This window comes from Megascapheus bottae, chromosome 5 (genome assembly GCF_031878675.1).
Source record: "Megascapheus bottae isolate mThoBot1 chromosome 5, mThoBot2.hap1, whole genome shotgun sequence".
In the NCBI taxonomy this organism is placed as follows: Eukaryota; Metazoa; Chordata; class Mammalia; order Rodentia; family Geomyidae; genus Megascapheus; species Megascapheus bottae.
The window spans coordinates 15,055,486-15,127,574 of NC_143513.1; the positions used below are offsets into that span (position 1 = coordinate 15,055,486).

Sequence of the window (72,089 nt, forward strand, 5' to 3'; positions counted from 1 at the left end):
CTGCACTTGGCAAGCCAATGTCTACGACTGCTAGTGGGAAGTACTTTGGTTTTTAACTTCCTTTGGAAACTCTCCCAAGCTTGAAAGGAAAATAAACATACTTCAAGAATTGAGGCTCCTTTTAGAAATTCCATTTTAAAATACTTTTTTTTGTTGTTGAAGGATTCTGGCTTCGGCACTTTAAAATTCGTTTCCTTCTTAATTACCATTGCATCTTTTTTTTTTTCCAGCTTGCCCAAACTAGCCTTTTTCCTGGGCCTGAGGCTTTGAACCATTTTTTAGGCTTGTGAGGAATATGGGTAGGATACACTTAGAAAGATAAGAAATGTTTCCACAATTGAAGCTACTCAGTTAATTATGTTGCAAATACCTCTTGATTTTCTAGCCATTTGCATATCGCACTCTTCCATAGGGTTTCAGAGAGAAAAATGTTTGTATCCTCTTGTTTAAAGGGGAGAAATAACCGATTCATCCCAATGCTTAGGAAACCACTAATGACTCAGATTATTCTTGTCTCAGATCGGTGGCTCATTCCATCCATAATAGAAATGCAAATTGGGACACTTGGCTGTACCAAGTCCATGAGCTTGGCTGTACCAAGCTAGTGGCGATCATTAGCTTCTTTGTCAGAAAGATGTGGTGAAAAGAGCCACCTTAGAGCCTGTCAATTTCAATAAAGTGACCTAGTAATAAAGCTCACCAAGAAGGGAAAGGCCACTGGCAAGTTATAAAACTTTGGAGAGCCAGGTACCTGAGACTCATTTCTGTAATCCTAGATTGAAATCTGAGGAACCTAGATTTCCTGCTCCCTCCCCCAACGATCTGGTCAGGAAAGTCTGTGAGATTCTTATCCCCAGTTAATCAGCAAAAAGCTGGTAGTAGAGCTGTGTCTCAAGTGGCAGAGTGTTAGCCCTGAGCAGGAAAAAAGCTCAGGGACAGGATCCAGGTCCTGTGCCCTAGGACTTTGTGCCCTAGGACCAGCAAAAGAAAAAGAAAATGAAATTACACACCAGAAGGTGAAAACATATCCCTATGTTTCTGGTTTGACAGAATTATTCTTAGGAAAATGAACCATAAGGCAAAGATAATCTACAAGTTTAGTAGAACACACAAGAGAGATACCAATACCATTCTCCTTAGAGATAGAGAAAAGTCTTTAAATTGTAGAAGGTGAGGAGCTGGGAGGAATTCTGCCCATCATTGATCTGTAAGCTGTGTTCTCAGGCCCAAGCCAGAACCAGACTTGAATGTCTGAGGCCACCTTGCTTTTGCTTATGCTGGGATCACATGTCATCTTTCCTATATATTAAAAAAATCTTTCCTTCCCCATAAATCTAGGTAAGCTGCCTGTATTTTCTCTTTCATTCTCTGAGGGCGTATCTTGATGAAACAGGTTCTCCATTTTGGCCAGCTTTCTGAGACCATCTGTTGACATACTCCGAAAGGGGCTGAAGAGGTAGCTTTGTGGTATACTATTTTCCTTTTGTACCAGGAACGGGGCTTGAACTTCGGGTCTTGTGCTTTCTCTTGGTTTTGGTTGCTCAGGACTGGCAGTAATCATTTGAGCCACATCCTCAACATCCTCACATCTCACATCCTCACATCCTCAATAATTACGGATATCACAAATGTTTCTGTTTGGTTTGCCTCAGATCCTAGCTTCCTGAGTAGTGAGATTTACATCTGTGAGTGTAATGTGTTTTCTTGCCAATCACCAGATAGTGGATTTGATCCTACCACTATTTAATTCCTGGAGCTCTAAAGGACTCTCTAGTTCCTTCTGTAAAAAAAAATTGCAAAAATGGTTAATTGAAAGGCTGTGGGTGAGTAAAGTGACTGAGCTGTGAGCATACTGAGGTCTCTGTTCTTGTTACCACAGATTACCATGGTATTACGCACTTTGTAGCAGAGTTAGGACAGTGGTTTTGCTTACCTAGTAGTTTCTTTCTCCTTCTAAAAAGGACATAGCTGGGTGCTGGTAGTTCACATTTGCAATTCTAGAAAGTCCAGAGGCTAAGATTTGAGAATATTGGTTCTAAGGGAGCTAGGGTGTGAGGCTGAAATCAACACCAATAAAGTGGAGCCATGGTACAGCACTAGCCTTGAGAAATAAAGCTCAAGGACTGCATGCAGGCCATGAATCTAAGCGCTAGGACTCCAAAATAAGACAATAGTTCAGGACTGCATTTCTGATCTGAAAGCTCAGATTTTTTTCTTTTTGAGAAACACCGTCAATTTGTTGCTGCTGATGGAGTCACCTTGTCCTTTTCTGATATTCGTGTTTAGAACTCAGGACCTTGCGATTGGCTGTGTTCAATAGGTTAACCATCTACTGCTTGAGCTCCTGCCCACCTCGTGTATGCTGATAACACTGAAGAAAGGACGTCTGTACTGATTCTCTGAGCACCAATCTTCCAAGGACTCAGTCCTCTCAATGGCTAGGGCTACAGGCAAGACTTGTGGCTTCACAAGTTCTTGAACTCCCCATCAAACATTCATACTCAAGATGAAAGTGAAGAAGACAAACTGAGAATGCAGGTGATCATCTGCCAGAAATACCACTTTAATAAGAGGGGTAAGAATCAATAGAAATATTATAAACCATTTCCAATGTGAAAAGAAATAAAAGAAGTCTGTGGACTTCGTACGAGGTAGAAGCAGAGGATCCCGTGTGTCCAGGCATGTGGAGGCTATATGGAAAGTCTTCCAGGCGAGAACCATGGTGACACCTTTTCATCCTCTCCATTTGAGCTGCAGGAAGAAAGGAAACTCAGGACTGAACTGCACAAGACAACCCCTGATAGGTCACAGTCTCTTTTTTCAGAAACTCTATCCCTTTATACCCCCCATCCCTCTCCTCCTCTCCTCTTGTCTATTCTCCTCTCTCCACCCCTCCTCACAGGTAACTGCAGATGAGGGTTGATGAGGTAAAAGGACTTCCTTAAAGCATAGATAAAATGCAGAGCACAACTCAGTGGCCACCTACTTGTGTCCATGCTGTCAATGCTGTTCTCCATTCAGGGAGGAGGAAGCATTTTCTTCAGGCATCTCTTAACGAGAGTGGCTCAAACAGCCCAGCCTCTGAAAGCATTGAATTATATTTTTCTTCAGCCGTTTCCAATGGCCGAGTTGTTCATTTTTTTTTGATTCGGTGGGTTGAGCTGATGGTTCAGAGGTTTCTGTACGGGCTGGGGGAGGTGGTTTAGGCCCCTCCATCTCCTGCTCTGCCTTCATAGTTGCTGGACCTGGGGCAGCTGAGCTGATTTTCTCCCCCGCTGGAGGTCTCATCCATGTATTATGAAGGATATGGGGGAGAGAATCAGCCCTACTGCCCACCTGCCTGTCCTGCTCAGGGGCTGGACAGGTCACTTTACTGAGTTGTCCCTTGGGGAATGATGGTGTTCCTGCTTCTGCTGCTGGTTCTGCTGTTGGAGCTGGACACGGCTTGCGGCCTTTAGTCCCCTCTGTGCCACTTATGCATGGGCTACAGAAGAGGCAGGGGACGCACAGAGACAGGGTTGCCCTCCTGCCACTCTCCTCCTCCTGCTCAGCAGGTAGGCGATCAGGGTGGCCTGGTGGAGCACTGGCTCTCTTCAAGCATACTCGTCTTCCACAGGATGGGTGTGCAGGTGAGGGGCAAGACTGAAGCCCAGGAAGCAGCTGCCTCACCAGGCTGGTCAGATCGCGTCCTTTGTCCTGCTGTTCTTGCAGAATTCGATAGGTCGCCATGGCACTGTCGAAAGTCTTAGCAGACAGGGCTGCCTGCACCTCCCCAGCATCAAATCCCAGGTAACGGGACATGACCAGCAGGATGGAGGGGTCTGGCCGGTCTGGGGTCATCTGGCTGGGCCTGGGTGACTCTCTTCGTGTTTGTTGGAGCCAGGGGTGACTCATAACTTGTTTCACCGTCGGTCTCTTCTCGGGATCAACCGTCATCATATAGGCCAAAATTCCTCGCAGTTCCGGGGAAAAGCATTTTCGTAGTTTAACCTTCCCCTCCAAGACCTGTCTTCTGAGCACGACCCACGACTTCCCGTCATAGGGCACTTCGCCCATCACCATGTAGTAGAGCAGCACGCCCAGGCTCCACACGTCCACCTTGGGACCCTGGTAGCCCTCCTGCTTGAACATCTCAGGGGCCCAGTAGGCCATGGTCCCGCACCCCCTGGTCAGCTGCTCCCCGAGAGAGAAGCGCGCACTCAGCCCGAAGTCACACAGCTTGGCTGCGCCCCTGCCGTCCAGCAGGACGTTCTCGGCCTTGAGGTCCCTGTGCACAATGCCGTGGTCATGGCAGTACTGGACCGCCCTCAAGATCTGCCCAAACAAAAGCCTGGCCGCCTCCTCCCCCAGCCTGTCCACCTTCTGCAGGTAGTCCACCAGGTCGCCTCCGTCCACGTACTCCATCACCAGGTACAAATGCTCCTCCGTGTCCACCACCTCGTACAGCTTGATGATGTTCGGGTGATCCACGCACTTCAGCAGCTCCAGTTCCGTGGCAAAGAAGCGGCAGTCCCTCTTGTTGAGGACCTTCACGGCCACCAAGGTGTCCGTGAGCAAATGTTTGGCCAGCTTGACCAGGGCAAAGCCCCCCTCTCGGATGGTCTTCACTACCTGGTAGTGAGCCCTGAGGAGCTCCTTGTTTAAGGAACTGGCCTCAAGGCCCTGCCGGGACCTCGCCTGTCTACGCTTCTTAATCATCCACACAGCACCCTAGCGATGCTGTCTGGGGGAAACAAACAAACAAACAGACAAAATAAACAAAAAAAACCAAATGTACAAATCAAATACTACAAGGCAGAGCACAATACAACGAAATGGAACAAAACGTAAAAAACTATCACGAAATACAATAAAAACAGGATGAAATGGAAACAAATATAATAAAATACAATGAAATAGAACGAAATAACTAAAATATATGTAAAGATATAAAAATGTAACTATCTAATAACATAGTAAAATCTAATATAATGTAAATATAGAATGAATAGATGAATTATTAAATGAAAAAAATACTAAAATGCTATCTAGAACAACACTCTAAAATGCTATCTAGTAAAGAAAACAAAGTAAAAGAAAAAAATGAAAAAAAAATTTAAAAAGGAAAAGTAAATAAACACCAAAATAAAAAAGTGAAAGAAAAAAGTAAAATAAAAGCAAAAATAAAAAAATGAGGGAAGAAATAAAACAAAAAGGTAAAATAATAAATCAAAGTAAAAAAATTCAAAGCCAAATTACCAAAGCCAAATCACCAAATCCAAATCTCCAAGACTATATCCACAAATCCAAAAATCAAAGCCAAAGCACCACAACCAAATCCACAAACCCAACAAACCACAAAGCACCAACCGATTAAACTCCAACCTCCCAACTACCTACGAGCTTCCAAGAGTCACCACCCTGTATATATATGGCCATGGTATTGTTACCTCACGAAGGTGCCTGTGATGTCAGAGTTGCCAAGGCCCCCAGCTCAGATGGGCATCACCACTATACCTACATTTTCTTAGGTGGTTATATAGATTGATAGTTAATATTTCTATTGATTTAAGTCCTGTAAGAGTGCTAATATCTATAATCCTAGAGGGTGCATGTCTACAATCCTAGTTACTAATGGGGTTGGAATTGGGAAGATTTTAGTTTGAAGCCAGCTTGGGCAAAATAGTCCATAAGAGTCCAGAGAAGGAAGTGGCATGGTGGTACATGTCTCTCATCCCAGCCAAGGTGGTAAATGAAAAATAAGATGAAGGTTCAGGTTCCTGCCTACAACAGAAGCAAGTCCTTTTCTCAAAAATTACCACTGCTCAAAAAGAAATGTACTCATTACCTGACTAATGCAACTGTCACCCTTCTATAAATCACTTTTAAATAACATTTGAATTATTTAAAAAAACAGGAGATTATCAGCACAGATATAGCTGCAAGTATGACCTTGAGGTGAGCTCAAGGTCAACCACTTCATCAGAACTCAAACCTGTCATATTTTTCAATATACTTGTTGTTTCTACTTAATTTCGGCATGATCTTTAGGTAGAATGACCACAAGGGCAACTCTGAGCATATTATATTCTCATTCAATTTGGATGGATGTCAAATGCAGGTTTGATATGACATTTAGAGCATATACTCAGAATCATTATGAACATTTATCTATCTAGCTAACCCGTAGATTTCCTTCAGGATTTCCTGGAAGATTATCATTGATTTTCTCAGTAAAAAGGGAAGCCAGAGAGATATAGGCCAATACATTCAGTCTTCAACAAACTAATTACAAAACCCCAAATCTTGTCAACAGTAGCCAGTCCAGCATCTGGGCCCCTCAGAAAAGAATGAATAATGACAATACTTTCAGACACAAAGACTGAATTTATTTGTACCCATAGCACTGCCCTGACAAAGTGGGTTTTTTTCATGATAACGTTCACCTTCTTGACTGGTACTTCTTAGCAGTATGAAGGAAGAACTCTGTGAAAAATACAGTTATGAATGTTTATGCAAACTTGGCCTCTTTCCCTTTTCTACATAGTAAAAGCAACTCATGCAACACAAATCCCCAAAGAGTAATGTATTAAGACATCCATTGAATGTAGTCATAAGCATGGCAGCCTATGACTTCATTCGTAAGGACCAGTGCCTTCAACACACGAGACAGCCTTGAACCAGCCCTTGTCCAGATCTCACAAAACATGCTTTTTTCTTTGTTTAAGCCAGGATTCCGCATTTCCTGTGAGGAAGGCAGAGCAAGAAGCTGACACTGTGATAGAGATGAGCACATTAAATGCAAAGACATCTGAGTGCAGTCTCTCTTGGTCCTTCTCTGCCTCTCCAAGTCACAACCAAAGAACCAACCATCCAACTAAGGGATCCCAGAATGTCAGTTAAGTGAAAAGAATCCCTCCTGCTAGAAATTCAGCTGAATCTACCTGAAAAACTGCTGTCATGTTGAGATAATCTCCACTGTGATTACGGTGTGGTATCTGAATCGAGAGTGAACACAAGGAGAAGAGTTCTGGTGAGTGGACGTGGCTTAGTGTTTGTGGGTGCTGGTATTCTTTAGTTCTCCTCTGTGGTGAGGATTCCTAGGTAGAGAGAATGGACTCTGGGGAGGGGTCTTGGCCAGGAGGGAATTGCTTCATCCTGTATGTTCTGACTGCCTACAGCTCTTACATGTTCAGTAGGGTCCTTACTAAAAATAAACGCTGGATTCTAGTTTGTGGAATGTGTGGCTTGGTATTTTGGGGCCTTAGGGACTATACTACCCCTATTTCAGGTCGGATCCTCATTTAGAGAGAATAGAACTTAGGGCATGGTGGTGAGATTGGGGGATTAGGCTTGGTCCTGAGATTCCCAAGGTATAAGAAAATGAGCTTTGTTCTTGTGGCTTCCTTCCAGGAGGCTAGACGCCTTTGCTCTGGATGCCTGTGTCCAGCTGCCTGTGCAAAACCCTGTCTTAATGGTCAGGGTGTTAGGAGTGAGGTCTTTGCTATTCTTCAGGCCACCAGGGTGGATACTCAGGATTGGAATGAGAATATTTATGGAGATGCAGAAAACTTCCTGTCTATGAAAGGGCAGTAAGGGGTTGGTGTTTAAGATTCAGACAGTGGGGGCTCATGTCTTGACCTTGGACCTGTTGTTTCTGTTCTGCAAGCCAACAGTATCTGTTGGAGAAAAACTATTAGTTAAGGAGATTTTTTGTGGCATGTGCAAGGATACTTAACACACAAAAGCATGGTTTCTGGCAGGGAAAGGCTTAGAGAATACTCTTTATTAATATAATATGATAGCTTTATGTAACTGCCTCCAGACTCAAATGTGCCTTTGACTGTACTCCCAGTCACATGCCTGTGAGATATTTGTCAACCTAAAATGGGCTTTTCAATAGTGAATAACACAACATAGGGAGGGACAAGGACAAGGAAGCACACAGGATATTATGACAGTGGTGATATTACGGGTAACATCATTATCTTGGAGACAGGAACATGCATTGCTTCTAACTCTCAGGATGTTAAGCCCCTGGGCTGGGTGGTAAGGAGAGGTGTGAACTGAAGTGATTGTGATGGAGGGATGTTGATGAAGACACACTGTAATCATACACTGCCTCAGTGAATAACAACTCGGCTGTAGAACTACTTTAAAAAATGAAAATATCTTTCCATTCCCTTAGAAATGGATGTCGTTCTTTCTGACAGCAGCATAGAATTCCATTGTGTATAAATACCACATCTTGTTGATCCACTCATCAACTGCAGGACATCTGGGTTGGTTCCATATCTTTGCTATGGTAAATAGTGCTGCAATGAACATCATTGTGCTAGTGGATTTAGTATGCCCCTGTTTCTGGACGGTTGGGTAAATGCCAAGTAGTGGGATTGCTGGGTGATAGGGGAGCTCTATGTTTAGTCTTTTGAGGAACTGCCATACTGCTTTCCATAGTGGTTGAATGAGTTTGCACTCCTAACCAACAGTGTAGTAGTGACACCTCCTGGCCACATCCCCTCCAGCATCCTGGCCATTCTAACTGGAGTGAGGTGGAATCTTAGAGTTGTTTTGATTTGCATTTCTTTTATGACCAGAGATGTTGAGCATTTCTTCCTGTGTCTATGGGCCATTTTTATTTCTTCTTCAGAGAAGACTCTCTTTAAGTCTTTAGCCCATCTTTTAATGGGATGGTTGTTTCTTTGGAGATTAGTTTTGGAGTGATTTAATTTTTTGAGCTGTTGATATATTTTAGATATGAGGCTTTTGTCCATTGTATGGTTGGTGAAGATCTTCTCCCATTCTGTAGGCTTCCTAATTAATTTACTAGCTATGTCCTTTGCCATATAGAAGCTCTGCAGTTTACTCCAGTCCCACTTATCCAGCCTTTCTCTGATTTGTTGCATTTCTTGGTTCTTGTTGAGAAAGTTTCCACCTGTGCCAAGGAGGCCTAGTGTATCTCCTATTCCTTCTTGTAAAGTTTTCAGTGTGTCAGCTTTTACCTGAGATCTTTGATCCATTTGGAGTTAATTCTAGTGCAAGGTGACAAAGAAGGATCTAACTTTAGTTTTCTGCAGGTGCTTAACCAGTTCTGCCAGCACCACTTGTTGAAGAGGCTTTCTTCCATTCAATTTTTTTTCGCTCCCTTGTCAAAGATTAGGTGGCCATCGGTCTGTGGTTTAATATCTGGGTCCTCAGTTCTATTCCATTGATCTTTAGGCCGGTTCTTGTGTCAGTACCAAGCTGTTTTGATTATTATAACTGTAATAGAGTCTTGAAGTTTGGTATTGAAATTCCTCCTGCTCTGTTTTTTCTGCTAAGAAGTGTTTTTGCTATATGGGGTCTTTTATTATTCTATATGAAATTTTGGATTGCCTCTTCTATTTCTTTAAAGAATGACATTGGGATATTGATGGGTATTGCATTGAATTTGTAGATAGCCCTTGGCAAGATTGTCATTTTCACAATGTTGATTCTTCCAGTCCAGGAGCCTGGGAGGTTTTTTCATTTCCTCAGTTCTGCTTTAATTTCCTTTTTTAGGGTTTTAAAGTTTTCATCAAAAAGGTCCTTTACATTCTTAGTTAAGTTAATTCCTAGGTACTTTATTTTCTTTGAGGCTATTGCAAAAGGAGTTGCTTTCCTGATTGTTGCCTCATTCCTCTCACTGTTGGCGTAGAGGAAGGCAGCTGATTTTTGAGGCTTAATTTTATACCTTGCTACCTTTCCAAAGTTTTGAACCAGCTCAATGAGCTTGGGAGTAGAGTCTATAGGGTTCTTTAAATACAGAATCATGTCATCTGCAAAGAGGGAAAGTTTCATTTCCTCTTTCCCCATTTGGATCCCCTTTATAGAGAAAATAAAGGCTGGATTGCTCCTTTTTGTAAATACTCATGTTGAAACGTTAATGTTCTGTTGCTTTGGGGCTTGAACTCAGGGACTAGGTGCTATCTCTTAGCTTTGTTGCTCAAGCTGGCACTCTACCATTTGTACCACAGCTCTTGTTCTGTCTTTTTTTTGTGGTTAATTAAAAAAATCTTTTGGACTTTTTTGTCCAGTCTGGCTTCAAACTTCAGTCCTCAGATCTTAGCCTGAGTGTCTAGTAGTACAGATGTGAGCCACTGATGTTTTGTTAAGATATACAAGTTTTGAGTTTTTACTGAGATAAACGCATGTAACACAAAAATTATGATCTAGAATATTATCAGTGACCTAGAAACCTCTGAAATAGTGATCTGCCCACAAGAAATAAATTATTCTAATCTTCACTATCAAAGATGTTGTAGAACTTTGTATAATTAAAACCATACAGTATTTGCTTCTTTATGCTTCGGTTCTTTTGCTGCACATATCTGTGGGATATAACTTTTCTAATTTGGCTCATGGGCCATTCAGAATGTATTACTTAATTTTAACATATCTGGAAGTTTCCTACTTTTCTTTCTGTTACTGATTTTAGCTTAATCCCACTGAAGCCAGAAAGCATTCTTGTTGTTACTTCAGCCCTTTGAAATCTGTTGAGACTTGATTTATGGCTTGGCATCTACTCTATTTTGGTAAATGCTCCATTCTACTGGAAAAGATATTGTATTCTGAAATGCTGAGGATGGAATCCTGTAAATGTCAGTGAAATCAAGTTCATTCCTCAGTGTTCAGATAAGGCTCCTATTGCTTCTTCTCCACTCTTCACTCTTCCTTCTTGTACTGATACTAGTGCATGAATTCAGGGCTTGGACACTATTCTTTAACTTTTTTGCTTAAGGCTGACACTACCATTTGAACCACAACTCTACTTCTGAATTTTTCCTGGCTTAATGGAGAAAAGAGTCTCATGAACTCTCCTGGACAGGTTGACTTTGAACCATGATTCTCAGATCTCAGTCTTGCAAGTAGGTAGAATTATAGTCGTAAGCTATAAGACATCTTTAATGCTCTCTAATTTACTGAGAAAAATCATTGTACGTTTCCCACTGTCACCATGGATTTGTTTTTTCCTTTTCTCACTTTTTTTAGTTTTATTGTAATTAATAGAAGGGTTACATTATATTTGCTAGATAGAAGGTACATTACTTCACAAACATTGATACCCCTTCTCATTTTTTTCCCATTTCCCTCCTCCACCCCTCCCCTCATCTTGTTTTTCCTCCTTCCCCATCCCATTTCAAATAAATAAACATATATATGATATACCAGATAACAAGGTAAGATACTGTAACAATATCGGAATAATCAATGGACAGCAAAAAAGATGAGAAACAACAGTACATTAAGAACAACAATCACAGATTATATGGCTCTTGTTTCCATGTCCTGGAAGTCCTTTCATTTGGCCTCACATCATGGATTTTATTTAGCACCCCTGCTAGTTCTCTCTTTATTACTTTATAGAGTTAAAATTTTCTTATTAAATGGTGCAAATGCACTTAGGCTTGTTACAGTCTCCTATTAACAAGGTTTTTCTTCACTATGATTTGTATCTATTTGTCATTATTACCATTTCTTATATTAAATGTGAATCTATCTAATATTATTATGGCCACAAAGTTTTATTTTGTGGTTGGATATCAAAACGTGCCATTATTTCTGTTGAGGAAGCCTAATATAGAGGAAAGGAACAAGCAAGGGCAGGAATGCTGAAGTGATAAAAGAATCTGGTGAGGAAGAACTAGTAACACAGTGAAGGAAGATTTGCATGTAGGATTCAAATGTCAGTCTTATCGGTTTCTATTTTAGCAGGGATACCTGTCAGGAGCTGTGTATGAATGACAGCAAAGGAAGACCAGAAAAAGAACTTAAGGTTTGGTAGTTAAGCACTAATTGAATGTTTTCCAAGTTACAGTGAAAAAGACAAGGCAAACATAAAGAATAATAGTAAGTGGGTGCTGGTGTCACATACCTGCAATCCTAGCTACTCAGGAGCCTGAGATCTGAGGACTGATCTGAGGCAAGCTTGGTCAGGGAAGTCCACATGACTCTTATCTCTAGTTAACGGTCAGAAAAGCAGAAGTGGCGCTGTGGCTAAATGTGGCAAAGTACGAGCCTTGAGCAGAAGAGCTCAGGGACAGTGCCCAGACCCTGAGTTCAATCTCCATGACCAACCAAAAAGAAAGAAAGAAAGGAAGAAAGAAAGAAAGGAAGAAAGAAAGAAAGGAAGAAAGAAAGAAAGGAAGAAAGAAAGAAAGAAAGAAAATAGTAACAAGAAAGTGAAAGCAGAAGATAGAAGATATATGCATATTATCAATTTTAGCTTATTCACTTTTAAAAAGAAATGTGTCTTTCCAATAAGTTGTTCAAGGGTCCATGGTACATTTGTGTTCCCTTTCAAGCCATCACTTTCTTCTTCAATTATGCAGGGTCCTTGCAGGCTTTCACAATTCACAGTAATGTGTTCATCTACTTGTGCCCCTGTTCAGGATGAACAGCCAGTTGCCACTGTTCCTTCTGACCCCTAGGATCAGTGATGGGAGCTGAGACCAGCTGAGGAAATCCTCAGTGACTTTCAAGCAGTCTTGCTACTGGCATAGTTCTTCTCTGATTGATGTCAAGTTTCCCTTGTCTTCTAAAGGTAACACTGTTTCAGGGCATATATATGGTTAAATAAATTATGATTCCACCATCCAAAGAAGTTGTTTGCATCTTCAGAGATGAGCAAGCTGACTATTGACCTGGAAAGACTTTCAAGATGCATTGGTCCTTTAAAAAAGGTAAAGTAGGGGCCGGGAGTCTGGCCTAGTGGTAGAGTGCTTGCCTAGCATGCACGAAGACCTGGGTTCGATTCCTCAGTACCACATACGTAGCAAAAAGCCAGAAGTGGTGCTGTGGCTCAAGTGGTAGAGCCCTAGCCTTGAGAAAAATCCAGGGACAGTGCTCAGGCCCTGAGCCCAAGCCCAGGACTGGCAAAAAAAAAAAAAAAAGGTAAAGTTTAAGCCAGGGGCCAGCGACTCACACCTTAATCCTACCTGTTCAGGAGCTGGAGATCATGTGGATTATGATTTAAAGGAAGCCTGGTCAGAACATTCCACAAGAGCAGCATGGCTTAAGTAGTAAAAGTTCAGCTGGGAAAGCAATTGTAACAAATACAAGGTTCAAAATCCAGTACCAGGAAAATACTATTACAACAACTACTACCACTAATGAAATGTAAAGGGAATTTTTATACCTAGTCATAAGAAGAAAAAGAGAAAATGGCCATACTCATTCTTGCATTTGAGCTGTTGCAAGCTTCTCCTCAATTATAGAGCATGGTCTGTGAGCATCAAGTGCCATGAAACTGGGCAAGTCATCCTTTCCTTTCTGGGTAAGCAGAAATGGTGATTTGAGAAAGAAGCCACATGCATTATGATTTCTCAGAAGCAGATCAAGAGAAGATACCCTTTTCTCTGCAGGCTACCTGCAAATTAAAAAGTTGTCCTCTAAGCATTCACACAGTGAGCCCAAAGAAGGTTATTCTTAGGAGAGGATCACAAAGGCTCAAGAGCTATATGCATATAGCACATAAAATGATGCTTATCAAAAGTAAGAAATGGAAACAAGAGTTTTGCGTAATTTTACTTTTTGTTTCTGTGTTTTCCCTTTTGCTGCTATTTTTGACTTCTGTATCTTTTGTCCTTAAATTTATCTGACATGGGGAGAGTAAATGGAATCACAGAAACAGCGGGACAAATGATAGACAAAGTGCAGCAGAGATGCTCTCTAGACAATATGTTGAAAGTGGAACATACACCTTGTAGGAGAGGTGGGTAGAGATGGAACTATTGGGAGAAAATGAGAGAAGAGGTGACACCATTCCAAAAGAAATGTATTCATTACCTGACTTATGTATCTGTAAATCCTCTGTACATTATATTTACAAGAAAAATTAAATTAAAAATAAAAACTTATCCTCTATGCTATCATAAAAGTGCATGCCCCATTTCAAAAGAGTGATAGCCATTATTTATAATTGATCTGATCTGAAAGTGAAGGGAGTTGCTTTCTTGGAAGTAATTTTCAAACACTGTTTGCTTTACTGCTATTGTTTTCCCCAGTGTTGGAGTGCAAATATATATTATACATATATATGTAAATATTTAACGATAAATATATATACATATATAGGTAAATATTTACCTAGTCATATGTTCCTAGGACATTTCTTAGCACTGGAAACTGACGAATTAATAAATGTCTATGATAAATAAGGGATTAGTGAATGGCTTAATTCTGTCCAATTGCCCTGGTTAAGGAAGCCTGAGTCACAAATCTTTGAGTTTCCTTAAAGTTCCTGTGTGTGTGTGTGTGTGTGTGTGTGTCCTGGAACTCAGAGAATGAAATCAGGGCTTTAAAGCACATACTTGACTTTTTCCCCCACTCTCAACTGGTTCTCTACCTCTTGAGTCATATCCTAGCCAAACCTTTTTGCTGATTACTTGTAGATAAGATTCTGGCAGGCTGTCTTCAAATCTCAGCTTCTTGAGTAGTATTATTGCCCTGAGCAATAATAGCTCTGCTTCCATGAATTTTTCCTAAGACTATCATTGTCTTTCCACATTTACTGTTAACACACCTTTCCTTGCTTGGTCTCTTGCAGTAGACCATACCTTTATGCCTAGTTCTGTTGCCCTTGCTACTTCCATAGTTCCTCTATCTTTCTACCTGACACTGTCACTTCCCCTAATATAATTCTTCAATAAGTTGATAATCACCAACCCCCAAGAGATGTTTGCAAGTCTAGAATCTGGTTCTTGAGAGGCTGTGCATACTGTCTTTAATACCCTGCTCTAGGGTGTTTTGTTCCCTTACTTTCTAAACTCTTATCAGGTCTGATTTGATTGTGTATTTGTTAATAAACTTTCCATCCCTACTTCTTTCCTTAACTCCTATTCTGTCTGTTTCAGTCTCCCAGCTTTTCACACTTGGAGAATGGTTAACAATCTTGAACTTCCAGGCTCTGTAATTTCATTCTGTTTTGCCAACATGCCTGGTAGGATGTCCTTGTGAAGCACACATTCAATACAATTGTAGATAGGCAAAGGCAAAGGCAAAGTTCAGCAAAATAAAACAACAGACAATGGGCACTCAAAAGGGAAATGTGGAGCCCGATGGGAAAGGAGTAAACAAATGAATAGAAGTGGGGGAGAATGCAATCAAGTTCCAGTGTATATTCTAACTAAGAAGAGGTAAGAAGTGGGTAGGGGACAGATGGATGAGAATGTGGAAAGCGGTGACAATTGGAAGATACGTTGTTCTCATAAACTTAGTTAAATGGCAACTCCTTTGTAGAACTACTTAATATATATATATATATACTGTGATAAAGAAAGAGCATCACTGAAAGAAATATGCAAAGAAATACCACCACCACCACCACCACCACCACCACCACCACCACCACCACCACCACCACCACCACTACCACCACCACCACTACTTGGCTTTTGGTAGTTGAAATGCCCTGGCTCTGCCTAATGCATTTTCTGGCTCTGCCCTTTCATCACTCAGCAACAACCAGTCCCCCTGAATTACCTGTGAGCTTTGTGAGGTTGAACAACTTATTTCAGATGTGTGACATTGTTTCATGGGAAAACATTTAAAAATCCTACCTTTCAGATAAACAACACACAAATGCCATGGATAGTTTTGAAACAGCAAAACATTTCCCTCCCCACTTTAACTCTGTTCAGCCTCTAGTAAGCATCCACTCAATTTCATCCAATTTCATTGTGCTAACCCTTAAATTCTTCATATGAATGAAATCATGTAGTGCTTGATTCTCAAATTACCTTCTTCGAACATCACGATCTCCAATTGATGTGTGAGTGCATGTGAACTAGTGTACTATGCTTCAACTCTAGACTTCATGCTTTAACTCAGTTTTGTTTTTAAAAGTGTTGGTGCTGTACCTCTTAAGCCATATGTGGAGCCAGCATTTTGTTTCCTAATTAGAGACAGAGCCTCTTAGACTTTTCTGCCTGGACTGGCTTTGAACTTGAACCCTAAGCTCCCAGCTTTTTGAGAATCTAGTATGAGAGGTATGAGACATTGGTGCCTGGATCTGATTTTCAGATATTTTCCCAAGTTGGGTTCCATGCATCCATCTTTCTTTCTTTCTTTCTTTCTTTCTTTCTTTCTTTCTTTCTTTCTTTCTTTCTTTCTTTCTTCCTTTCTTCCTTTCTTTCTTTCTTTCTTTTCTTTCTTTCTTTTTTTCCTTCTTTCTTTCCTTTCTCTCTTAGCTCTATCCCAGCCCTCAGTATATCATACTATAATTGCCTGTTTCTGGAAAGACCATATCCTGGTTAGTGATCATATTTATACTTGCAGGATGCAGTAAGTTGCCAGGCACTGATCCACTTAAGGGCAATTTTTCTCATCTAAGACATTCCAAGTGGACAAACAGACGGATGGAGCTTGCTGACTCAGAGGGAAGATTTTGTATCTGGATTTGTTTTCCATTGATTATTACTTTCCTTGAGCATTACAGATAAGTTAAAGGCAAGTATCAGATCAAACCCCTTAGACATCAGTAAAACAGCTGCTTCAGTATGTTATTTGCCTTTCTCATATTCACTAGTGTCATCAAAAAGATATTATTTTTTCAATCATTAGGTAAAAATTAGAATAGGCTTAATAGTCTTTCTAAAAATTGCTTTAGAGTTGCTTAAAACATTTTTTGATAATTCAACTGAGTTTTTTTTAAAAAAAACTTTGTCACATGGTTTGCCAGACCCTAAGTTCTGGATACTTTGTACAATTAATGTAAACTTGGGAGACATTTTTTTAATAGTCCAGATTTAAATTGCTTTTAGTGGCAGCATTTCTGTAAATACAAACTTATGTCACAAGAGGCCCTTTATTTACTTTTTGATTCAACTCAGCATGTTTATTTAATCTGCAATGACTCAGCTTACTGGGTGCATCGGGAACTTGGAGTGTGTTCTCATGATGCCTGAGCGCAATGATGGCTTTGATCTGAACTGTAAAGGTTCAGGATGTTCCCCCCCCCCCCCCCCCGCCGCCACACACACCTTGCCATTGGAATTTGTCTGTTCCACTAGGAAAGTCAGCTCTCTGATTGTAGGGCAGAGAGTACATTTGTTTTTCTCTACTTGCACAACTAAAGTTTTTTTTCCCCTCTCCTTTTGGACTATTGATGGTGTTTCCTTTTTTCCAAAGTTTTTGTTTTTTTGAGTTTGAGGTGCAAACTCATAGCTAAGCAAGGGCTCTTCTGTTTAGCTAAATCCTCAATCCCTGGTCGTGTTTTTCAAATGGAAAAGGCAGATTCAGTCCAGATGTTGACAATTTTTATCGTGATTTTTCTCACCCTCGTGGATATGCAGGAGAAAATTCAAAAGAATATGTTGACATTCAATCTCTAATATCATGTTGTTACTGTGTCTGACTTTGTTACCTAGTATATTGTATATACATTTATTGGTTTATTTGAAATAGGGAAGGGAAGTGGGAAAACAAGATGATCCTAAGGGGGTTGGAGAGGAAAATGCGGACAAAAGCATGAGAAAGGGATATCAGTGTTCGAGAAGTAATGCACTACTACATGATGAATGTGACTGTAATCCATCTATACACTATCCTGACAATAAAGAAAGAGGTCGCAAAAATCCAGTGGATGATATGAATGAGTATTTTAATGACTTTATCAGTTTCATGCAATCTCAAACAAAAGAAAGAGCGTTATTATTTCGCCTTTGATTAAGGTTGATTGCACAGACTGTTTCTTAAACACCTGCCTTTTGTTTCCCTTCTTCTCTACTATGCCTTCTAAGTGACCATTTGGTCTTTAATTTGAAGGTCTACCCTTACTTGTGTGCCTCCGTTGACTGACTGCTTTCAATTTGGACTAATGTAGCCTGAATTTCTAACACATGTTCAGCCCCATTTTATACTTATAGCATAGATTTCCTGGACCTTTTCTCAATGCATCATAATCATCCATGTTATATTTTCATCATCTTAGCGACAGTCCTTCACTTTACATGTGTAGACGAGATTTATAACCTAAATTTATTCATTGTGCCTTTTGATTTCTTGTTGCCTATGTTATGCATGAAGGAATTCTGCAGCTTTGTCAAGAAATAATGAAAAGCACCCAAAGGACATAACAGATGCCCCTGAGAACTTTCACTAGAAATCTCTCCTCATGTCTGCTGTCCATCTTTCCAATGGATCACTTTTCTGCTGTCCAAACTGCTATAATTCACCTGTTTAAACTCCAAGCTCATCTTCCCACCTTTATACAAAGAATATTGTGAATCACATAGCCAGCAAACCATTGCCAGAAAATCTATGGAACACATTTCCATTTCAAAGAAGGAAATAAGCATAGTTCTATGTGACACATTTTCAATGAATCTATGAAGCATACTAGTTAATACTCCTTTCCAATTAATTGTTAAAAAAACTACCTTTAAATCATCTTTGCTGGAATCTTGTCATGAAATGATAGCATTTCTAAAAGTAGACCTGACCCATTTCCTCATAACCAACTTTTGTTTCTCTTTTTGTAACTAAATTGCCACCATATTGCACTTTTGAACACTTAGTTGCCCATGGTGGACTTTCCCCGCTGTAAAGTTCAAGTGGCACAAATGCCACTTGAGGACTATTGCATCCCTCTGGGTCCAGCCAAGCCTTACCACACAGTATTGACTTACCAGAGTTGGCTCAATCTTTTTTCATTCTGAAAACCATTTTGCTTGTCACAATTGATTGGGAATAAGAGAAAGCATAAGATCACAATGCCTTCTACAAAGTAGAGGTAAAAGAGGTTAGAGAGAGCAGGAATCACACTACCAGTTTCTTTCTGCTCTCTCATTCTTGGTTTTCAGTCTAAAAGCTGAACAAGCTACCACGGCACCCTCCATGGTTTCCATCTTCTGAGCAGCTAGATGTGGGAGGGACCAGTAACCCCCATGGAGCCAGTTTTCTTTAAAGATCTTATTTATCTTTTTGACAAAGCCTGACCAAATGGTAATGGGAAGAGAGGCTGGAAAATGCAACGTATGACCAAGTGCATTGCCTCCTTCTAACTTACCAAAACAAAATACCTGTATTTTTGTTCCCTATGGGTAAATACTATAATTGACTCTTTTCCTTAAATAGCTTGAGATATTTCCATTTAAATGGCATTTTCTCACTTGCCCATTCATCCTTTTTTGTATGATGCCTATCGCTTATAAAAGGAGCTGACTGTAGATTAGATTATAAAGCATATGTCTCTTGTATGTTTTATAAATGCCTGAGTGAATACAATTGCGTTCTAAAATAGGAATCTTGGAAACAGAATGTAAAGGGAAAAATGTGACATATTCGGGTTAGGTTCATGTTATTTAAAAAAACATTAAATAAAACTTACATATGCTCACCAAAGTGCATAAAGCTCTATACATACTAGAAGTAACAATTGCTATAGCTGGGGTGTACACTTTTCAAGTGCTTTCATGTTTATACATACAAGTTTTTTGAAATTTTGTGTGTGTTGCTGGTTTTGGGGATTGAACTTAGAGCCTGGAACTGTCTCCTAGCTTTTGTACTCAAAGCCAGGGGTGATACCATGGGGAGGGAAGGGAGATCTTTTAGAACACGACTCGAACAGATTAACATTGCCCGACAATAATTTTACAACAGATTCAAACAAAAAGTTATGTTTGATCTTTATGATATAAGACAAACACACATTATTTTATTTTATTTTTTTCTCTGTTCCTGGGGCTTGACCTCAGTGCCTGAGTGGTGTTCCTGAGCTCCTTTTGCTCAAGGCTAGCACTCTACGACTTGAGCCAGAGCACCACTTCTGGCTTTTTCTGTGAAGAATTGAAACCTGTCTGGGTTGGCTTTGAATGTAATCTTCAGATCTCAGCTTTCTGAGTAGTTAGGATTGCAGGTATGAGCCACTGGTGCCCAACTAAGAGCTTTATTTTTAATGCATAGTAAACTATAGGGAAGACTAGAAGTTGAAGACTACAGGTTCCAATTTGAATTGTTTATTTCTCTTTCTCTTTTCAACCTATATTTAGCTTTCTCTTTCCCTCCCATGCCATTTTCCCCTCACAAGTGTAGTGTTTCCTCAAGGTCAGCAGAGGGTGGTATGCTGCAGTAAGTGTGGATTTCAAAAACTGAAATTAAATAGATAAACTAAGATAAGCTCATAAATATTGTTACATACATGAACTCTGTGTTTTCATTATGGTGCCTTACATAGTTATGTCAGAATCACAGGAATCATGTCATTTTATAGTTGTATTTAATAAAATATCCTTTTGTTTGTGAGAATTTAATATGCTTCTCAATTTCTCAAGTTCCCCAAAATGAAATTCTTTTAAAATATGACAAATTTATAGGGTACTGGTGGCTCATACCTGTAATCTTAACTCCTCAGGAGGTAGAGATTTGAGGATTGTGTTTATAAAGCCAGACTGGGCAGAAAAGTCTGTGAAACTGTAATCTCCAATTAATGACCCAAAAGCCAAATTTGAGCTGTGGTTAAAGGAGTAGAGCTCTAACTTTGAGCAAAATGTTCAGAGACAACACATAGGCCCTGAGCTCCAGCCCCCAAACAAAAAAGAGATGAAGTCCACTCAGACCATTGGCCAGTAAATCTACAATTCCTTCTGTAGCCCTAGTTTTATTGGCCTGTTTAATAGTATAACTGTTTAGTTTCAGCTAGGTAAACTAATAAGTTTTCCCAGGGTAATTAGGTAGACAAAGAAAATGTCCCCCACCCCCACCAAATGGAGCCAATTAGATGTTTTATCAGAGGAACACACACAAAAATCTCTTCACCAAAGAATGGACTTTTCCATAGAGATTTGATACCAAATTAGAATTACAGATATTTATATATGGGACAAAGAGTCAATTTTCCTTAATATAATCAAATTTTAACTGTTTGTTGAGAAGAACAGATAAAACCCAGGAACATTTTCATACTTGTGTTAGAAATGAAGTGGAAAATTATGTTCGTTTTGAAAATTATATTTATTAAGAATATAATTGTATAACCATCTACAGATAGATTTTGTGGTGTATATGTGTTCAAGTGAACCAGGGTTTGAACTCAGGGTCTTGCACTCATGTCTTTTCTTTCCAGGCTAGTACTCTGCTCCATCACTTGAGCCATCCTGCTGCTTTTGGTGTTTTACTATTTAATTAGAGATAAGAGTCTCTCTAATTTGTTTTCTTGGGCTGGCTTCAAACTACAATTCTCAGCTTTTACCCTCCTGGGCAGCTGGAACTACTACTGTGAGCCACTGTACAAGAGAATCTTTATAGTAGGGGTGATCTTTCTTTTTTTGGATCCAGCTTTGTCTATTACATATGCTTGCATACAGATTGTAGTTATATATTGAATATTTGTGTATTGAATGGGTAGAGTTCAACAACTGTTGTTCTGAAATAATCTATTAAGAAGTTGAGTATTCTTTTGTTAGAACGCAAAGAGATGGTTTGGGGGTAAATTAACACCTATTTTTTGTATCTCTTACTGTTGACTCCTCTGTGAGTGCAATACCTGCCCTCCCTTCTCTCCAGACATTGTCTCATGTTTTCTGTTCTCTACAAAGATATTTGGGTCTTTAGTTAAAAGATAGTTTTTGTTACTGCAATTCATGTTGTGATTCTGTTCATTTAAAATCAAGGCAAATATTGGTTTCTGTTGGAAAACTTTCATAACATAAAAATGAATAAAATAGGTAGAAATATTTTTTCTTATCATTTTTAGTGTCCAGTTTTCCCTAATGGTCACTCACTTTGAATTAAATTGAAAACTTCAAAATAGAATTCAAATCTAAATTTCTCTCTCATTACTTCATAGAAATATTGTAATATGACTTCTGCCACATCTTCTCACTTGAAGCTTACACCCATTCCCTAAAACATCTTCTGGAAGAAAAGCCCTCTTATTCCATAATAATATGTTTTTCTACACACATTTCTTAGGGTTTCACTTGTTCCCAGTTTTGCCTGGATCTCTATACTACTTTTTCTATTGCATGTCTTAAAGCCTCACCATAATACTAAAGTCATTTCTATTTGTCACAGTACCAATCAGCTCTGAAAATCGTAGAATCATTTGTCTTGAGGATGTCTTAGCTATGACACAGCTACTCATTTTTTTCTGAGATTAAGTTATCATTTAGTTAAGATGCTAAGATGTTCAGAGGTGAATAAATAACACTTATGGACACAAAATCTTATGTCTGTATTTCTGGGGGAGACTTTAAGGGAAAATCAAATCACATTCAGGGACATTGCCTAGGCCATGCATATAAAGCATTGCTGGCAGTTAGTTGACAGTGGCTGCCTGATAGCCTTTGTATTTGGGCTGGCAACCTGCAGTGCATAATGAATGAATCTGAAGAGAGGGGGCTGCTTGTCTTAAACCTACACTTAATAAATATCACAGCCCTAAGCTAGGGCCACCCAGACATCTTGGTGTCTTTACAATGATTTTTTTTTAGCTTTACACTTTGATTCTGACTTTTCTTTCAGAAAGCATGACCTTGAATATAAATTTGAAAATACCAACTTTCAGAAAGTCATCTTAAATCACAAAATTACAAAACCTCATGGAACACTGAATAGCTCAAATGTGTAAGTGAATAAATAAGAACACTTGATCCTTACCATCATTAATGCAAATAATCCCTCCAGACACCTTCATATCATCAATCATCATCATCGTCATATACTCCTTCATGCTGTGCCGAGGTAGGAAGATGGAAATACCATAATGAAAGGGTGATCATGGGATAATTCTGTTTTGAAATGGGCTTACATTTAATTTTGCTTCAACTAAATAATTGAAGGACAAAAATGAAGTGAGACTGAAGATAATTGTATACTTCAGATAAAAGTATTGCTTTTTTCTAGCCATAAAAACATGGGGAAAAATATGGAGCTTCTTAGTGTAGGGAGTTTGGCCTAGTGGTAGAGCAGAGACCTGAGTTCCATTCCTTGGGTCCACATACATAGAAAAAGCCAGAAGCGGTGCTGTGGTTCAAGTGATTGAGCTCTTGAGAAAGCCCAAAGACAGTACTCAGGCCCTGAGTTCAAGTGACAGAACTGGCAAAGAAAATATGGAGTTCATTAGACTCACACAACGTATTTTTTTCTAATACATTTTAAGAACCCTGTGAAGAAACTTAAATAAGATTGTAAACCACTTCTGTGCTCTGGGCTCAAGGAATTGATCTCATGTTCTTTTATTCCTGATCCTTGGAAGGAATTCCTGAACAGGCAACAATCCTGAAAGGAACCCAGGCTCTGGAGTGCTAATTACATCACCTAAAACAGGAAGGCAGAGCTTCCAGCGGCACATGTCAGTCAATGACCAGGTGTGAGGATCAGTTCAAATCCCTCCTAAGGTAAGACTGAAGGGGAACTGATCTATTCTTTCCTCTCCTGGAACTCTCAAAATAGTAGGCACTAATGGGTGAGATGAAAGAAAGCCAGAGAAGCATGCTACCTGAGTTTTCAGTGTGTCTTACATTTAGATTGTTACCGCCTCTATAGATAAATCAAGATGAGCGATCCAAGATGTAGTTTTCCTCACTAGACTATAATAGTAGTTTCCTGACTTTCCATTAGCTGAGTTAATGATAATCATACATTGAATATCAAAAAAGAAAAGACACATGTTAAATCCTGTGTCTTGGGTCTCATCAGAGTAGACCTCCAGACAAGGGCAAAATATGCCAGCAGCAGAGAAGCAGGGACAGGAAGTATCTGTTTCACATATTACCCAGGCATCCCCTGAAATTTTGCAGCATGCCTGTTTCCCAGACACTAACCCCAAACTCGAATCTAATCAGTTAAGAAGTCAGCAATTTGGTTCAGAAATCAAAGAACACCCAGCATATTGGGGTAATAGGATGGCGTGTCTCTCCAAGCTTGTGGAAGACTGTAGGTAGCGTTGTCACCACTGTGACAAGATTGTATATAAACAAGATTTATATTACAAGAACCGGATATGTTGAATAAAATCACAGCACTGTTGTTTCAGTTCCTAAACATATTACATGAAGTGTATTATAAATATATTATATGAAAAGCTCCTATTGAGAGATTAAAAAAATCTCTTTTCTGCAAAGTCCTTATGAGATTAAATTTTAATTCCGATGGCAACATCGGAAAGTTTAAGAAATTTCTGATCTCATTAACATCGAATCGAACTGCAAGCAAATGTCAGGGGTGAGAAGATCAGAGAATATCAACATGTGGTCACTGGGAGATGCAGTGCCTTAACATATTATGTGGATAATTGCATAACTCGGATGCAGCAATCTCCCTGAACAATGGGCACATTGTCCACCATAAGGAAGTAAACCATTTTCAGGGTTGCCATCACCAGTTCCCTAAACACTGACTGGATTTATGGGCACATCAGCCTTTAGAACTTTCTTCTGAGAGTTGTATTCATTGCTTGCTAAATGGAACACAGTAAGGCACAGGGAAAGTAGGAAATGCACCAGACCCCTGCACTGTTTCTCACCTGGGTTCTTTTTTGCTCTGGGATAGACCTCAAAGACAAGTCAGTCAAGGATGGGGAGCAAATGATTCCAACCAGGAAGAGTTCTAGTTTTGTCAGTGGAGTTAGAGTAGCCTTTAGTCTAGGACTTAGTTTTCTCTGCTCTTAAGTCAGCATCTTCCTGAATGTTCAGTTTGGTGTTCTATGATTTATGAAATCTTTCTTTCTTTTTTAAACTTCTAGGGACCCAAACCATTCCCCTGCCTGTGTGATCTGAATTGGTCCTTCAAGGAAGGTTCTTTGTCCAGATTTATGAGTAATTCTTTTCCCTTACATGCAAAATGCAACCGAAGACTCTGATGAGACTCTTTCTCTGTGTAATTCATTTCCTTTGAGAAATTGCAGTTGAGTGTTAATTCTCTGTCTTTCCTGGACTTTAGGATCTGTTTGTTTAAGACATTATTCTCCTAGATTCCTGCTGGGTTCTTGCTTGCTGAGCTTTAGCCTGGAAATTCTTCACACAGTAAACAGGGCTGGCTGCAAGGATTGCTTCCTTTATTTTTCACTTTGGTGTTATTGATATATGCTGCTCGATGGCCAATGCCATCTCTCTTTCTTACTGTTTCAGACAGGTAGATGGTATTAATCACTGACTATTGATTGGAAATATCCATATAAGTTTTTAATCAGAAAACAATATCCTTATGGTTATGTGCATTAAAAGTTGCTCATAACTCCAAACACATTATCTCCTATTATGATGAGCTGGTATCCATCTCCAGCATTAGGGGAAGATATTATCAAGAAAGATATCATAGGAAGTTGTCAAAGTCTCTTCAGAATTAATTAGTTAAAATTAATCACTATAATGGATAGCTCTGGGCTTGAATTTCTAGATGAAAAATACATACTCATTTTAGAAGGGCCCTTTCTCTTCTTTCTTCTTCTAGAGTTGCATTTCTGGGCCATATGGAAGGATGGCCATAAGAATGTACAAACATAAAGAAATATGTGATGGTAAATGTAGGACCCTTTATTCTAGGCTCAATTCATCTTATCCAGTATTAGCGATGTCTTTTCACATACCACAGACTACAAGAAGATAGAATAGATTTAATAAAATAAATTCTGATTTGACAAAGTTGAACATATTTGGGTTCTGATTTCAAATGAAAGTTTTTCAAAGATGTATTAAGGCTAGTTGTGGCATGTTAATTCTGTGTATGGATGTGTGTACGTGTTTAATATGACAGAGATGAAAATATGGATGGCATAGATAATATGAATGAGAACAGTGCAAATTTAGTGAACTCATGAGAAAAAAAGCAAGGACCAAAACTCCATAAAAGAAGTTATCAGAAAATGGGAGAAAAGTTTGCCATTCTATTTCCATTGCCCTCTTTAAAATTAATTTTTTATTCTGTGAACTTAAACTACCCAACAGCAAGCTTTTCAAATGAGTCTTAACTAAGTCTTCCATGTGGGAAAGAGAAAATGCAGATATGAAGAACAGCAGGTAGCAATACTTTTGAAAGAAGTTAGGAGACTAGGACCAGCCATAATGGCTCATCATCCTTAAAAGTCACTTGTCATGTGGCAATACTTCTATAATTTCAATAATTTAGAAAATTATTTTTTCATCTCTTCATTATAATAGTTTTTAATTTAATAAACCTTCAGGTTGCTAAGGAAAATTAGATAATATTTTGGTTAACATTGATGTTAACCATGATAAAGTTACTTAGTGCTCACTTTCCATCTCAATGTTATAGTTCTCCTCTTCCTTCTTTTTCTTCTTTCTACTTCAGTTTACAACAAGTGGTTACATTCTCTCTTTTTTTAAAAAATAGAAACATTAAACCTAGTGTCTAATTTTGGAAGAATTGCCTTTTTTTTTTTTTTTTTTTTTTTTACCAGTCCTGGGGCTTGAACTCAGGGCCTGCGCACTGTCCTTGGGCTTTTTCCTCAAGGCTAGTGCCCTGCCACTTGAGCCACAGCACCCCTTCCAGCTTTTCTATGTATGTGGTACTGAGGAATCGAATCCAGGTCTTTGTGGATGCTAGGCAAGCACCCTACCACTAGGCCAAACTCTCGGCCTTACATTCTCTTTTTAATAGCTAACCAAAATTTTTTATTCTATTTCATGGAATCTATGCAAAATAACCCCACTAGCAATGATTTACTGAAATTATTATTGTTTACAGTGAATGTTAACACCTTATGGATTTTATTAACTATTACTTTATTACTTTTCTTGTATTTGGAAAGTATTGTTAAGCCATTTATAAATTTCCTAATTGCAGAGATTTTGTGTTGTTGAAGTTTTCTTTTTTAAAATATATATATATTTTTCTCCTTAGCTCACTGCTAAGTTGAAAATAGGTGCTTGATAAACACTTGTAATTAGCTCTAAATATTTAAAACTGAATACAACCCTCTTTCTTCCCTGTGAATACCACTATGACAATCCAGTTACCAGTCTAAAAAAGTAGGAGAGGAAATAATTCCTTCTTGAAGGACCACACAAGAGGCTTGGTAGGAAGCAGAAATCAGCTCTTTGAGTTTTAAGTTCAATCCTAAATGCAAAACAAAAGGCCCCACAACCTCAATCTGTATAATACAATTAATTAAGAAGAGGTTCTGACAAGCAAAGCTTTTTTTTTTTTTTTTTGTGAAACTCTGTGACTGTATCTTCTTTAAAGAAAGTAGAGACTATGGGTAGCTGGAGACAGAAGCACTGTAAACATTCTTGAAAGGGGACATATATTCAGTATCTGGGAGAAAAATCCTGTCTGGCCTACCTTGGATGAAAAACTCTACAACTCTGCAGTGGTTTCTTGTTTTGTTGTGTGTGGACAGCTGAGAGTCATTTCCTCGTCTTTATTTCAAGTGAAGCTGGATACTCCCTTTTCATTTTTGAAAAGTAATCCGTGTGAGAAGGGAACTGGTCTGTTTACCCAATGGGCTTGGAGCCAGTCAAAGGCCGCCTACATTTCTTGGTCCTTCCCATCTTTGTTTCCCAACCTCCCTTTCTCTAAGATGGCCAGATATGAAAAGTTGCTGGTCGGGATGCCAGAACTTCAAAGGGATTTTTCACAAGGGCATACAAAGGCTTATTTGTTCAGAACTTGGATGGATATGCCAATAGCTTCCAGGCACACAGAGAATCAAGGTTTGTCTTCATTTGACATTTCACCTGCTCTATCTAGCTGATGGAGAAGTTTTTCTTGCTCATTCTCTGGCCTCTATTTTTAAATGGACCAATAAGATCAATTCTGCATCAGGCACTAATTAAATGATAGGATTTCCCAAATTCCCTTCCTCCCTCCCTCCTTCCCTTCCTTCCTCCCTCCCTCCCTCCCTCTCTCTTTTCTCTCTTTCTCTCTCTTCCTCCTTGTCTCTCTCCCTCCCTCTCTCTCTTTCTCTCTCCCTTCCTCCCTCCCTCTCCCTCCTCTCTCCATCCCTCTCTCTCTCTCTCTCTCTCTCTCTCTCTCTCTCTCTCTCTCTCTCTCTCTCTCTCTCTCTCTCTCTCTCCCTGAATGTGCTGGTAGTGGGACTTTTAAGTATTTCAAGGCCAGGGCACTGTTCCTTACCTTTAACCTTCATGGCTAGTTCTCTACCAGTTGAGCCACAGCTGACCTTTTGCTGGTTAATCGAAGATAAGACTCTCATGGATTTTTCTGATTAGGTTGGCTTCAAACTTTGATCCTCAGAGCTGATTTCTCAAATTTGATTGGCCATTAATAACTCTGAATTTGGCTATAAAATTTAGAGAGAAACATGGTAGTTAACTATCTGAGTCTAATTCTTACGTCTTAAAGATATTTTAACAGTATCCTTTCCAAATAGAAATATTCTTCCAAATATCACACATAGTGCATATAAAAACCTAACTAAAAAAACTTGAGATTCTACCCTTAGTGCTTCTTCCCTCAGCAGAAACTTACCTTAAGAACTCAAACAGCCCCAGGAGGATAGTGTAGTCGCTAGCAATTATCTACTTCTGGTGTCAGTCAGGGGTTACTGGGGACAGACTTTGAGGACAAGTATATGGTGAGAAAAGGAAGGACCCTTGTGGGTGAGAAGGAAATCAGTCAGAAAGCAGATAAAGTAATAGACCTGAGGATGTAGCCCTCCTGACAACTCAATAACAATATTACATTAATGTACCAACACTGGTAAATATACAAATGCAGTGTCTTATAGCAGATATTCTGGATGAATTTAACGACACAACTGAAAGTTTGTACCATTAAACAGCAAGTCCATTTTTCCCGGGTCCCAAGCCCCAGTACTAACCTACATTCTATTCTTTGCTGCTAGGAGTTTGACTCTTTTAGACAAATATGGCAGCCTTATTCTCCTCAGGAAAAGGTCTGACATCATAGTATCTCAGACCCAACCAAGTGAAGTAGGCTCAGCACCTGAGATTGAGCTTTTCCTTAAAGCTTGTCCCTTGGAAGCCATAACTTGCCTCATTCTGGGGCCTGGCTCTGTTGCTAAGACAAATATGATCTTTGCACAAGTTTTATACATTTCTGGTTCCACAGGGACAGCCGTAGGTGGAATGCTCTGTGCTAGGAAAGGTTAAGGAGAAGTGATTTTATCAGCTGTGTGATATTAGGTGGCCTTGATTTACCTCCCCATGATCATTTTCATCTTGGAAATTTGTATGTGTCAAGAATTAGGTGTATGTCATATATTTATCCATAAAATTATATGTAATTCTTGACACATGGAATAAGAAATAAATAGTAAATAATACATAATATATGATTACATAATAACAGTTACATATTTATGTATATATTACATTTTTATGTCTAATAAAAATTATTTGCTAATGATTCTTTCTAAACTGAGATATTATTCTATCACAACTTCAGAGATACTGGAAGAAGCCAAGAACCTTCTGGACCAGACACAAATGGCTTTGTTCTTCATAGCAAAGGTACTGGCCAAGGTGCTAGGACTTTTATTGGTTTCTTGAGCAGATTAGGGCAACATGGCGTGAGAGGGTTTCATGATAAGGCAAAGAAGTTCCACTGTGGGAGATTATCCCTCAGTGTTAAAGAATGAAACTATTTTATAGTGAGAAAATAGTAGTGCCTTTAGTATTGTGGAAAGATATTCTCTCTGGAAACTGGAAAGGACCAGACCCTGTCCTCATGTGGGGGCAAGGAAGTATTTGTGTTTTTCCACAGGATGCTGACAGTCCCATTTGGGGGCAGGAGAGACTGACACGTCAGATGGTGGAGACTCCTTGGAAGCATGTCGGTCAAGATGAAGACTCTTCTACAAGTGCGGTTACCCGAATGAATCCACGCGGCAGTGACGACCCTATCAACGTCGCTGAGGATCACGATGACGCTGCTGGGACCTGAACAGTCTTGGCCACTTCCTCTAACCAATACTTCAGTATTTCCAATTCTTCCATTGCTTTGCTGTGATAGAGTTTGCTTGTGTGATAGTCTGTTTTTCTATTGGTTTCAATCTCTATTAGTAATATTGTTTTCTTAATTAATGTTGGAATGCTTCCCTGTTTTCTCTGGCTATTGTAGTCAGAGCCCCTCAGTATATACCAGTGCGAGTACAGGCAGAGGAGAATGCTTTCCTGCTCACCAGTAAAAGAGACTTTGGTATTTTCCTGACAGTGATGGTGGCCATTGCCACATCTGCAGCTGCCATTACTGCCTTGAGTATTGCCCTTGCCACTGCAGTTTCTACAGAGAATCCTTTGAATACTGCATTGTAGATCTCAGAAGCCATTGATCAGCATGCTTTGTCAATGAATTGATTTATTGTAAGAATAATTGAATATTCTGAAGCAGGTGATGAGCACCTTTTGTGTAGCTGCTTGTTCCAGATTTTGCTTGATGGAACTGCCATATAACATTTTCAGTTGAGCGACTTCTCTATGTACACAAATAATTATTGTTAATCATACACATGTTGAATTTTAGGTGATTGGTTATCTTTACTAGAAACTATTTTAGGACTTGATCAAAGATGGGCAGGATTGATCAGTTTGGATTTGTTTTTGTGTGTTATAATTGTAAATTGTATTATTTCTTGCCTAAAATAATACAAAGTCAACACAGAAAGTGAATGCTAATGCGACAGGCATTTGCTCCCATGAAAATAGGTGCATCCCCTCAAGTCTGGTTTGCTTAAATAGATGGCCGGTAGTTAAAGACAGGAAAAGTCCCAGCTTTTAGCCTATCGACCTAAGGCAGGAGCCAAGTAAAAAGAACTTGGTGATCCCCATGACGGGTAAGAAGACTAATGAGCTTGGAGACACCTAAGGCAGGCACAGCCTTTCTAATATGGTGGTAGCCCCACATATCCTAAGTTTTGTCTTTTTTAAGATAAAAACGGGGGAGAAGTTGGGGGCTGAGTAACGCCGTGTCTAATAACTTTCTGCTGAGGCTTGTAGTAGGGATAAAACACGTGGATCTCTTTGTCCTGTCCATCTTATATACTGATAGGCTCCCTCACCCAATATAAGGAGGAGGGATTTAGGGAGTAAAGAGAGAGAGATCTTCCTGCCTTGATGAAGCTGCATGGCGTCTCTGTTTGTGCTCCAGGGTAAGAAGATCGGGTGCGGGAGGACAGTGGGCCCCTTCCTCTCGAGGCTTGGCCTGGTCGGGGTGTGTTTTTCCCCATCCCCCCTACTAGTAGAGGGGGACCTGGGATGAAGGACCCTGACAAAATACAGTAGAAGAAGAAACAGGAGAGGGGGAGATTGCAACAGAGATGGCTCTGTGACCAAGATCTGTGAACTCCTGTTGTTGGGTCCTTGTCTTTGAAGAACAAATAGTTATTGTTCCTCTTTGCCAGGTTAGACTGAGTCCTTGTGCCTCCAGCCTCCTTTATCTCTTGTTCCCCTTGCCCCAACTATCCTTATAATTACGTGTTTATGTATATATATATAGCACCTATATGCATCTATATACATACATGTAAATAATAGCTCAAACCACAGCATTTTCTTTTACTAGGAACTAAAGTAACTAATTTTAAATTATTTAATTTTGAAAAGGATTAAATCAAGAGACTTTGTGGTAAACTTGCATCTTGGAAGATAGTCAAACCAAGCCAATGGTAGAGATATCAGTACAGCAAGAACTTAAAAAAAATTGAATGAGATGGGGACAAAATCATGAGAAAGGGGTATCAATGTGTGAGAAGTGATGCATCTACTACCTGACGAATATAACTGATAACCCTCTATACATTATCCTGACAAGAACATTTTTAAAAAAGAATTTTAATGAGAAAACAATAGCATTGTTTCAGGATGAGGGTAAGCTCTGTATGTATCGTGATGAATAATGGTGGCGATAAGACATTTACAGCAGTCTCTTCAAGTGTGTGCTGTTGCTACCCCTGCTGTTTGGATGACAGCATCAGGGAAATAGCTAACATTTGTCATGGCTGTTGTATGTCAGGCTGGGAATCTCTTCTAGATGGTGTGATCCTACAACTGCATTCTTAATCACTAGGCTGTAGTGGTTCTCTATTTCCTTTGAGGCTTTCTGATCCCTGTCCCTAACTGAGCCTGATGCTGTGCTACTTGCAAATAGATCCTATTGGCAGGACTTTAGTTTGAAGCTGGTATCTAGTTGCCATCAGAGGAAGTCCCTGAAAAATACCTTGGATCTGGACTATGAGGCTTTGAGGGGATTCTTAAGTACATTCTGTAGAAACAGGCAAATCAGACAGGAAAATTGTCATTACACACTGGCTCCTAGGAACTGACTACATGAAGCCACCTTTACATGAGAGGTAACACTGTCCTAATTTCCCTCAAGAATTAAGAGTCTGAGCGCAAGCTAGGCCACTGACAGGGAGAGGCTTAAACCAACTCAGTTAACCTATCCACCTCTAAATTTTAAATCTATAAATGGGGGTTTTAAATCTATAAATGTACATACTTTGTAAGGCTACTACAATAAAAGAATTTTACTCCAGGAAAGCCCATGAAAAAGTACTAGCAGGCACAAAGAACTCAGGAAATATTGGTGATTATCATAATTTTATCTCTCTTCCCTTTTTACCGTCTCCAACTGTCGGGTTCAATGGTCACAGGTTTTGGTTACTGCTGGTAGGACTGTGCAGGCAGAGAAGAGGAAGGAGGCTCTAGTTTCCTCCTTCAGACTTGAGTGATTGAAATAATTATCACACTTATATCTATTTCACTCTGGCTCCAGTGCTTTGGCACAATCATTAGTAACAGCCCCAATTAACACCTCCTAAATGTTTAATTGCCAAACACTATAAACATTTCATAGAAATCATGGCCTTTGCAATGACCTGACAGGTAAGAAATAAAAAGAGTTGTTTTAAAAAGTAAAAGCATTGGGGGAAGGGTGTGATAGCATTTTCTCAGTGTCTGAGTCTAAGCTCTATGAAACTTAAAGAGGTTCTGCTTTTCTTGTCACTCCATTTTACATATCAAGGGGAAGAGAACTGGCAATATAAGTGGTGTTGCAAGTGCATCTTAGTATGACAATCTGAATGAAAATCCAAATGCATGCATAGATATACAAGATGAGGATTGCATGGACACCCTGGTGTTTATTGATAACCTGGTTAACAGGGACCCTTTTTTTCCTTCTCTGTTTGTCCCAGTTGAGCTTTCATTTTGTCCATTTGGGCTTTCATTTCACTCCTCAACTACAAAAGTCAGCTCAGCATGAGAGACAGGGGTATTCTTGGAAATGAATGTAACCAAGCAAGACAAGGTGAATACATCAGACATTTTATTCTTCTTTATACCTTACTAGAGATGAAGCAGACCTGGTGATTAGGCTTATATCGCACCCCATTTTAGTTGAAGGACATTGTTGCTTCATAAAATAGATGAAATATATCTATTGATAGAATAGTGTTAAATAGGAATGGACTCCAAATTTCAGTGCTTTAGAACAATGGGCACTAGTATAGTCCCAGATTTTGGGACTCTGTTTATATAGAGGTTGGCTGGGGTCACTTCCATTTCTGAAGATTAGCTGACCCATGACATGAGATGTCTTTCTCTGGGAGGAAGGGGCATCACAGTTGTGGTCTGCATATCTCTTGTCCTCCAGTCAGCTACCTTAAATATGTATTTAGGTTATGGGGCCAATGTGTGAGAGGCCTAGCTCATGCAATGACTTCCTAGATTGCACGAGCAGGCTATTAGATTATATGGCCATTCAAAAGTTTATGAATGAAACAGGTTATAGCATCTAGTGAGCAAAATCTTGAGATGTGGGGGATTTATGAATTAGAATCACCTTATGAGCTCTACAGGTTTTCGTTTGTTTGGCAAGGGAAATTACAACTCTCAAAGTCCATATAAATTCAGGTTTTGTTTGAGTTGAAATTACGTACGTACACAGAAATCCAATGCTTCAGTAAGACTTAGACAACTCTTTAACAAATCTAATTCTTGTCCCTGTTTTATTTATTATTAACCTCCATAACATGGAAAACCTTTGTGCATTGCTAGTTGTTGACTTTAAATTTAGGCCATGCCTACATTTTCTGAGGAACATATAAATTCACTTGTGTTTCACTCTCCTTCCAGACTTTTCACCAGGCCATGTACCTTGTGCTTACTGTTTCTAGAAAGTTTTTTGTTTCTAAGAAGTTATGTTTATTTTTTATTTTTTAAATTTAATTTAATTTTTTATTGTTGGGGTAATGTATACAGGGGTTACAGTTACATTTGTCAGGTAGTAGGTATATTACTTCTCACACAATGATATTCTTCTCATGTTATTGTCTTCATTTCCCCATCCCCTCCCAATCATCTTGTTTCCCCCTTCCCATTCCTATTTCAAATAAACAAACTTATATACAATATACCTGCTGGCAGAGTCAGATACAGTAACAATATGAGATTGACCAAAAGGCAACAAAATAGAAGAGAAATAACATAGTACATTAACAACAACAATCACACAAGGTAAAGCTCTAGAAAGTTTTATAATTATGCTTAGACTATTAAATATTTCAATTATTGAGACATTGTAAAAACCATTGATACTTGACCCATATAATAAATTCTGATTACTTTTCCCATTATTACACACCTTTTTGTGTGTGCCTGAATCTAATCATTACCTGATTTGTTTGCCAGTCTATTGCAATCACTAACTCAGTCAGTGTTCTTTTAACAAGGTAAATAGTCTTTCAGTGTGTTTAAACACACTGGGAATTTTCCTAGTTCAGTCTTTCGAATGAGACAGTATTTCTAACATGATTTTTCTCCCTATGCTACCTCCAACCTCAATCCTCTAGATCTTAGCTTCCTGGTAGCCAGTATTACAGTGTAAGCCACCTTCACCTGGTTCTCAAATTGCCTTTTATTAAAGAAAAAAAACAGAAACATCAAAATATCCTGTCTAGATTCATGCATTGAAACTGTTCTCTAATTTTAGATTCTTTTACTTTAGACAAATTTATTATTAAAATAGTGTCAATTTATCTTGAACTAAATTAACTTTTCTATGAGTTCCAACATGTGTCATCATCATCATCAGGATATCAACAGGTTTAATTTTTTTTAATCAATTGAACACACTTCCTTAAAATGCTCCTTTTTCGGGCCAAGGGGGTTATGATAGATGAACGAAGTGGAGAATTGGGAGAGAATGCTGTCAAAAATTCAATGTATATGCTACAAAAATTGAAAAAGGGAAGAGGTAGGATGGGGGTGGGTGTGAATATTGAAGGGGTAACACTGATCCAGATGCATTTCACAAAAACAGATTGCTAAATGGCAGCCCCTTTGTACACCAACTTCAAGATAACTAATACAAAAGATCACTTTAAAAACTCTTTCGTGAGCATCTTTAGTTGTACAAAGGGGTGTCATATTGACAATCCAATCCTGCTTAAATTGTATTCTTGTCAAATTCACCCCTTCCCTTGCTCTCTTTTCTTTCTCCTCCTCCTCCTCACTTTGAAAAATAACTGCAGATTTCATTATTTCTATTCATGTGGCAAGTATTTTGACAATACTCACTTTCTTTTACTCTCTCCATTCGCTCTTCCTGATCCCACTGGTAACCCCATTCTGTACTCGTCTTTTATTTAAGACATGTATGTGTGTCCAAAATATTTCCTCAAAGTATTTCAAACATGAACTCATTATAATAGACCTACTACATTGATTACTTTTCTTCTTCCTCTTTTATCCTTGCTATTCAAGTTTTCAGTGAGTTTCTTGTACCATCTTGGTAGATAAAACATATTTTGATAATCTTTAATTCCTAAGTTTCTTTTCCTTTCCTTTCTCTGTCTGGTTTCCTCAAATGTTTCTGCAATGGCAGGTATGTTCTCTCTGTATGTGCCTACATGATCATCTATATGTTTATATACATGTTTATCTTTGATGTCTGTCTTTTATATATACAACTTTTGCCATCCTGAACTTGCCTTATTTCTCTTACCATGATCTCCAGTTCCATCTGTTTACCTGCAAATAACATATGCTGTATTGCGTATATATACATGACATTTTCTTGATCCTCTAATCAGTTGTAGAATATTTGGGCTGTTTCTCAAGTGTTATTGTGACAAAGGCTACTTTAAATATGGGCGTGCAAGTGCTTTTACTGTATGCAAATTTCCATTCCTCCAAACACGTGACAATGAATGCTATCACTGGTTCATTTGAAAGTTCTATTCTTAGATGGTTGTGTGTGTGTGTGTGTGTGTGTGTGTGTGTGTGTGTGTGTGTGTGTGTGAATGTGCATACATGCAGGCATACATAGATACCAGTTCTGGGCCTTTAACTCAGGGCTTAGCTGTTGACCCTGATCTTTTATGCTCTGGGAAAGTGCTTGAGTCAAGCTCCACAGATAAGAGTCTTACAGTCTTTGGTATTGAGTTGGTTTTGAACCATGATCCTAAGATTTCAGTCTTTTGAGTAGCCAGGACTACAAATGTGAGCCACCATTTCTAGCTATTCTTAGGGTATTTTTTGAGGAACCTCCATAGTGCTCCATAGTGGTTATAGTGGTTATGCAAGTTTAGACTTCCATTGCTAGTGTATAAGGGTTCGTTTTCTTCACACCAGCATTTGTTGTTGTTCCTGTTCTTGAGGATGCCCATGCTGATTGGAGTAAGATAAAAATCTCCATGTCATTTTGATTTGCAGTTTTTATGGCCAGCTACGCTGAGCATTTCTTCATGTATATTTTCAGCACTTGTTGTTGTTCTTTTGAGAATTGTATGTAAAGTTCATTTACACATTTATAAGTTGAGTTGTTAATTAGTTAAGAGTTAATTCTTCAATCTCCCTATATATCATGGTTCTGAATTTATCATCAATTGGACTGGTGGCAAAGATAATTTCTGATTTGGCAGGCTGTCTACTTGGTCTAATATTTGTTTCTTTTGCTGTGAAGGAAATTTTTGGTTTGCTGCAAACCCATTTGTCAGTCTTTGCTCTTATTGTCCAGATAATTCAAGAAGTTATTGCCTATATGTCCCAGTATTTTCTCTATTTTTTTCCTATAATAGTTTTAAGGTTTCTGATATTTTAAATTGTATTTTATTGTCAGGATGTGTAGAAGGGTTCCAGTTAACATTCATCAGGTAGTTGGGCAAATTATTTCTCAAACCTTGATACACCTTCTCATGTTTTTGTGCCCTTTTACCCCTCCCAGTCATCTTGTTTTCCCCCTTCCCTTCCATATTTCAAATAAATAAGTGTATATCCCCCCTCCCATCCATCTTGTTTTCCCCCTTCCCTTCCCTATTTCAAATAAATAAGTGTATATACAGTACACAAATATACAAATTCAGATACAGTAATCTCATGAGATTAACCATAAGTGGAAAAAAGAGAAAAAAGAAATTACATAGTACATTAAGAACAGCAATCACAAAGATAAACCTCTTGTTTAATCTAGTAGTTTAATTAATCTAGAGCTCACTTTGTTTAGATTCACCCTGTATGACCTGATGCACAGGATAGCTTTTGAGCCATTGTGATCCTCTGTTAGGAGAGTCCTGAATGTGTATTAATTATTACAAATGAGGGAAACCATTGAGCCTATGTTCCTTTGGGTCTGGCTTACTTCACTTAATATGATTTTTTTGGCCGGGAGTTTGGCCTAGTGGTAGAGTGCTTGGGTTCGATTCCTCGGTACCACATACATAGAAAAAAGCCAGAAATGGTGCTGAGGCTCAAGTGGTAGAGCTCTAGCCTTGAGAAAGTCCAAGGACAGTGCTCAGGCCCTGAGCTCAAGCCCACGACTGGCAAAAAAAAAAAATGATTTTTTTCTAAGTCTTTCCGTTTCCTTACAAATGGGGTGACGTCATTCTTTCTGATGGAAGCATAGAATTCCATTGGGTATAAGAACTGCATCTTTTTGACTGAGTCATCTACTAAGGGGCACCTGGGTTGGTTCCATCCAGGAGGGATTGCTACTACACTTTTGGTGGGAGTGTCAACTCGTTCAACCACTCTGGCAAGCAGTATGGTGATTCCTCAAAAGACTACACATAGAGCTCCCCTGTGACCCGGCAATTCCACTCCTTGGCATTTACCCAAATGTCCAGAAACAAGTACATTCTAAAGCTACTAGCACAATGATGTTCATTGTAGCATTATTTAACATAACTAAGGTTTCAGATTTTACATTAATACCTATGATCACTTTGACTTGATACTCACACATATAGAAAAATAAGGATCAACATGTGAATATCCAGTTTTTCTATATTTTTGTTTTCCAGCAGATGCTTTGGGCTCCTCTGCCAAAACTAAACTAGCTGTAGATGCATCCATTCAGTCCTGGGTTTTCTATTTTGTTTCTTTGGTCTTCATGTCATGACATTTTTGTTAACATGGCTCTGTCAAATGCCCTTGTAGTAGTCCCCCCATCTCACTGTCTATAACCTTTTTAACTACTGATACTGATTATACTGTTACCTGAAGGAAACTCTGACTTTTATACGATACTATAGAGTACTATATAAATGGGATAATTTATATGAAAGTGACTTTCACTTATTTCAATCCATGGTTTTGCATACATCCATGCTTTACTTTTAAGATTTTGATTATACATGCACACACATATGTATTGCATTTTTCTATTTAGATACTCAATGAAGAGTATTTGAGTTGCTTCCAGTTTCTCATGATTATGAATAAGGACACTAAAAATTTTGTATATAGGCTTTGTGTGGGGTCAACGTTTTTGTTTCTCTAGGATATGTATAGAGAATGGCTAGTGAGGTAATTTATGTCTAATTTTCAAAGAAATTAACAAACCATTTGCTAAAAGTGTTCATGATTTTTCACCCCCACAAGTAATGTATGAGAGCTGTAGCTGCTTATTGCTTGACTTCAATCTACATTATCCTAGTAACAAATGATGTTGGGTTATTATTTCATGTGTTTATTTGCTGTCTGTATAGATTATTGATGAAGTATCCAGATCTTCTGCCTGTTTTAATTGAATTCTTTGGTTTTCGTATTATTGCTTTGAAAACGTTTTATGTATTCCAAATGAAAGTTCTTCAAATATATTTTTGTAACTATTTATGCTTTGTCTATTGTTTCACTACTTTGTTTTCCTGCAAGAGCAAGTTAGAAGCTTATACTCTAATTCGAATGAGTCCTCTAGTGTGCGTCAGAGCCACATCTGGGAGCCTGGTCTCAGAGAGTTACCTAAGGCTGATGTCTTGAAACTAAAAAAGGGAAAAACACTTCTCAAAAGCTGTGCCAAGGGAAAATATTTCATAATATATTTGCTGCAGATGTCTGAGTGAACAGAGAAAACAGGAATAGAGGTTTCACTTGCTTTTTTTTCTTCTCTAGTGTTGTCAAAACATGATCAGAGTCTGGAATAAAATCATTAGCAACAAACATAGTGTTTGAGAGCTTAGAAAGGCACATAAAACTGGCTTCCCCCAGTTGACTAAGTCCAGATCCTGTCTTATCTTCTCTAATCCATTACTGTGGTAATGATCTCTGGACCATTGGAAAACAGAAGAATAGTTAGGAAAAGACAGTGGATTATAAGACTAGAAGTGGAGTGGATGCAACTAGAAAAGAATACTTGTAACATCAGCATAAAGAAACCTAAATTGCATCTCTAAAACTTGTTTACTAAAGTTATAAGCTGTTCTTTAACTTTTGAATAGCTACAGTTTTGGTGTCACTTCATTTTTTTACAGTATATGTGATATGGCAAACCTTAGTGGTATAGATTGACCAAATTCAACCTCACATGTTAAATTAGTCTGACAAAGGTGTGTGTGTGTGTGTGTGTGTGTGTGTGTGTGTGTGTGTGTGTTTAAAACTTCCATTTGTAGGCTGTGATGTGTTAGTTGTCACTCAGTGGTAGAACACATGCCTAGCTTGTGTATGACCCTGGTTTTAACTCCTAGTACCACAAACAAAGCAGAACAAAACTTTCTCACTTGTCTGGTGATCGGTGAACTTGAGACAAAAAAAAAAGAACTACAACTTCCACTGTGGTTTGCTGTTGCAAGCACCAAAAGCCACGGGCTTTCTTCCTTTAAATACAAGAAATGATTTTGGTTAAAGAAGGTAGTGGCTTGGAGGGGGAAAAGGAAAGAGCACAAGGAATACTTTATTTTTATTTTGGGTGTAGGTGTGTGAAAACAGCAGATGCACCCATACCATGAGAAATACTGAACCCTGAGCTCAGGCACTGTTGCCCTGCGCTGGACATGCAGACAGTCATGGAAGGGATTGACTATGCACTACCAGATCTTCTGGTCTTCCTGTTCACTGGCCAGGAAGGGCAAAATAGCAATGTTTCCCATTTCTAGAACCTTGTCTTCATTCTCAATTTCTTCTACTCTTGCTATTAGTCATCTTCTTCAAGGAAAGGCTCAAAGCTTCCTTTGAAGAGTAAACAGGATACCATATATGTACAAGGATGGACTGAGAGTGATGTGTAAATATGGAAGGGCGGTAATATGTTTACACACAGAGGCTAGAAACAGATTTGGATTGGTAGAAATTTGCAAGAGAGTGTTAGATAATGATTTGCAGATTAGCAGTTGAGAACATAGAAAAGTTTTCTTTTTGCAAGTTGGAACTAATACTTTAAAAAACAGCAATAATCCCTCAGCAGTGTTTTGGAATTAACTCTACAAACTGCATATTTCAAGTTAATTCAGCATGGAAGCTTTATACAAATATTATTATTATGAGATATAGGATAGGTGCTATTGTGTGAAATTATGAAGATATGATAGAATGTGCTGATTTCTCTTGATCAATATACTTTGCATTGTTTATAAACTAAGAAGGCAGATGATTTATTATCTTTCTGCTGCATATGTTAATAATAGAAAGGGATTTCATTGGGATATCTAAATATGTACTATGAAAAACTTTGATCAAATTCTCCTCTTCTTTTACTTTCTTTCCTTAAATTTTATTTTTTATTTTTATTTTTTATTATAAAGTTGATGCACACGAATTACCATTGTATAAATAAGAAAATCAGTACAATTCTTATTGAACATTGTTACCCCCCCCCACTCATTTTGTCCCACTTTCTTATCCCCTTACTAGCTCTTAAAATTTTTTGGACAGATTTTGTATCTCTATTGTTATATACATGAATGCGTCATTCAATCATATTCATCTTCTTCATATTCTCCTTTCATTCTTCCCTCTTTGTTTTTACTATTTTTATTGTAATTAATAGAAGGGTTACAGTTATATTCTCAGAAGGTGCATTACTTCACAAACATTGCTATCCCTTCTCATGTTTTTGTCCCCATTTCCCTCTCCCCACCCCCTCCCCTCATCTTGTTATCCCCCCTTCCCTATCGTATTTCAAATAAATAGGTAAACGTATATACAATATACCAGATAACAGGGTAAGATACTGTAATAATATGAGAATAACAAGGGGACAACAAAAGAGATGAGAAATAACAGTACATGAAGAACAACAATCACACATTATATGGTTCTTGTTTCTGTATCCTGGAGGTCCATTCATTTAGCCTCATCCTATATGGCTTTATGTATCTATGTTTTGCCCCATTGTAATCCTCTACAAGGAAAGTCCAAGGTTTGTACTAATTATTACAAATGAGGGAAACCATTGAGCCTATGTTCCTTTGAGTCTGGCTTACTTCACTTACTATGATTTTTTCCAAGTTTTTCTACTTCCTTACAAATAGGGCAATGTCATTTTTTTCTGATGGCAGCATAAAATTCCATTGTGTATAGATACCACATCTTGTTGAGCCAGTCATCTACTGAGGGGCATCTGGATTGGTTCCAAGTCTTTGCTACGGTAAAATAGTGCTGCAATGAACATCATTGTGCTAGTGGCAATGTATTTGTTTCTGAATGATCACTCTTCTCTCTCTTGATAATTTATTGTTTCTTCCTCTTTTTTAGTTTTCCATGTTATAATACATTTCAGTTTTTATAACAAATAATCTTGATTACTATCTATCTATCAGAGTGCCTGGTAAAATTTTGGAGTATTTTGTTTATTCCCTACCTATTGACCACCTGGTTATTTTTAATTTGTGAAATATTCATTAGCTATTTATCTTTCTGAATTTAATTTTAATAACCATCCTATTTCATTTATTACTGCAGCACACTTAATGAAATGGTTTTTCACTTTCTCTGTCTAGAGCATTTTGATCTCAAATCTATATTTCTCAAAATGACTCAAGAAACTCAATATTCTTTTCACCACTGAACTAAGTTAAAACGAATAAAACAGCTGCTTTGTTTTAAAGTAATAAAGTAGGAAATGAAAAGAGGTATGATTTTACAAAAGATATGACTTTTAAGTAATGATAATATAAATCTATGCTGAGTATTTAATAATTACGTGCCAAATGTTTAACTGAAGAATTATTAGAATTAACAAGAGTCTGTTAAAATTGCCAGATACAAAACAACTATGAAAAAATAGTAATTTATTTTTGCATTTCAGGCCCACGCACATCTGTTCCTCATTCTTTTCCTTCTCTTGGTTTAGCATATTTTCTTGGAACACAGAATGGTCTGCAGAAGTACATCTCTGCCTTTCTCATATCATCACTAGTAATTTCATTCTCAACCAATTTGGGCCCCTTGGAGCTGAAATCAAAGATAGTACTGTTGATGAATAGAAGAGTATACTACTAAAAAGCTCATTGTAGTAATTTTATAGAAATCCTCAAATTGATGAATAATAGTTTACTTATATAATAGAAAAGCTTTAAAAGCATTCCATCTCAAGATTGTATGAATACCTTACATTCTTTTGCCCTTGAAGAAATAATCTCATTCTAAAATCAGGCATTCAGAGCAAATAAGTCCTCAGCATGGGAACTAAAAATCCAAAATGCTTAAGGCTAATAATTTTGGCCTATTTCCTAATCATGGGATTCTTCATCGGATATCAATGGAAAGATAAATATTACAAGCTAAGAAAGAGAATAGGAGATTTGTGAACTCACTTGATTTTACTTCTTTTTATCTGCTGTTTGAAGGCTAAGGTGTTCAGACACCCTGGCCAACTATCTTAGAGTGGACTGAAGTTAAATGAGGAATTTTGCAGTCACAAGCATAGCAGAAAAACTTTCTTCTACACTTTTCCTCCTAGAAAGAAATATTTAACCCTGTTCTTAGCTTCTATGAAGTCACAGTGGTCAGATTCATCAAAAGAGTCATTTTGTTGTTGTAACTTTCTGAGGTTAGATAGGAAAAGAGTATTTTCTTTCACCCTGTTCTCAGTGCTGGTGAAAGAGCAACAAAGGTAAAGTGGGTGGATTATTGTTAGATTTCCATCATCTTGGGTACCCCTCATTCATAGATACAACAAGGAAATGCTTAATTGTGCTTCTAGGTATATCTTGATCTAGTCAAGATGACAATCAAGATTAACCATCACAAGTTCATTGTTCATTCCTTGTTAAGATGATGTTTGGACATACTTCCTTCAGCCATAACATTCTACCTTCAAAATTTTCATATCCATCTTATAATGGAAAATGCACTCATTTTGTTTCCAGCAGTTCTCACAGTCTCCACCCCTCCCCTCGCCCCCAATCTTGAGCTCAGGGCCTGGGTGTTGTTTCTAAGCTTCTTTTGCTGAAGATGAGCACACTACCACTTGAGCCACAGCATTACTTCCAGCTTTTTCTGAGTAGTTTATTGGAGATAAGGGTCTCAGACTGCCTAGACTGGCTTCAAACTGGGACCATCAGATCTCAGCCTCCTTAGTAGCTAAGATTACAGATGCAAGCTACTAGCTCCCGGCTTTGTACTCACGGTATTAGCAGATCCCATATTGTCCAAAAGTCCAAGTTCCTGATTCCATCCATGTCCTTGTTCCCACAGGCCCTTAGACCTTATTGTCTACATTTCTACCAGCTGCTGAATTTTAAGCGCTGCTTGCAGCACTATAGACCTCTCAGTGACTTTTAGCCTTTACAGTCTTTCTACAAATCAGTTCCAAAGGCTTCTGAACTGCCTGTCAAGTAAAGCCACAGTAACAAATTCTTTCTCTGACTGCATTTATAAAATATTATCAGATGTATCGCCTCTGTGACAAAAGAAATCTGAGGGCTGGGAGTTTGGCCTAGTGGTTAAAGTGCTTGCCTAGCATGCACGAAGACCCGGGTTCGATTCCTTGGTACCACATATATACAAAAAAAAGCCGGAAGTGGTGCTGAGGCTCAAGTGGTAGAGCTCTAGCCTTGAGAAAGTCCAAGGACAGCGCTCAGGCCGTGAGCTCAAGCCCAGGACTGGCAAAAAAAAAAAAAAAAGAAATCTGAAACTATAACTTAAGGATTTATTTTGGCACTCGGTTTTTGAGGTTTTGGTTTTTTGTGTCATGTAGGGTAGGGTGAGCAGAGCTCACATCATGGTAGCCAGGAAGCAGAACAAAGTAATCCTGTGCACTCAACTGTTTTCTCTTATTCCACTGGGGCTTCTGACATGTGGCTCATTCTTAAGATAGGCCCCCCACTCCCTACTCGGTTAATCCTCACTGTCCTTGTGCTAGTTTTCTCTCTCTCTCTCTCTCTCTCTCTCTCTCTCTCTCTCTCTCTCTCTCTCTCTCTCTCTCTCTTTCTCACACACACACACACACACACACTCTGATTTGGCTGACACTGGAACTTAGAGGAAGGAGGAAGAGGCAGGAAGAGGTTGGATCCATAGCTCTTAAGTAGGACCTGAGAAGCGTTACCAAGTGTAACACATAGTTTTAGGCTTTGATCTTACTTGGTGTAAGGTTTTTCTTTTGATAGCAAATTATACTTTGCTTTTATATTTTTCTACTCACTCAGTAATATGGGCAATGTCATCCCTCTCATCATTCTCCTTCATCTCTCTCAATTTTCCTCATTCCATTCTTCATTGAATATTGTGATTGCATTCTCCAACAATCATTAATGTTTATAGCCATGTAAGAAAAGACTTCAGTTCACAAAACCAATCTTAGGTCATCTTTCAAAAGCACATAAAAATTGAGATATTGGATATATTTGTAATTGGTTATTTGAAATAGGATAGGGAACAGGGGAAATCAAGATGAGGGGTGGGGGGGGTGAAATGGGGACCAAGACATGTGAAAGGGTATCAGTGTATGGGAATTAATGCACCATCTATCTGGCAAATATCATGTAACCCTTCTATTAATTACAATGAAAAATATATGGAAAAAATTGAGAGCTCCTGATCCTTCTTCCTAAGTTTGATATTTGAGTAAAGCCCCAAAGGAAACAATATTATTGTCTGCTTTCTCCATTGAAATTTTCATAAGGAATTGTGGATAGTTATGTTTTGACTCCCAGAATGAGGTACTATATGATGACTGAATCATTGACAATTACAGTGAATGAAGGACTGCATTGTTAGAATAAACTTCTCACATACCTGATTTACATTTATCGTTCTATGGAAGCAATTTAAACGTCTCCTACATTTTCACACATATAATAATTGCTATAGACTGGAGTGTGTGGAGAGTCTGGTCCTTGCTGCGGCATTGTATAGGCAGTATTGAAACTAAGCCAACAAACTTAGTGAGAGGTGCTGAGATCAAGACAGCCCTACCCTTCAGGAAAGATTTAGGAAGCTCTCAGATCAGGAGAGACAATTGTTATGTATGAACCCGAATCCAGAATTGTTCTAGTACTGCTGGTTTGGTGAATGGGTCTCTCCCTCTTATTCTTTGAATTTGTTATGAGTTCCCCATCAGAACCAAGTTATGCTTCTGACTCAGTGTTCGTGAATCTCCAGAACTGTGAGCTAAGCAAAGCCTCTTTATGATGGTAGCCTCCCTCAGGTACTGAAGAGTGGACTAATATGGCAACAATGGCAAGTAAACTCTATCCAGTTTAACAAGCAAAGTGTAATACATGTGGCTTATTCTTCAGATAGCTAATGAGTAAGCAATTCTATATCCTCATCATTACTGTGGACCATACATGTGACAAAGATTACAGTTCAATACGGAATTGGCAAACCTTAAATAAATTGCCTACCTGGTGAGTCAATTTTTGTGGGGGTAAAACTTGTGTAAATCTCATTATTTTATCACCAGCTTTGCTAAATATAACTATTGAGAGTAGCTCTAATTTCACTAGGCACCTTTTCTGTCTTAAAGATAGATTGTTCACATAAACAATACTTCTACTCTGAGCAAGATTTTGATAGAAATAAAAGTATTTCCAATATACAATTTCATCTTTTTTCTTTTGATTCAATAGTTGTACAAGGCAATTTCATCTTTAATAAAATTAAAATATCAAACACTTCTATATTCAACACAGTACATAGAATATACTGATGCTAAAATTAAAGAAAATTTATCTACAATGGTGATATGATGGTGGATTTTCTCTAAATGTCAATAAAGTCTGTTTTATTGCTATAGTTAGGATATTGCACAAAGAGGGAATATAGGAGGCAGAAGAATAATTAGATATACCTAGGGAGCTAGAGGATATCTTTTCTTAAAGACTCCAGGAAATTGTGATGTAACATTTGGGAAAATAGAGCAACTTGAGTATGGCCTTGACCTACATTAGTAAGAGAGTCAAGATATATTCATATTTTAGTTTAGATGAACTTAAAACAAGTTACTAATGCCAATAATTTTTGGCTCTTCTGAGACTATCTTCCTTGTTTGTGAATTAATTACTTTTATAAGAAAGCAGTCATCTAAAATCAGTTCTAATAAGTGGCAGTGGAGTCTTGCTGTCTGGTAAAAGTTGAAAAAAAGAACAACATTTTGAAAACTGACATTTTGTGGTTAAGACTGTCTTTTAAATCACACCGGAAGTTAATTAAAATGTGCTGCTATTTTTTTCCCCTTCATTTTAAAGTTTATTTTATCTTCTTTCAGTTTGCTCCCTTTAGTGGCAGATGCCAGAACATTCCTCAGAATGTGGTATTAATTGAAAAGTAACTCTTCAATCTGGATGGGGTGCACAGACATTCCAAATATCTCTTTTTAATGATTAAAGGGCTTGCGATCTAAATATCTTAATGTGGAAGAAATGTAAGGAATTTCAAGGTTTCTAACCTTAAAGCCATAACCAAGAGAGCTGACCATTCCTAGCTTATTTCTCCAACTTTCTTTGAAGCCCAAAGGGTGCAATCTAGGCTAGGATGCTAGGGGTAATATATCGAATGTAGATGTTATATATACAGAATGCTCGTGCATCCTTGTCTTGAAACTGTGTGTATTAGCTTATTTCCTGGTGTCTTCAGGGACCTCCATTTTGCTTTGATCAGTCATTCCTAGGGTCTGTGATATTTTCTTGGTTAACTAAGCACTCAGTCTTCTGCCCTGAGTGATAACATTTCTGGTGGTGATGGCTATCTCTCTGTGTGGGTAGATTGTCAGCAGTATTCTTTATTTTTCCCTCTGTGTACTTTGAACATTTTGTTTTTAATGTGGCTACAAATGATATTTACAGCTGTTGTCATTTTCCTCTCAAAAGTTACCTTAGATTTTTTTTCAAGCCAGTGCAACCCCAGTGTTATAACAGTTTGCAGAGAAATTATTATAGCCTGAAAAAACACAGAAACTTGAGGTGACTCTAATGCCTGCAGAGTTATTTTTCTTGCTTACTTGCTATCTACTAGTTGATATCCAATGAACAGGTATGTGATTGAATAATAAAATTGTTATTAATTATGTAGGGTTAAATACTCCTATTTCAGTGGCTTAGGCTCACATACAGTCTAGGGAGGCTAAGGCTGGTGGGAGGGGAGACTGGAACTCTCAAACTGTCCTAGATTAAAGGAGAATCAACAACAGAATTCACAGAAGACAGAGCAATATTTAGGGGAAATCAGAGAGAAGAGTTAGGGAACTAAGGAAAACTGGGTATTCAAGGAAATGAAAGTTTAAAAAAATGATTGTAATGTGGAAACTGATTCCAGGATAAAAGTAATTCTGTGAACACTTGATTGGAATTTCTACATTAAATCATCTTCAGCTGCAACAGCAAATGTCCAAACCACATGAGAAATTTTGGCTTTACATATTTTAACAAGTTTTTTTGTTCCTTTCTACATATTAGTGTTTTATCTTTCATTTTGTTATAAGCTGTAAACCTAGCTTCAAATTCCTTTCATTTAGCTGTTGGTAAAATACTGGATTATCTTGTGAGATTAACACCTGGCTTTCCGTCTGACAAAGGGGCATTTGTGCCTCACATCTCAGAGTCTGGTCTACACACTGCGATGAAATGATGTTTTCTGTCACATCAGAAAGCCACAAGAAATTGTAGCTTTTTAATCTGCATCATTACAGTTTTGAGGGTTGGGCCAAACTAATATAGAAAAGGGATAATTACTATGTATTTAATCTACTATATGCTACAATTGATTTTAAAGGACATAAAATAAAATTGAAGGCAGCAAAAGTGTGCTACTTACAATAAAATCCAGTGTTCAGAGTTTTAAAAATATACCTTATATCAAACTATATATTTCCACTCTGGAGTTGATTGGAATTAAATTAAGGAATTAATCTTTTCTAAGATGCCTGGAATCCTAGCTATTGTGAAGGCTGAGATTTGGTGGCTGTGGTTTAAGACCAGAGTGGGAAGAAAAGTCCCAAAGAGTCTCTCTTTACCTCCAAAATAACCAGCAAACAGATAAAATGGTAGATCCCACATTAAAATGGTAGATCTCACATTGTGTCCTTAGTACAGAATAAATTTTAAAAAACCCACATAAGAACGAGACACAAAGGAAAGTTTGAAAGATGTGGCTATGTATATTATCTCAATTGCTTTGATGGTTCCTGAAGTATTTGCATGTGTTCAAGTTCTTTACATAACTACTACACCTCATTACAACTATTAACAAAAATAAAACCTCTTAATTTATTTAAACTTGTAAGTTCCTATCATTTATTCAAACTCATTCAGTCTTTATTCTTTTGTATTGTTTGGAAATACACATATATTTGCCGGCACATGTTTCTACCACATTCTTTGCTTCCCCAATAGACAAGTTCAGACTGAGGAGGTGAAAGTCCAATGGAAAGTACCAGAACTGAAGAAAGAGTATTTGCCTAGCTACTCAAATCACAGAATGCACTCCTGGAATCTGGCTGTGTGTAGAAGATGGTATCTGCCCCATATGTGTAACTTTTGCCTTTCTGAAAACCAAATCTGATTGTGTAAGAAAATCACAAAACCAAACATATTCATTTGTCAAGTTATATCATCTTTGTTTTTTTTTTTTTAACAATTAGGCTATTCAAAAAAAGCTATGAATTGTCTTATCCCAGTATCTCACTGTACAGTCTCAGTGATGGCCCAGTTCTTTATAAGAAGTATAAGGTGACTAAGAGCTTATGAATGGATATAGATGATTTCTTGCTGTTGTTGTTTCTTAAAGTTTGTGGAATGTTGCCTTTATAATTGCACAATAGTTCTTCTGACTCTCTTCTGGGCTAAGTCTGCTTTAGCTAAAGTTACATGTAGCCTGTGGGCCTGTGACTTGACCAAGCTTGATGTCTGTGTTGAAGGTTACACTTCATCGGCCTATAACATGTGATCCAGTGAACCAATGTTTCTGGAAATAGCTGACATTGTCATGACTCATGTTTATATTTCTTGCAGTTTCTCTGATACTTTTCATTTTCTATTACTCCATCATTTATTTTATTTTATTTTAAATTTAAATTATATTGTAAAAGTGATGTACAGAGAGGTTATAGTTACAAAAGTAAGGTAAGAAGTGTGTTTCTTTTTTTTTTAACAGTGCTACTCCTTCCTCATTTTCTCTCATGTGTCCCCCTCCCACCTTCTCTTCCTCCCAAGTTGTAAGTTCATCTCCAACACAGTGTCTAGTGAGCATCACTGCTGAATTCGTTCACCCTTTGTCTCACTGTTTCTGTGATTCCCCTTTCCTTTCCCAAATCATACTCCCTCATGTGACTTCACTTTTTTTTTTGGTCATGGGCTTGAACTTGGCCTGGGCTTTGTCCCTGAGCTCTTCATCTCAAGACTACTGCCCTACTCTTGAGCCACGCCCCACTTTCCATTTTCTAGGGATTAATTGGAGATAAGAGTCTCAGTTCCTTTGGTGCCAGGCTGGCTTTGAACCTTCATCCTCAGATCCTAACCTCCTGAGTAGCTAGGATTACAGGCTTGAGCCACCGTGCCTGGCTTCACTTTTTTTTCTCATATATGTTATTATTATTTTCCGGTTCTAGGGCTTGAACTTCAGGCCTGGGCACTGTCCTTGGGCTTTCTCCAAGCTAGCATTCTACCACAGCGCTCTACCACTAGGCCATGCTCCTAGTCTAGTATTTATACTGTTATTTGGGTGGAACCTCCATATTGTTTTCCATAATGGATAAACCAATTTACATAGGATTTCCCTTTGCTCTACATCTTCACCAGCATCTGTTATTTCTTGTCTTTTGGATGCCGGCCATTCTAACTGGGATGAGATGAAAACTCATTGCATTCTGGTTTTGATGTGTATTTTTCTGGGAAATTGAGCTTCTTTCCATGCTTTGTTAGCTGCTGGTGTGTCTTTTTTAAAAAAAAATTAAAAGATGTTTATATTTAGAGTTTAGTCCAGTTGTTTAAATTATATTTTTATTTTGGCATTCATCTTTTTTGTTGTTGAGCTCCCTACTTTGGATATCAGTTCTTCAATGTACGATTTGCAAATATTTTATCTCATCCATATGTTGTATCCAAATCTTTTGATTAGTCCTTTTGCTATGCCAATAGTATAAGTATACAGATATGTTTGATAGTATCTCATTTGTCTACTTTTATTGCCTATTCTTTTGGGTTCGTAACTAAAACTAAACATTTCCTACCCTGTAGGAATTTAATAATTCCTGTAGTCATTTAATAATTTTAGGCTCAACACTAAGATCTTCGAATCATTCTGAGTTGATTTTGTGTGTAGTGAGAGAATGCTATCTTTATTTTTCTGTATATGCATATCGATTTTTGCCAGCAGACTACTTTTTTTTATTGGAGCCGACTGTTTTTCTCAAGTGTGTGCTCCTGGAACCTTAAAACTCTTGCCAATATACATCCTCCATAATTAAAAATGGAACTTAGCTAGTTACTACTTAGTAGCATCTATCTACTCAGGAGGCTGAGCCACCCTGGGCATGAAAGTCTGTGAGAGTCTTAGCTCCAGTTGACCACTAGAAAATCAGAAGTGGCGCCGTGGTAAAGAGCTGGCCTTGAGCTGAAGAGCTCAGAAACAGTTCCCAGGCCCAGAGTTCAAGCCCCATGACTGACAGAAAAAAAATGAAAAGGAACTTAGAGACAATGCTTATTTCATCTGTCTAGATACACAGTAATCTCTTCTTGATACATGATGAATTCTCAGCTGTACAGACTCAGGGATGAATGAAACTTAAAGGGTCAGCTCAAGGTAGGAGAGTTTTATTTATTCATTAAATGTTTTAGTTTCATCCCTCTTTATTAAAAAAAAAAACCCATGATCAAGTATATCTACATCTGGGCCAAATCTTGTCCATTAGTGTTGCAGAAGCATAGGTTTTATTATCAATGTATTAATAGTGGATATAATTTTATTTGCATTTATATTTTCCATTTTATGGTACTCAGAATATTTTTCAGTATCTTACTATAAGTACTTATACTTCTTGATTCTTGGACTCCAGATTCAATATACAGATCTTTCAATAAGATAGCATCATTTCCCTGTCTTGGAATTTATTTCATCATTGAAACAACAGTTATATATAGTAAAGAAGCTAAGTATTCTGGCATGGAAACATGAAACCTCATTTGTGATAATGGGATTTGACTTGCTTTTTTTCTCTCACGTTTAATAATATGCTATTGATACATCTGAATGTAATTAGCATAAACAGACTTTAGAAATGCTTTACTGTACTAGAAAATGTGGATTTGGATTTAAATTATTAGTTTTTCCAGACATTGACTATTGGGGCCAATGCCAAGTAGATTTCTGGTTCTTGGACTGTGCTAATCAATATAAACTGTGGGCATATGTTTTCAATATTAATTTTATGACTAGATTCTTTTTGTCTTAGTGAAAACAGAGCTTTTTTTCTAGAGTTTGTTGGAATGGTTGAATTATTTTGGAGGATACTAGAAGATAAAAAACTTGAAGACAGAAAAGTGAAAAACAATTCATATCTCAAGTCATTCTTCCCTGCTTTATTCCTTCTCATAAGTAGGAATAAAGATAGTAGGAAATTGATCCCCAAAATACACATTTCACTTTCCCATTCATAAGTTATCCATGTGAAGTGAAAAGTTATGAAAAAGGTGATATGATGCTTAATCTTCAAAGAAATAACTTAAAGGGGTATTGACTGAAATAGCCAAATAACCAGTAATTGAAATAACCAGAAATTGAATTGTATTTGAAAAAATCTGTATCCTAGTTGGATTGACATAAGATGCTCATGGACAGTGTTTTTACATGAAAGTAATTGCTTAAGGTTTAGTCTTGGGTAGAAGACGCAAGATGTAAGTGTTCTGTGCCTTAGGAGGCCTCTTAGATCAAAGGGCAACTGTCTAGGGCTTGAGTCTGGTTTTGTACTACTGAATGAGTAGCATCCTGCTTCTGTGTGAGTGGAATGTCTTTCACTAGGCGTTTTTGTACCTAATACCTGGAGTTAATGTTTATGGGTTGGAATCTATTAGATTAAAAGAGGCTGGGAGTGTGTTCTAGTGGTAGAGTGCTTGCCAAGAATGCATGAAGCCTTGGGTTCAATTCCTTGGTACCACATACACAGAAAATAGCAGGAAGTGGTGCTGTGGCTCAAGTGGCAAAGGGCTAGCTAGCTTTGAGTTCAAGCCCAGGACTGGCAAAAAAATAAAGTTAAACCTTCAAAAACCCAGTAGTAGCCCATGCCTGTACTTTGGAGGCTAAGTTCTGAAACGAACATTATCTAGAAATTATTGTCACATCTTCCCTTTGTAAATGCATTTAATATGTTCTGAAAATACATACTTCATTGTACATGTGCTTTTGGCTTAGGCTTTTGCCTTTCTTGGATCTTGGAAACTCTGAAAAACTGTATATTGTATATATATAGCCATTCAAGTGTCTTGATGTCTTTATGATAAGTCTGGACAAAGAAAATGGAAAAAAGGGACAGGCAGAGGAGGGAGGAAGAGAGAAACTGAGAAAGAAAAAGAAGACACAAACAGTAATAAATCTTCAGAATAAGTAAATCAAATGTGTGCTTTAGAATTCATAATTATACTCACTGGTTAACCTATCAAATTTATAAAACAGATACGACAATGATCACATTCTACTGACTTTAAAATCTATCACATTCTTTCAATATCTATTATATACACATTGAACTACCAAAAGATATGGAATTATAATTAGTGTTATAGGAATATCAGAATAGAAATCATGCAAGCTTAGAGTTAGAATCGATTCATGCTCCTGTGGTAACACTTGTGAAAAAGATAGTTCAGGGGACAGTTTTGGAAAAGGACTCTCAGCTACATGTAGATGAAGCAAAATAGTCCCATAACTGAAGACTTGTCTATAAGTATACAGACTAGAGAATGGTGACAGGGGCTAATAAGTGTTTTGCTATTTCTATTTCAACTTTTGAATTTATAGAAAAATTCCAAACATAAATATACTTCAGGGATTTTGCAAGTCATTCCTATATTCTGACAATTCATTTCCACATTCTTCAAAGTATGCAATATTGAATCCCCAGGAGAGATAAGAAACTGGTGGTGTTCACAAAGCAACTTCTTGGTACAGCAAAGACCTAAAACATGGTCTTTTGTTTCTGAATAACAAATTCTATAATAAAGCAAACAATTGTTGCTCTATTTCTTAGGAATGGCTTTATGACCTGTGCCAGGTGCCACTGCCTCATGCTTGTAATCTTAGCTACTCAGAAGCCTTAGATCTGAAAACTGCTGTTTGAAGCCACCTGGATAGGAAAACTAAGTCTCATCTCCATTAACCACTAAAACACCAGAAGTGGAGATATGGCTCATGTGGTAGGGCTCCAGCCTTAAGAGAAAAAGCTGAATAGGAGGGTGAAGCCCTGAGTTCAGGTCTTAGTTATTAGTACAAAACAACAACAGAAAATCTAATTAATCAATAACATTAAACAAATAAGACTGAGCTTCACATCACCACAAACTGAATGTCTTCGAACACAAAACATTAGTATCCCACAGTTCAAAAGATCAAAGTCTAAACTCAGTTTCACTGGACCAACAGTAATGTGTCTTGTAGACTCTGAAAAATTTGCACATTATATACATACATATGCTCTCTGTAGAGATTCCCCCTGGAGTCACTGAATAGAATCTCCTTTTCATCTTTCCTAGCTTCCCTAGGGTAGCCTGCACTCCTTGGTCTTCCAGTCTCAATCACAGCTTAACATTCCCTTCATCACACCCAAAGCTCCTAGTCCCATGAAAGGCAACACATTCACACAGAATTAGTGCATGGGCATTGGACAGCCATATTTCATCCTGCCAAATGTAAGGCCAACATATCACAGATGCAGTATAGCAACTCAGGGGCTTATCATTCTACCAGTGCCACTCTTCTCTTTGAAGTTTTGGCTTATTCTCTTGTGGCTATGAGATGACAGTCATGTCAGTCCATTCTTTTGTTATTAAAGCAGAAAAGGACTAAAAAGTAAAAGTCCACTTTTCCTTTTTGTTTGGGAAGCAAACAAAACAGGTTCCATAGAACCTGTCTATGTTATAGCTCAACACCCTTATGCTCCTTACTGGAAGGGAGGTAGAGAATACAAGCTTGTTTCAACTTTTTAATCTCTTTCCGAAGATGGCAGGGCAAAGAGAGGATTAAAAATGGGCACCAAATAGGATTCCTATTTTCAAACAGTAGGTTTCTCTGGATTTAATTTCAACAGAAAGATTTATTATAAAATATTACAGAATTAGCAGAAGGCATGCTGAGTTTCTTGATAACATATAATGATATAGCTAGGATCATATGGAACACATCATAGACCTAGCACATACATTCCATCAGGATACATGTCTGGAGGCATGCTATAAGTCTTCCGGGATAGCTAAAATGATGAATGGATTTTTAAAAATCCAGGGAAGGGAGAGAGGAGGAGAAATTAACCTGTGAAGCTACTTCTCATATCCATCTCTTTTTGTCAAGTCAGCTTCACAATGAGTTGCTCGTTTGTGATTTCAGATTGTCTAATTCTGACCTCTGATGGCCATTCAGAAAGCCAGAACCCATATTTCACATTGAGGCATTTTTACTAAGTCTGCAAGGAAAGGAGAACATTTAGGGTGCTTAGCTTCAGTATATAGGCATCATAAGCCTTGAGTTTCCTCTCAGCCTCTAGTCAGACTCTAGACGTGACAAGGTAGAGGCACAGTTGAGAACTGGGTATCATTGTTAAAGGGGAAAAGATAGTCAGAAAGAACCTAAGGGTACACAATTATTGTCCCTTGCAGATCAGTTTTTGTTTATCTGTCAAAAATTCTGATTTGACAATGTACACGGCTACCAGTATGCAGAGAAGGTGTTCAGAAGATGTTGAACAGCCATCACTGCAGATATGTGGTCACCATTGAAGAATGGCTCCTGAGTGGTTCCCTTCACATCTGCCTAGTTTTTCTTTTCTTTTATCATGATTTAAATTTCTCAAGGGCAATACTAATTCCAGTCTGAGCACCAAGAAGCAATAGAATTCTCAACACTGTGTATTGGGATAAATATCAGTGGGACAATTGAATGAATAATGCCAAAGAGCACAAGACAAGGTAACTAATGATATAAGTGCTTGGTTGTTTCCTGATCAACATTAAAACAATGACAACTACTACCTTCTGAGTTGGCCCTTGGCATATGGTTATTTTTTTTTTTCTGGGCATTGTCCCTGAGCCTCTTTGAGCTCAATGATAGTGCTCTACCTCCCATAATACCACTTCTGGCTTTCTCTGAGTAGTTTACTGGAGGTAAGAGTCTCATAGAATTTCCTGGCTACATAGGCTTCTAACTGTGATCCTCAGATCTCAGCCTCTTGAGGAGCTAGGATTACAGATGTGAGCCAATGGCACCCAGCTGGCATATAGTTTTAACCAAAAAGTAGAATAAACATTTCAAGCAGTGACACTAGGAAATTACACACACATATATGGAAACACTCTTAGTTCATTCATATTTCTAGTTTATATGTGCATATATGCATGCATATAGATGTCTATTGACTTTTTCTTATTATTTTCCTGGAAGAGATCCATACAATATTGTATTGGAGAAACTAAGGTATTAATTCTATCATGTCCAGATCTTTCCTGAAAGACATTTTCCTTCATTTATCTGGGAAGCTGAACTTTCTAAATGGGATTAGAGGTATTTGCTGCTTCAAACAGAAACAGGATCCATTGGCCTGAACTAGCTAGTGCTCTGCAATCTACACCATCTATCTGTGGTCATTGCTGAAGTATTAGAGTTAACCCAGGGACACAGGAAGTGGCATTAGAATTTTTCCTGTTCTAGTTTGCTTAGAGATGGAGCTAGAGATAATGACAATAATGCAGTTTGTTTGCATCACAGCATATCTCCCCTGTAGGGCTGAGGTTTGCACAGAAAAACGAAAACGACATTTTTGGTCATTCAGGGTAGATATTCCCCTGTACTTAAATTTCCAAAGGCCTTAATATCCACCCATCTGCCCTATTGCTTTATCTAGAGAGAGAGAGAGAGAGAGAGAGAGAGAGAGAGAGAGAGAGAGAGAGAGAGAGAGAGAATGAATTCAAGAAACCTTAATCTCATTTACCAAAATACCAAGGCAATCTGCACCTTATATCACATAATGATGTCTGAGGTAAGCTTAGGGAATTTAGTCATTTGTTCAGGGTTGTTTTTCCCATAACAAAGTCTGTAAATAGAATTATCAAGTCTATCAAATGTTAATTTGTCAAGACAAACAGAATAGCTAATAAGGATAATTAGATTTATATTGTAAATACAGTTTCATAGTGAAAGCTTCCATGTCTCTAAAGGAAGCATGACTGAAATTTGTCTGTGCAGAGTGCTTGGGTAGGTGGGGTATCTTAATCAACCAAACTCTGGAGTCTCTGGCTCAGGTTTAGAGATAGTGCTAGCTAACTTGGCATCTGAAATTTTGCTGTGAGATATGATAGCTGTAAAGACAGCCCAGACTTTGGATTCTGGTCTATGTGACTTACCTGTACAGAAAACACCCTCATTCATATAATGCACAGCAAGGTGGGTGCCTGACTCTCCTATCTACCCTTGTAAAGATCAGAGATGAGAAGAACAGCTTCTGTCCCTACTATAGAAGAGAAGATGACAATTCCCTGGTAGACAGGCAAGGATTCACAGATTTCTAACAGGTGAAGAGTCCAGTCTCTTCTTCCATTGAGAGGACATGAATCACATTAGAGTTAAAAGATCAGCCAACTTTATGCTTTTGTTGAATATCTGAGAATCTGACTTTACTAGAAATCTTGTATACTATATCCAGCTTTCTCACTTTTCATTTTTTCCCTCAGTGTTTCTTCCATCATGTTAGCTATAATTTTGAGAAGTTGATCTGAGGTCAAGCCTTAAATTGCTCTTGGACAAATCAGTGTCTGATATTTAGAGTAGGTAAGTACATTTTAGGTCAGTGGGTGAGAATGATCTCTTCATGTCACTGCACCCCAAAAGGGATAAGGAATTAATTGGAGAGAAAGCTGCTGTGAGGAAGCCTCTTTCTCAGGAAAAATCAGGAGACTTCCCCCCACTACTCTTAAAAGGCCCCTAAGTGATTGCTCCTAGGAAGGGCAGCTGTCTCTGCCATTTTCCTCCCTCCATTTCAATGGGAATGATAGATTGCAGAGAAACTTTCTTGTGTCAATTGACCAGTCTCACCCCAATATCTTGAACTACAAATTAGTTGGCTGGATCTTTAATTACCAGAGAAGTAATCAAATGTGCATATCTTGCATCTGCTTATTCTGACTTCTCCACTGAATATCTTCCTATTCTTTTTGCATTTTATGCTAGCTTCCTTCCTCTCCCATGCTTATCTTTAACTAAATATCTTTTATAATGATATATATTATATGCACAGAACATATTACATATATTGCATGTCACATGTATTATAAAATAATCTTACAGCATATATGATATATCATTTTTGTCCATTGTGGGGCATGAACTCTGGGCCTGGGCACTGTCCCTAAGCTCTTCAATTCAAGGCTCTACCACTTTGAGCCACAGCACCACTTCTGGTTTTTCTGTGGTTAATTGGTGATCAGAGTCTCATAGAGTTTGTGCCCTGGCTGGCTTCTCTTCTCTTCTCTTCTCTTCTCTTCTCTCCTCTCCTCTCCTCTCCTCTCCTCTCCTCTCCTCTCCTCTCCTCTCTCCTCTCCTCTCCTCTCTTCTCTTCTCTTCCCTTCCCTTCCCTTCACTCATCTTCATGATCATTGCTAATGTCTCTACAACCTTTCAAACTGTAATAGTACTACCTATGCCATTCAGATGTGTTGAAAATCTTGTGCTCGATTGTGCTGTATAAATGAGATTACCTACAACTGATTTTTACATACATAATCCCCTTATATCTTCCCAACTTTACAAGCCAAGTAAGTTGCTCTAAGTTACACTATAGATTGTTACTTCCTTTTGTATTGTGCTCTTGACAGTAAAAAATAAACTTGAGGGGCTGGGAGTCTGGCCTAGTGGTAGAGTGCTTGCCTAGCATGCACGAAGACTTGGGTTAGATTCCTCGGTACCACATACATAGAAAAAAAAAGCCAGAAGTGGTACTGAAAGATACAGTACATATGTAGTCATTGGTATTCAATTTTAATACCCCAATGGGCCCTGAAGCACCATGTCGTGATACTCTTTGTAGGAAACTGCCTGCTTTTCAGCTTGATTTTGTCATATCTTGATTGGGATGGGACTATAATTTGATATATTGGGTTACATTCTTTGTTTGGCAAAATAATTATTTTTTTCTTTAAAGATGTGCACCATGAAAAAAAAGCCATATAATGAATGATTGTTGTCCTTAATGTACTATGTTGTCTCTCATCTCCTTTGCTGTCCCTTGGTTATCTCATATTGGTATAGTATCTCACTTTGTTATCTGATATATTGAATTTATTTGTATTTGGATATTTGAAATTTGATAGGGAAGGGGGGAAAACCAAGACGGGTGGGGGGTGGGGGGGAGGGAAATGGGTACCAAGACATGTGAAAGGATATCAATGTATGTGAATTAACGCACCTTCTATCTGGCAAATATCATGTAACCCTTTTACTAATTACAATAAAAAATTAAAAAAAAGATGTGCACCAAATTTCTTGTAGAAATTATTATTAGGCTATCATGGGTTGCAAACTGTAAGCAGCTTTCTGCGTCTACTTTTCCTGTCGGCTGAGAGTATTGGACCAAATGGAGGCCGTGAATAGCTCATTATTGTTGCTCCAACCTGTGACTGAGTTTCCTCTGGTGAAATACGAGTGAGAGAATATAAAGAATAACGAGAGCGAAGAGCAGGTGCAGTGGACTTTTACACGCTCATTGTGTGGATCTTTATTTGCAAAACAGAAATGATAGCTCTTATCACATTAGATTTTTCTGGGGACAAAATGAGCTTTATAAATAGAACACTGAAATTCTTCAAAAATCCCAAAGCACTTTTGAAAAAATGAGGAACTAAAGGTTACCAAGAGTGGCTCGCTCTTGCTGGAAGTGTATGAAGGTGAATTTTAGTCTACTTCTAGTAAGATTAAACTACTCTAAACATTTAAATATAGATCTATGTTTACTCTTTTATCCTTTTAGAAATTCCCATGATACTCAAAAGACAAGAATAGATTGCTTAACTTCAGTTCCCTCTGTGCCTGTCATAAAATTGAACTTCTGAGAAATACAACCCAAATATTTAAATTTGAGCCCAAATACATAAAATGCCTGGTTTCATAAAGTAAACTTTAAATCCAGTTGAACTTCAAATTGCCTTCTTAATTAGCAGGTTTATATTAACCTTCTAGCTTAATATAAAATAGTTATTCTTACCCTAAAAGTTAAATGAAAATATCCCATGTAATGATAGATTAGAATAATCATAGACAAAGAATTCTTTTCTGGGTATCAGTGGTTTATGCCTGTAATCCTAACTACATAGGAGGCTGAGATCTGAGGACTGAAGTTCAAAGGTTTGAACTTAATGTGGCTGTGTCTCAAGTTAACCAAAAAACATCTGGAAGTGGAGGTATAGCTGAGTTCTAGCTGGTAGAGCTGAGTGGTACATTGGTACAGTGATGGATTTATTGACTTATTCATAGTCAAAAGTCCAGCAGCAATGGCTAGCCATTCTTGAGGTAAAATACCCAGAAGGCATTTGAAAAAATGTGATCAAGAAAGCAATTTTTTTAGGAATATATCATGAACAGGCTTAGTTTGAACATGAAATAATAGTAACCCTCATGTGAGAGATCACAATAAAAATTTCAGCCCACTAAAAGTATTGTATAAATTTTAGTCTATGTATGCAAGAGTATATAAAGTGTATATAAAATAAAGATAATTTTTATGTTTAAAGTCTCTTCAAGCTTTCTTATTCTGTATGTGTAAATATTCCAAAATCTGAAAAAGTTCAAAATCCCCAAAACACATTGTGGGTGGTTCCAAGCAGATAAAGGAGGTAAGACTGAACTGTTGTTGAACAGTAACACAAAGAGACACATTTCTTTGCAGATCTAAGAAGATCCATGCTTCAAGGAAGCAATCCTTCTAATGGCGGCATTCTGATAAATGGGTCCATGAAGGACCTATAAATTCTATAGTGGGTAGAAGGCTCTGATGAAGACTGAGTGAAAAAGCAAGAACTTAAAGATACCAGGAAGGACCAGAGTGAGTCTTTTAAAGAGAAGAGTAAAGTTTAGACCATGATTTCTACTCTACATGAATATTGGGCTTTTTGAAAAATAGTTATATTTGTGTGTCAGTAAACAATTCAGGAAAAAAAATCACATTGCTTTATTCTATATTGTATCTTCTGACATTTTGTTACCCTTATTTATAATGATAAATTATGACTCCTTTCAACCATTTTCATATATCTGGGACAGAAGGATCTCTGTTCATTACTACAGGCAAAAAAATTAGTTTACCTCCATCAACTAGATAAAAGAAAAGCCAGTGCTCTTTCCAGAGTACCTTTACAGTAAGACATGGCTTGCTTTGCTAGACTTTCCTAGCAATTGCACTCTGTCACCAGAAAACACTTGGATCATCAAGATTTACCGGCCTCTGAGTCACTTACTGTTTAGAATAAATGAAGCTTCCCAAGTCTTTCTGCTGAGAGAGTTCTCTGACCGCAGGAATGTGTTAGGTCCAAAGAAGTGCAGCCCAGAGGTATGAGGGAATTAATTACCAGTCAGACTTTCAGCCTATAAGGGATAGGAAGTGGTGGCTAAATGTATCAACCATTGTTTTTCCTTCCCATTTCTTCAACAATTCTGAGGCGTCCTTCATACTTTCATAGAGGGTCTTCTTAGATAAAGAAAATGAGCCTAGTGGTAATAAGCATACAAAGAATGCAGCCATTAGCTGTATGGACTTCTTGCTTTTGTTTTACTACTTTATCCCATCCCTGTCCTTTGGAGATCATTTCCCAGATTGCCAGCACCTAAAGTTTTTTACTGAGATTTTGTGTGAAGAGATCTTATAATATTTTATCTGCAGTAAGATGAATCATTTGGAGAGAATGATGCAATTGAGGGTTGAACTGACAGCTAGTGACGGGGCAAATCCAGAACAGTCTCAAGTGAACATTTCTATCGTGTAGGCCACATAATGGCTCTGTATTTAAGTCATGTATTATTTGTGTGTACTGTGGTATTTGTGTGTGTGTGTGTGTGTGTGTGTGTGTGCCTGTGTGTGTGTGTGCCTGTGTGTTTCCTTGTGCGATAAGATAATGTGTCACACAGAAATTGTACTTGTATAAAGTTGTTTCTGATCCAGAAAATTGGGGGAAAGCAGCACAATGGTGACAGGAAAGTTACAACAGGCAGCTGGCATGAAGCTACATCTCATGTTTATAGCACACCAAGTAAGCAGTGGGATCCTGCTCTAATATTCACATGGAAATAAAGGCCAGAATATCTGGAGTCAATAATTCAAAAAATCTTCCTCTTCTTAATGTTTGTCCTGGATTATTGTATGTGTTCATAAAGAAAAGAGATCCTGTAATTTTACAAAGAACAACTGAAATGATATAACTTGGTAGGGTAACCAGGGATTTTGTTGGTTTCTAGGAATGGCTTATGTATTTCTTCTTGTAAAATTCCTCTGTGCTTTAGACTGTTGGCATCAATATCTCTTAAGAAAAGAGCATCCGGGGTTGGGTGCTGGTAGCTCATGCAAGGAATTCTAGCTACTCAGGAGGCTGAAATATGAGAATAACTCAAAGCCAGACCAGTAGGGAAAATCCATAAACCCCTATCTTCAATAAATCACAGGGAAAAAAAGCTGGAAGTAGAGGTGTGGTTCATCATGGTTAAGCACTAGCCTTGAACAAAAAGCTAAAGGTCTCAGGTCTTAGCTCAAGTTCCAGCTACACAACCTGCACCAAACAAACAAACATTGGGTATAGTATTAAAATACACTGGGCATAGATACTCAGAAACTTATTTCCTTAACAAGAAATTTTGAAGTTTTGGAAATTGATGAGATAGTGAGGAATCCTTCATTTATTAAGACTATCATACTTCCTAGGATTTCAAGATTCATTCCTTTTTACTCTACTATGGGAAGTAGAGTGATATTCTATTCTACTACTTGTAGAGGAATGGAAAGAATTAGAAAAAAAATTACATTAAGTGAAATAAATCAGGCCAAGAGAGAAAAAAAAGTTTCATGTTTTCCCTTTATGTGGAAGTTATAAGTAACATATAAACCTGTAAGTAAACTACTGGGTGGTATGCAAGTGACTATAAATGTTTTAACTGAAATATGGAAGAATCAAGGAAGAACTCAATAGTGTAATTCCTTAGAAAGGCAAAGGCAAAGCCCAATAAAATAAGCACTAGGGAACCAGAATTTGCAAGAGGTGGAGTGGGACTAAATGGAGAAGGTTAGACTAATGAAGAAGAAAAGAGGGGCTGGGAATGCAGTCAAGAACTCATTGTTAAAGTTTATATTCCACAACATTAATAAAGGTAAGGAACAGGGTTGTAAGGGATGGGTGAGAATTGTGAAAGTAGTAACGCTGATCAAGATGTATTTATAAACTGCTTTCTTAAGTGGTAACTTTTTTGTGCTACTACGTAAAGAGTTTATAACCCCACCAACAATCTAAAATGTTCAGAGAGAGAGACCTATTTTAAAAGTCACATTCCTTTCTTAATCTAGAAATCTATTTTTTTTTCTGTTCCTTGCATGGTGATAAGTTTTGGAATTTGTTTGATGTGACTGGTAACAAAATGAACTTATAAAGTGTACACAATTTCATGCAAACTAAATTTAACTGCAGTAACTTTAAGGGATTTTGTTTTCCTTCCTAGGAACAATTGGAATCATATTCTCACATGATGCTGATTGCAAGAGATAAGAATTTAAAAAAGTAAAATCAATTGAAACAAAAGATTTAATTAGAAATGACACTTGTTTGAGAGTTTATTTTTACAAGACAAAGGCTAGCTTTTGATTGTTTATTTAAGGATAGAGAGTTTACATTATGGAAACATTCATATCTCCATTTCTCTCATTTTGCTGTGACACACTTCCTGGATATTTCAGACCACACTTATTTTGTAAGACCCCGGCATTCTGAAGAGGTTTCCTGCTTAATTTAATTCCATAAACTGATTACCATGGAAACAGTTGACATCTTTCCTCTCTCTGTAATGAAACATTGGCTCTGTGTCAAATTGATTTTCTGGCACAGAAAATAGGATAAGTTTCATAAAGTAAGCCGTGTGTCCATGAAAGAGTTCCTTTAAGGGTAATCTAGTGGGCAGAGACAAGCCACAAACACACACTTCATTCCTGAACTAGAAAAGCTGTCAAACAATTTGGGACAGGTTCCAGTCTAGTTCTAATCAAAATAGACCAATGCCTGATAGACTATTTCATTTTAGTAAGAAGGAAGTTGAATCATTCCTTCATTGTGCACTGGCATAGTAAAATCAAAGCAAAACAACCATCTAAACTTGTAAAAGATTCTCAAAAGCAGTTTAATTTGGAGAATGTAAGTAGTTGAACTGGAAAAATCATTTGTATCATGAACTTTAATTCAAAACCACCCTTTTTTTTTCACAGATTTTGTGTATTTTTAAAGTAGTTTTGAATGCATTACATCGAATGGGCCATTCTCTTAAGTCTTATGCTTTGAAATAAAGCCCATACTCTGAGATTATTCGTCTGTTGCTGATACATTTTTTATGATGAATTAAAGAATAGCCAATTACATCCATGATGAAGACAAAAAATTGTCAGTATATTTGATAAAATTTTCATATGTTTAGAACGTAGGAATATATTTACTTGTATGTATTGACTGGTTTACATGACTATTTTTGTCTCATGCATCATGCGGTCATCAGAAGTACAAACTGATAAAAAAAACAGGCAAATATTGGAAGCAGAAAGTTTTATCTGACAATTACAAATTTAAAGAAAGTATAGCTTAAAAAGTTAGATTGCGTGTTATTTCCTGTAATATTCAGATTTGGGCTTGATTTTTGAAAATGCTAAATAAATTATAGTCATATAGCTTTATCCCAGCTTTTAGAGAGCTCTATTTTTCTAAGACATAAAGGTGAGAGCAATCAAAAGATTCTTGGCTCAGATATCTAATTTTACTTTATTGTAAATGTAATGTACAGAGGGGTTACAGTTGTATAAGATGATGAGTGCATTTCTTTTTGAACAGTGTTACCTCCTCCCAGATTGTCTGCTGTTTTTCCTCCCTCTCAATTCCCCTCCCTTTGAAACTGTAAAGTTCATTTCTAATGTAGTGTCTAGCAGGTATCTCTGTTGCATTGGTTTACCCTTTGTCCCACGTTTCTGTGATTCCCCTGCCCTTCCCTTATATACAAGACAAAGTGGACTGGAATCAGAAACTGCAAGCATAGGGAATACACCAGAGGAGAAAAAAAAGAAAGACAAAAGAAATAACTGCCAAGAGTACACTAAAATAAAGGGAAAGAAAAACAAATCAACAAAAATCCTCTTGTTTCCATGTTGTGGAGATGATCTCAATTAGGATCAATTTATATGGTCATATGGTTTGAACTTTGACTATATGAAATCATTGATTTTTTATTGTCATTAATAGAAGGGTTACAGTTATATTTGCCAGATAGAAGGTGCATTACTTCACAACATTGATACCCCTTCTCATCTTTGTCCCCACTTCTCTCTCCCCATCTGCTCCCCTCATTTTGTTTTCCCCCCTTCCCTTTCCTATTTCAAATAAACAAGTGTATATACAATATACCGGATAACAAGGTAAAATACTGCAGCAATATGAGAATAACCAAGGGATAACAAAAGAGATGAGATTATTTCTTAATAAAGATTCAGTAATCATTGATTTTTGAGTCTGTTTTCAAGTTGAAATGATTAACAAACATTTTTCCCATTACTAATGTACTTCTCTAAAAAAGTGTTATCCTAAAAATAATTTAAATGAAAATTGACATGCACAAACAGTATTTCCAAAAAGGAGCACATATTTAGTAAATCTAAAAAGAATATAAAGTAGTTGTATACATTTTAAGTACTGCAGTTAAGACATTTCAAGCTTCATTTATAATTTGGGGAGGGGGAAAGATTTACCTTTGATTGTTCAAATTTCAATAATATATGTTCAAATTAACAGTGTCTTTGGTTGTTATGAAAAACCTTAAAACAATTCTTTTTCTTTTTGTTTTCCTTCCTTCCTTCCTTCCTTCCTTCCTTCCTTCCTTCCTTCCTTCCTTCCTTCCTTCCTTCCTTCCTTCCTGAGCTCTTCAACTCAAGGCTACCCTTGAGCCAAACCCCACTTCCCATTTTCTAGAGGTTAATTGGAGATAAAACTCTCAGGTCCTTTTGTACCCAGGCTGGCTTTGAACCTTGATCCTCAGATCTCAGCCTCCTGAGTAGCTAGGATTACAGGCCACCACACCCAACAAAGCAACTCTTTTTCAAGTTGGTATTATTAAGTACTTTGCCAAAGGGGTTACAATTGCATAAGTCAGGTTATAAGTATAATACTTGTTGATCCAGTCACCCCTTATTTCATTCACCTACATTTCCCCCTTCTTGTTCCTACCCACAAATTACATAGTTCATTTTTTTACATTGAGTACATTGAATACAATGACTGCAGTAAGCAACTCTATTTAATTCTGATTTCTGCTGTATTTCTCACTCATCATACATGATGTTTCATGATGTCTGCTTTGTTTTGTTCTGAAAACATCTTCCTTCATCCTGCAGTGACATTCTGAGTGTTTCATACTGAAGATGGCAATCTCTGAAGTTTGTAGTCATAAGAAGTTTGAACAATAGTATTTAAGTTATAAACATTGACCTATGTTTCTTAGTGTAGTACATTACATTTTTGAGCACCTTAGCCCAATTTAAATTATTATTGTTTATATTCATTTTGGGATCATTGCATATATTAGAAAATCTCTATTCTCTTGTCCCTTCCTTTCTTCCTCTCTTCCTCACTTTCTTTACTCTCTCTTCCCCTATGTCTTTCTTGATCTAGATCTCCCTCTGTCTCATTTTTTCTTTATAGTCCTTTAGTTAAAAAAAGAAATAATTGTTCTACTACTATGTAGATTCTGAGAAATTATTCTATGACCTATTTTCATTCTTTTAGAACCCAATTCAGCAATGTATGCATACATTTTTGTCTTTATTTGTAAAATGCACAAATTCTATCACTTCATTGATACTGACTGTTATCAGTGAAAAAAATCTTTTTTACACAGAAAGTATTTGCAGAAAGTGAACATAGCCTGAGACATGGGAGCTACAACCCCAGTTCTGGAGAGGACAGAATAGGACAAATACATAGAAGTTATCTAGATATCCTTGATAAAAATGTTAGTACCATTTGATGAGCATGCCAATAAATAGCCATAAGATTCTCCATGATGAAGAGCTGCTTGTCACAAATTTTGGGTCTGTGAAGGAAGAGATTATTGAATAATGAGCTGCTGCTCTTTTTTTCCCTTTCCGTGTGATCTGTCATTTGCCCTTTATTTCTCTTTGCTTCCTTTCCTCTCTCCTTTCCCTTTGCTTATTTATTTGATTATCTTGCTTCTTAATATAAAGGGACAGAATTTTTTCCTTTGCTAGTCCTAGGGCTTGAACTCAGAGCCCAGGCACTGTCCTTGAGCTTCCTCATGGATAACACTCTACCACCTGAGCCACAGTATCACTTCCGGCTTGTTTTTATGTATGTGGTACAGAGGAATCTGGACTCAGGGCTTCGTGCATGCTAGGCAAGCATTCTACTACTAGCCACCCTCCTAGCCCAAAGAACAGACCTTTTAACTGAGAAATCTTTTATTTTTATTTTTTTATTGTAATGTATACAGGGATTAGAGTTATATTCGCTGGGTAGTAGGAGCATTACTTGATACCCCTTCTCAAGTTTTTGTTCCCATTTCCCTCCTCCATCCCCTCCTAATAATCTTATTTTCCCCTTCCATTTCCTATTTCAAATAAACCAATAAACATTTATACAATATGCCAGGTAATAAAGTCAGATACTGTAACAATATGAGATTAACCAAAGGGCAACTAAAGAGATGAGAAATAACATAGTACATTAAGAACAGCAATCACACAATATAAAGCTCTTGTTTCCATATCCTCGAGATCCTTTCATTTAGCCTCATCATATATGCCCTTATGTATCCAGGTTTTTGTAATCCTCTGCTAGGAGAGTCCTAGGTGTGTACTAATTATTACAAATGAGGGAAACCATTGAGCCTATGACCTTTTGGGTCTGGCTTACTTCATTATGTGAGAAATTTTTAAATGAGAAATAGGGGGTCCATTAAGAACTGGACAGTGTTACAGCAGTCTCTTGAGAAAGGATTTCTTCTATATCTTTCACACTTATAATGAGACTTTCAGAGATAGTAACACTAAGATGATAAGGCTCTTTCAAAAATTAATTTTTAAAACAAACTAATAAAAGTGCTGTTTTTACATTGACTACACCTCCCAATTTTGCATGAATGTGCCTAGATCCCCGAAAATTAGTTAATGAGGCCTTGAACACAGGCCTACATCTCCTGTAGTCCCTTTCATTCACATCTCTAAAATAATTAATGCAAATAATACAGGGGACAAAGATAACAGCCTTTGCTTGTTGTGGTAGAATCAATACGAGTAGAATAAAGCATGTCAAGTTACTCATTTCTTTTCCTTAGGAATAAAGACCTCTGATGTGGAGACTATAAGTTGTGCTTCAGTACCCCACCTCTTATTTCTCTATATTACAGAAATTTTATTCTAGCATATGGCCACAGAACCCAAACTTTCTTACATTACCTCCTCTAGTAGGCTTTCACCTGACTATCTGGTGGGATTTGGGGAAACTTAAAAAAAGTGGTATACCCCTTTGGTTCTTCTTTTTTCTTATTTCTGGTCCCTGGAATACAGATGCTGCCATATTAGACTGTAGAAATAATTTGTCACACTCAAGCAGACCGGTGGCAAGAGATAACTTAAGAGATCATAGGTCACAGCTGCCATGATCATCCCAGACAGCCTCCCTGAAGCCTCTCCTTCTTATACAATATTTCGTTTTAAAAGTTTATAACCAAACACTATCTCAATTAATCCAGATATGGACTCCTTACAGGAAGGTGGAAGATAGATTACCCCATTTTGTGCCAGTCCTGGGCTTTAGCTCAGGGCCTGAGCACTGTCCTTGGACTTTCTCAAAGCTAGAGCTCTACCACTTGAGCCTCAGTGCCACTTCCAGCTTTTTTCTATGTATGTGGTACTGAGGAATTGAACCTGGGTCTTCATGCATGCTAGGCAAGCACTCTACCACTAGGCCAAAATGCCAGCCCTACACCGTGTTTTTTAACATTTAGATTTTCCTTTTGATTCTTAGTGTTCTTAGTAGGCAAAGAAATAATGTTTTTAATTTTCAGAATATTCACCAAATGCAAGTGGATTAGGTATTTTCATGTTTCTCTCCATTCAACTCTTGTAGGTTATAATAGTAGTATCGAAGTCCGGATGAGAATTAAAATGTTATCAGAAATAACTGGAATCTGTTCTAAAGTAGATTCCAGACTGTGAAATCTTGAACTGAAATACAGATCTATATGGTTCCAATGTTAAATTTCTTCTGTTTTATACTGCTTCCCTGATACTCTGCTTAAGATCTTTCCTCACTTAATATCTATAGCTGGTAGATTTGTTGAGATCAAATTAGCCAGTAGCTGTCAAGAAAACTCCATTTTCCCAAAGCATACTTGAGGAAATAGATTTCTGGTAAGTAAGAGAGTTAAATATCACCTTGGTTATTTTAGGAAACCTTAGTCACTCTCCTCATTTTGCTCTTTCTTCCCTCTAGTGCCTGGAACAATTTTCTTCCATATGGATGGGAAACAACCAGAATTTTAATATTCTCTAATCACATGCATTCTATTTAGAAAAAGCACTGTAACTGACAAAATGTGAAATATATTTAATGAATAGTTTGTGTTTTTGCTGACTTCCTAGAAAATAAGGGATGGCATTGTCATGCAGATAACTTAAGGTACACTTAAGTGTACACTTTCATTCTGACTCTCGATCATCATTTTCTATGGCCCTTGTGCCCAGCTGACTTAAGGTCCACAGATGTGAATAAAGTACAAAGATGTTTTCAGTTGATGATTTCTAACAAAGCCTTCAAAGAAGTTGAATAGATGTGTTTCTTACTGGGGAGTTGTTCAGCAGTGTGTCCCAACAAGAGGGAATAGAATTGTACCCTATGCCATCTTCTAAAGATATTCAGCCTTTGACCAGATGACAACGTTTCTTTGGTCTTAGCACACTAATTTAGGGTAACTACAAGCAGCTGTATCCCTTAATGTCCTCTCAATCAGCATGAGCCTTCCCTTGACCAGAAATAGAAAAGCACAGATGGCATCATTACGCATTGGTGTCTCCCATTTGGCTCTATGCTATGGAGAAAGGTCTTACATTAGCTACAGTGTGGCCATACTTTTTATTGACAACTGGGAACATTTCAACTTACATTTATGATTCTTTAAAATGTTTCCTATGCATGGATTTTTCTTTTAAGATTCGGTTTGCCAGACCTCAAGTGTGTGTGTGTGTGTGTGTGTGTGTGTGTGTGTGTGTGTGTGTGTGTGTGTGTGTGTTTGTATACACATATATACATATAACATACTGGAACTCTTTACCCTTAAGCACTTTCCATGCTTTTATCAAATGTTTTATGTTTCTTTTATCCTTTTTGCTTTTGATTTGTTCTACTTTGTTCTTGTTTTCAAGTACTATACTCTATATAGAGTTTTCTATGTTTGCTTGTCTACTAAATAGATAAGGGATAGTAACTGAATTCAGGCATGGGTACATTTTGTTCCATCTTTAATTTACTTTGACATTGGAGAGTTTGAATGTTTTGAAGAACATGATGTACATAGTATACACATTTATATATAAACTCACAGTGATGTTTTTCTACTTTGGATATGTGGCATAAGGAGGATCATGTCAAACTTCAATCAGACATTGCACATTTTGAATACCAATACATTTACTGAGCTTACCTTTACTGTGAGCTTAAGTATATTATTTAATTTGTGTGGAGTGGACAGGTCACAAGTTCTGTAATGTTGGAAAAATATTTGCAGTATTGAGATTTTTCTCAATTTTGAGCTGTCAAATTGGGGAAAATATTTCATATCTCACAAGGCTGAGGTGAGAATTAAAGTCGACATTGTACTTTAATCCAGACCCTGGCTCATAGTAATCACAAAACAATCAGTGATGGCTTCCTTATTAAGAATAACGGAAAACACCTAGAAGCTGGTTGCTTTAGAGGTTGTGATTTCACCAGAATTCTGACTAAATCTGTGCATTTTAGAAAGATTTCAATGTATAGTATATGCTCAAATCATTTGAGTGACTTTGATTAGGATGCATTGTACACATAAATGAACACACTAAATGAAAATTCTCTTTGAAGACAACAAAATAGGAAGGGATATTGCCAATAGACTATTGCTGTCAAAGACTAGTAAGCAAAATAGTAAATAAAGTAGTACTAATTTGGGACTTTATACTTAATGAAAGTTTGTACTTCTATCTTCTTCTGAACAAAAACTACATATTTATTTGGGAACAAGGTTCAGCAGGCATAGTGGAGAGTTAGTGCACAGACTTTTGTGCCTAGGCTGATCTCAATCAGTGATCCTTCAGATCTTAGCCTCCTGAGTAGTTAGGATTACAGATGTAATCCACTGGTATTTAACTCTTTGCTGTTTTTTGAGTGACAGATTTCCCTTTATGACAAAGAATCACATCACCTATTCTTTAATAAGCATCCAGTTTGAGAGGCAAGTGAATAGTTCTTTTTCTTTCCAAACTCATCACCAATTAGAATAGAAAGCCTGATAAGCATGAATATTTTAAAATCAAGACCATCTCTTCATCAGAAGACCTAATAGAGTGAAAAGACAGGGTTTGGAGATATGGAGGTGAATGGTAGAAGTAGCGGCACTCATAATTGTGCTTTGTTGAAATAAAACCCCTTTGTACAATTACTTAAAGGTAATAAGAAAATACAATTTTAAAAGGCTTAAGAAGAGAACAAAAAGGTTACTTGTGGAATACAAAAGCATATATACAGGACATATATCCAACAAAAACTAATTTCCATCATAAAGAACCCTACAACATTTAACAAGACAAAAAGGCAAATGAAAGAAGGACATAAAGATCTATGATGGGCTATATACTATATAGACATAATATTATATAGATTGATATGTCTCTATGACATACAAACCCTCAGCTTAATTTTAATTATATTCTAAACATGACATTTGAAACATGATGTAAAAATCAATGTTAATAAAATATAGTCTATACAAAAGAGAAAAAGAAATGTGGACAAATTACCCACACAGTCA

The 72,089-nt window shown here is 37.6% G+C and overlaps 1 protein-coding gene and 1 long non-coding RNA gene across 6 annotated transcripts; one reads left to right on the forward strand and one right to left on the reverse strand.

Annotated features, from left to right (window-relative positions):
- Positions 1-2,547: 2,547 nt before the first annotated feature.
- On the reverse strand, positions 2,548-5,172 carry LOC150063033 (sperm motility kinase 4A-like). Its single transcript, XM_090332290.1, has 2 exons — positions 2,987-5,172; positions 2,548-2,751 (listed from the first exon to the last, which is right to left on the reverse strand). Exon 1 carries the CDS (start codon positions 4,696-4,698, stop codon positions 3,052-3,054), a length of 1,647 nt encoding a protein of 548 aa, XP_090188416.1. The 5' UTR covers positions 4,699-5,172; the 3' UTR covers positions 2,548-2,751; positions 2,987-3,051.
- Positions 5,173-5,399: 227 nt separating this feature from the next.
- LOC150063034 (uncharacterized) lies at positions 5,400-29,837 on the forward strand. Of its 5 annotated transcripts, XR_016535385.1 has the most exons (4): positions 5,400-5,510; positions 6,712-7,012; positions 29,326-29,390; positions 29,644-29,837. It is a non-coding gene; the product is annotated as an uncharacterized LOC150063034 (long non-coding RNA). The 5 variants fall into 5 exon arrangements; XR_016535384.1 differs by lacking the exon at positions 5,400-5,510 and having other exon boundaries at positions 6,672-7,012; XR_016535387.1 differs by lacking the exons at positions 5,400-5,510; positions 6,712-7,012 and adding an exon at positions 23,202-23,336.
- The last annotated feature ends 42,252 nt before the right edge of the window (positions 29,838-72,089 follow it).

Bases quoted from the DNA above. Each gene is read 5' to 3' on its own strand.
- LOC150063033 (XM_090332290.1), bottom strand. From the start codon at position 4,698: ATGATTAAGAAGCGTAGACAGGCGAGGTCCCGGCAGGGCCTTGAGGCC.